Source organism: Trematomus bernacchii, unplaced genomic scaffold, assembly GCF_902827165.1.
Source record: "Trematomus bernacchii unplaced genomic scaffold, fTreBer1.1, whole genome shotgun sequence".
NCBI lineage: Eukaryota > Metazoa > Chordata > Actinopteri > Perciformes > Nototheniidae > Trematomus > Trematomus bernacchii.
This window is the reverse complement of record NW_022987469.1, coordinates 162084-234172: the sequence shown is the minus strand read 5'-3', so window position 1 is coordinate 234172 and position 72089 is coordinate 162084. Positions and strand designations below refer to the sequence as shown.

General features: G+C 38.6%; 5 protein-coding genes, 1 non-coding gene and 1 pseudogene across 6 annotated transcripts; 2 read left to right on the top strand and 5 right to left on the bottom strand.

Annotated features, from left to right (window-relative positions):
• Positions 1-12101: 12101 nt before the first annotated feature.
• Positions 12102-31383, bottom strand: ahcy (adenosylhomocysteinase). Its single transcript, XM_034144561.1, has 11 exons — positions 31191-31383; positions 27582-27772; positions 24878-24953; positions 20321-20473; positions 18834-18946; positions 17997-18204; positions 16114-16201; positions 15885-16002; positions 15666-15788; positions 15102-15173; positions 12102-13188 (listed from the first exon to the last, which is right to left on the bottom strand). Exons 1-11 carry the CDS (start codon positions 31216-31218, stop codon positions 13057-13059), a joined length of 1302 nt encoding a protein of 433 aa, XP_034000452.1. The 5' UTR covers positions 31219-31383; the 3' UTR covers positions 12102-13056.
• Positions 20552-20674, bottom strand: LOC117494116. The gene has a single exon (XR_004557052.1). It is a non-coding gene; the product is annotated as a small nucleolar RNA SNORA17 (small nucleolar RNA).
• A 3616-nt stretch (positions 31384-34999) lies between the features above and the next one.
• On the bottom strand, positions 35000-51867 carry LOC117493957 (charged multivesicular body protein 4b). Its single transcript, XM_034144548.1, has 5 exons — positions 51502-51867; positions 40171-40348; positions 39370-39484; positions 38113-38239; positions 35000-37512 (listed from the first exon to the last, which is right to left on the bottom strand). The coding sequence occupies exons 1-5, from the start codon at positions 51683-51685 to the stop codon at positions 37448-37450; spliced, it is 669 nt and encodes a 222-aa protein (XP_034000439.1). The 5' UTR covers positions 51686-51867; the 3' UTR covers positions 35000-37447.
• A 714-nt stretch (positions 51868-52581) lies between these two features.
• On the bottom strand, positions 52582-55555 carry LOC117493787 (uncharacterized protein C20orf85 homolog). Its single transcript, XM_034144367.1, has 4 exons — positions 54787-55555; positions 53781-53862; positions 53165-53263; positions 52582-52817 (listed from the first exon to the last, which is right to left on the bottom strand). Exons 1-4 carry the CDS (start codon positions 54843-54845, stop codon positions 52662-52664), a joined length of 396 nt encoding a protein of 131 aa, XP_034000258.1. The 5' UTR covers positions 54846-55555; the 3' UTR covers positions 52582-52661.
• Positions 55556-55719: 164 nt separating this feature from the next.
• Positions 55720-61693, bottom strand: LOC117493716 (annotated as a pseudogene).
• A 2148-nt stretch (positions 61694-63841) lies between these two features.
• LOC117493304 (asialoglycoprotein receptor 1-like) lies at positions 63842-65003 on the top strand. Its single transcript, XM_034143805.1, has 5 exons — positions 63842-63958; positions 64138-64307; positions 64624-64738; positions 64821-64843; positions 64989-65003. The coding sequence occupies exons 1-5, from the start codon at positions 63922-63924 to the stop codon at positions 65001-65003; spliced, it is 360 nt and encodes a 119-aa protein (XP_033999696.1). The 5' UTR covers positions 63842-63921.
• Positions 65004-65231: 228 nt separating this feature from the next.
• On the top strand, positions 65232-66551 carry LOC117493989 (lectin BRA-3-like). The gene is made up of 3 exons (XM_034144592.1): positions 65232-65561; positions 65667-65764; positions 66228-66551. The coding sequence occupies exons 1-3, from the start codon at positions 65264-65266 to the stop codon at positions 66339-66341; spliced, it is 510 nt and encodes a 169-aa protein (XP_034000483.1). The 5' UTR covers positions 65232-65263; the 3' UTR covers positions 66342-66551.
• Positions 66552-72089: the final 5538 nt, after the last annotated feature.

Here is a 72089-nt window from a genome sequence, read left to right as displayed (position 1 = left end):
GTTGTGTTCGAGTACAGAAAGTGTTGTCAAGTTTCTCCCAATGTACCTACTGAATATTCAGCTGACTTTGACAATGTTGATACAATGCTAGATTACGGAACAATGATTCTTTAAGACAAACTTGATCTAATCCAAGCAAGAGATAAAAAAACATTTTCAATTGTTCCATAGAGTCATTTTCATACTGTGTGTGTCAGATATTTATAAAAACAAAGAAGCACTTTGAGTGGGCGACACTGACGCTGCTGTATTAACCCGAGTGATTACATTGAAAAATTGCTCAAAAATGAACCAGGAAGACAGGGGGAAGGTTACAGGCTATAAAATATCTGTGTGTGTGTGTGTGTGTGTGTGTGTGTGTGTGTGTGTGTGTGTGTGTGTGTGTGTGTGTGTGTGTGTGTGTGTGTGTGTGTGTGTGTGTGTGTGTGTGTGTGTGTGTGTGTGTGTGTGTGTGTGTGAGAAACTCAATGAGTTTTCTCCACACATCCCTTCACTGTTTACTCACTTCTGGATTTTTTCAAATTCAATTGAAAAAGCCGTTCTCTAGCTGAGAGTATTTCCAGGCTCTAATGGTAAACCGTAAAATATACAACTTACTTTTTGTTTTGATCTCAGGCTTTGAGTCTGGGGTCATTTGCTGAATATCTTTTACGTTTTTCATTACATTTGAACGAGATAATGTTATATTAAAATACCCAAAACCTTTATTTTTTACATTTACCCAACTTTAAAGAATTAAGGGCAGGTTGACATTTAAGGTTTAGTTGAAGGACCTTAATAAGGAGATGTAATGGATCCTGGTTTTATTGGGGGGGTCTGTGTAGTTTATGGGGCAGCTGAAGCTTTCAGTAATCAGCTTTGATGTGTGTTCACTGTTCACCATCATTAAGGAAAATATGCAAGGAACTCTTACATGTACGTTGATTTATGTAAGGACTGTAATGCTCACTATAGAAATAAAAAGGTTTGATATCTTCTTCTCTTTTTAAATCAGAGTATCACATTTAAAAATAAATACCAGCCTTGATTTGACTTGTGTGAAGACTTCAAAAAGTCAGAAACTACACTACTGCTAGAACAGATTTCCTTTATGCACAAGTATGCAACATTTAAGATGTATTTATTGAATCATTCAACTGATCAGTTGCAGTGACAGTGGTTTGGAATGGTGTTTCACGGCCTTTACTAGACTATACATATTTTAAAACGTAGTTCCAAAATAAAGAAAACAGACAGATAAATATTTAAAGGATAAAAAGTGTTTGTTTGAGCCGGTTAGAAACCCACCACATGAGATCATGGCTGAAGTGCAGGATGTACACCGCTCCCTGGACCCAGAGCTCTGCGATACGAGTGGTGAGTCCTTCACACAAACATGAGAAGACCTTTCTAAAGCTGCGGTTTCAGAGGGTTTCATGCCGACCAAATATTTTTGACATTTGGACTGCAGTTCAATGTTTTGACTCATCACTTCCTGTGTGGAGAAGACTCCCTCCCACACATTCTGATCAGAAAGCCACCCTGTGGTTTGGCTCCCGGAGCGCGGAGTCTGTGTTTGACTTTAAAGTTGAAACTAAAGTTCAGGAAGCGGAGGGACTTAACAGAAAACATTCCAACGGCACGGGTTCCAGCTCCGAACTATCAGACAATGCCTCCCCTCTGCCCCCCCCCATCAATAGAGGCACACACAAATAAATAAATGCAACAACAATTGGTCAGTTAAACGGTTGGATAAATATATATTTGTATTAATATTTTGTGACCATCATTTTGTATTTATTGTGTAGTATCGGCTTTAAAACAATATAAAGAGCATTGTTTACAGAGGACATTTAGTGAAAATACAATTAATAGCTATTACAATTCATTATTGAAGAAAATAAATAAATGTTAAAACATATATTTGCATGCTTATATATATATATATATATATATATATATATATATATGTATAACCCATATATATATATATATATATATATATATATATATATATAATTTAGTAAATGGTTAAAGCTAGTAAGATAAGGCTAAAACAGCATTTAAAATATTGGGTAAAGAGATTAAATGTATTGAAAATGTAATTGATCAGTTGAATATTTGATAAATAAATGTTTGCATACTTGTACATTCACAAAATAAATTTCACGAGTGCAGGTTTCGTAAATAAAATTCAAAAATATTTGGGTTTCATCAGGTCGGAATTGAACCCTCAGAAACAGCTTCTCATGTTTGTGTGACCGTGTGTAATGTAATGTAATGTGTGACCGTGTGTAATGTAATGTAATGTAATGTGTGACGTTTGTGTAATGTAATGTAATGTGTGACCGTGTGTAATGTAATGTAATGTAATGTGTGACCGTGTGTAATGTAATGTAATGTAATGTGTGACCGTGTGTAATGTAATGTAATGTAATGTAATGTAATGTAATGTGTGACCGTGTGTAATGTAATGTAATGTAATGTAATGTAATGTGTGACCGTGTGTAATGTAATGTAATGTAATGTGTGACCGTGTGTAATGTAATGTAATGTAATGTGTGACCGTGTGTAATGTAATGTAATGTGTGACCGTGTGTAATGTAATGTAATGTAATGTAATGTGTGACCGTGTGTAATGTAATGTAATGTAATGTGTGACCGTGTGTAATGTAATGTAATGTGTGACCGTGTGTAATGTAATGTAATGTAATGTAATGTGTGACCGTGTGTAATGTAATGTAATGTAATGTAATGTGTGACCGTGTGTAATGTAATGTAATGTGTGACCGTGTGTAATGTAATGTAATGTAATGTGTGACCGTGTGTAATGTAATGTAATGTGTGACCGTGTGTAATGTAATGTAATGTGTGACCGTGTGTAATGTAATGTAATGTAATGTGTGACCGTGTGTAATGTAATGTAATGTAATGTGTGACCGTGTGTAATGTAATGTAATGTAATGTAATGTGTGACCGTGTGTAATGTAATGTAATGTAATGTGTGACCGTGTGTAATGTAATGTAATGTAATGTAATGTAATGTGTGACCGACTCATCTGTAAATATCACAGAGCTGGGTTACAGGGAGCTGCTACATCCTGCACCTTTTACCTTTGAAATCATTTTTAGACAAATAAGATTTTTCTCATAAATATGGGGCCACAATGATTTGATATTGACACACTGTCTCTTTACACAATGGCAGTAAGCAGCATTTAAACCAAGAGCTGGAATGTATTGAAAATAAAAGATAATCGCTTAGTTGAATGATTTAATAAATAAATGGTAGAATCATTTTTACCTTTTAAAGTGTATTGAAGCTTTTACGACAAGTAGAATTAACTTTTTGTTTCTTTTATATTTGAACTTGTTATTTGTGAAACTCAATTTAAATAATTTAAGAATAAATACAAATATCTTCCTAAAAAAGCAAGCATGGCTCCTAAACATAACAGAGGAAAAGCTACCTTGCATGAAGATGAACTGATTTCTTACACACACACACACACACACACACACACACACACACACACACACACACACGTAAAACAGCCATTAAATAGAACAGTTTTCACTGGTTCATGTTGAACACACACAGACGAGGGGTCTGCTGGAGCTTCTTCACTCTGCGGTGCGTTCAGTGTCTCAGCGTTCCTCGTGAACCTCAGAGTCACACTGCTCTGAGCTTTTTATTTCCTCTCATGTGGAGATCTGATGGTTTCTGTCCAGGATCCTGCAGGAAGTCCCAGCTCTGACTGCATGCACTCAGAAAACCTGCGTGACTTGAATGCATCATGCAGCGGCACAATACTATGTTAGGCCCTGAGACACTGACCCCCCCCCCCCCCCCCCCCCCCCCCCCCTGACAGCAGAGCAGGGTTATTTAACAAGTGATGGTCTGATAGCGCTAATATAATGGCTTCCTCTGGCTGGTTTTCTTTGGCTCAGTTTCTCAGCGAGACAATTTACAATTTGCATTTAAAATAGGACTGAGTGCAGCCTGCAGCCGCTCTGCTGGAATACACTGACTTTGGATCAAACACTGATCATTCGACTTGAGGGTTGTATGCTCACAACTATGACTGGCTTTATCTAGAAATATAAGGTGTTTGCAATTTACTGCAATTTCAACTGAACATGTTATACTGTGTAATTTATATATAGATGCAATATTCTTTTAATTTTATTATAATGCTGCTGTAACAAAACAATTTCAAAATGTTGGATCAATAAACTATATTTAATCTGATCTCATCTAAGTCTTAAGTCATCAAATCATATTAATAAATAATAAGTCACGAAACACTTTCATAAGGCAGAGTTGGAATTGTATCTTAATGTAGTAAAGGTTTAAATGTAAAAACGTACCAATAATACCTTTTCTGAACCCATAATGTAACATAGGACCACATTTGTTTATCTATTTGTTTTATTTGAAATCAAATGGAGCAACACATTAAACCATGATAAATGTCCTCCATGATAAATGTAATATTTGATTGTAAACATGTTTTTGTTGTGCCTGTGTTCTTGGCATGAAGGCAACATTTTTACTTTGTACTATTTCTAAACTAACTTAATTATTATTATTATTTGTATTATTCTCTCTGATCTATTGTATGGAATCTGCCTGATGAGTTGAGCTTTACTGTATTCAATGATTTACTTAAATAAATATTTTTCCTTTAAAACACAATTTGTTTTAAATATTGCCGTAATTTGCCGTAAAGCTGAAATCTCTCGATGACATCTGATCCGTCTTCACTTTGAGCACTAGATCTTTGGATTGGTGAGTGTGATGCCCGACTCCTGCAGCTATCAGCGCTCTTTGTCCTTTTCTTCCTCTCGTCCTGACACACAGGCTCTAGAAGGTCTTCATCAGTCCATGTGTGTGCTGAGGCTTTCTGCCTTCTTTCTTCTTTCCTGTTATACTTCTGTACGGTCAGCCCTGCGGAGGGAAGCTTCTGATTTGATTCAAGCCAAAAAGACCTCTGTGTTGTTCTGGAAAAATAAACCTTGAGCGCCTTTCTAACAGTCCTACATCATGATCTGAGTAACTTTAGGGGCTTTTGGAGCAAATACTACTTTCTAACCTTAGAATAAAAACACTTAAAAGGGAAAAGGGAAAGATGAAAGTAACTGGACAGGAGGTGAGAGCCAGAAAACAAAACGTGTATGAACACACAATCATCTGATCCTTTTTGACCTGTTGGCAGCTTTTTATTTGGTAAATAAAAGCTGCTGAATAATTCTGCAATATGTTTTCCATCACGTTGTTAAAAACATTTGATTTGTCCTCAGAAGAACCCTAAAGGGCCGTCAGTTTTCAGGGCCGTTTATCATCCGGACTCTGCTGGACTTCTCCTGCTTTATATTCATCTGGAAAGGTAGACTCGACTTCATTTCATATTTAGGGTCAATATAAGAGAAACTGTAAAACGTCATTCCTGAACGAGACAGGCTTTGAATAAAAGAATACGTTTCAAAAGTGCTGATTCTCTGTCTGTTACTTTAGATGAAAACAAGGAGCCCCTCCCCACGCCCCTCTGAGAGATATTTGGTTTAACCCTTAGATGCATAAGTGGGTCTTTTTTGACTTATTATGAGTAGACAGAGAAGAGATTAGTTTTGAAAAGGGACTGGAATACTGTGAGGGTCTCAGAATAGCGGAGATCTTGGGGGAGGGAATTCCAGATCCTGGGAGCTGCAACTGAAAAGACTCGGTCCCCAAAGCTGCCTAGTTTGGACTTGGGGGGACAGCAGACCGGCTGAGGTGGATCTGAGGGACCGCGGGGGTTGGTAGGGGGTGAGAAGACCAGTGAGATAGGGGGTGGGGGGGTCAGATGGTGGAGGGCTATAGGTGAGGGCCAGTATTTTGTAGTTGATGCGTTGGGAGACGGGAAGCCAAGGTCTTTGAGGACCGGTGTGATGTGGTGCCATGATCTGGTGTGTGTGAGGAGTCGGGAGGCTACGGGTTTTACAATTTGGAGTCTATCGAGGGACCGGGAGCGGATGCTGTAGAGAAGTGAGTTACAGTAAGGGGGGGGGGTTACCTTGGTTGCTGATTGGCTAATGGTTACACAAGCCAAAAGATCGTTATGACATCACAAAGTGGCCAAAATCTGATCAGCTCATTTTCAGACAGGTTTTTATATAAATGGATCAGGACAAAAAGAGAGAGAATCTTTGTTCCTGAAACTTTCGGAGTCTCTTTCCACAGAGGGGACACATGTTGATGTAGAAGAGACATGAAGAAGAGGGGACACATGTTGATATAGAAGAGACATGAAGAAGAGGGGACACATGTTGATATAGAAGAGACATGAAGAAGAGGGGACACATGTTGATATAGAAGAGACATGAAGAAGAGGGGACACATGTTGATATAGAAGAGACATGAAGAAGGGACACATGTTGATATAGAAGAGACATGAAGAATAGGGGACACATGTATGTTGATGTAGAAGAGACATGAAGAAGAGGGGACACATGTTGATGTAGAAGAGACATGAAGAAGAGGGGACACATGTTGATATAGAAGAGACATGAAGAAGAGGGGACACATGTTGATATAGAAGAGACATGAAGAAGAGGGGACACATGTTGATGTAGAAGAGACATGAAGAAGAGGGGACACATGTTGATGTAGAAGAGACATGAAGAAGAGGGGACACATGTTGATGTAGAAGAGACATGAAGAAGAGGGGACACATGTTGATGTAGAAGAGACATGAAGAAGAGGGGACACATGTTGATGTAGAAAGAGACATGAAGAAGAGGGGACACATGTTGATGTAGAAGAGACATGAAGAAGAGGGGACACATGTTGATGTAGAAGAGACATGAAGAAGAGGGGACACATGTTGATGTAGAAGAGACATGAAGAAGAGGGGACACATGTTGATGTAGAAGAGACATGAAGAAGAGGGGACACATGTTGATGTAGAAGAGACATGAAGAAGAGGGGACACATGTTGATGTAGAAGAGACATGAAGAAGAGGGGACACATGTTGATGTAGAAGAGACATGAAGAAGAGGGGACACATGTTGATGTAGAAGAGACATGAAGAAGAGGGGACACATGTTGATGTAGAAGAGACATGAAGAAGAGGGGACTTTTAAGTAATTCATCACTGGATTTAGACTAATTAAATGCATAAAGGCAACATTTAGCTAATAATTGGATAAATGAATTCAGAAGTTTAACACAATGGCATTGTTTGCTCTGTTTAGTCAGGTTAGTTGTGTGTAGTATGAAATGAAATATTGTGTGAAGGCTTTTCAGACAGGACCAATCATACATTAACAAAGCTACTCGTGTACGTGCGTGCAGAGAAGAGGTATACTGTCACTATTATTTGAATGAATAATCAACTGCTGATTTTAGTAGTCAGAAATCATTCCAATGTGTAACTCAAACCATGCCTTTCATGTGAAGCTTTTTCTTCTTTGATGAGTTGTCCAGGACTCAGGTTGAATAGATTCTGGATCTCAGTGGAAGAAAGTCCTGGTTAAATAAAAGTAAAAAAACAAACTCAAATGAAACACCCTTTTTACTCCATATGATTCAACTTTTGTTGTGTCAACAGCTGCAGGAAGTCATGATTTACTGTGGTAACAGCAGCATGCTATAATAAGTGTGTTATGACAAACAGAGCGGGTCGTTTGAGATGATGCAACAAAGCTTTCATGATATATTCCTATTTTCGGACCCTCCCTGTTGCTTTACATTCATTCAGACTTATTGCCTCTTAGGTCTGACCCTGCTGACCAAATGTATCACAATGTACAGTTTATCCTATAATTATATATAATATATAAATACTAGCATCTTTATATTAATGTTGAGCACCCTGAAGAAAAGACAGAAAGTGGTGATGACATCACTGAGTGTGTTGCTGCTGACAGACTGCCCCCTGCTGGGGAAAGCAGTGTAGTGTGTGTGTGTGTGTGTGTGTTTGTGTGTGTGTGTGTGTGTGTGTGTGTGTGTGTGTGTGTGTGTGTGTGTGTGTGTGTGTGTGTGTGTGTGTGCGTGCGTGTAGTCTCTTGGGTCTATAATGTATTCCTTTTGCTTTTTTTATTTTATTTTAAACTCTTAAATTAATATACATAAAATCTAAAAATAGAATTAAGATATTGACATGAACAAATAAGGTCAAGTAAAAAGGTGCAATACAAAGATTGAAGAACAAATATTGATATGAAAAATAGGAGGTTAATATTGACCCTTTAAGGTAAAAATGTCTTTGGAGACATTGGATTGTTTTTTGGAGTAATGTCAGAATATAATGACATGTTGTTCACATGCATCTCCTTTTACTCCTTTGAGCTACTCTATCAATCCGTGCTGCACAGAGGACATGCTGGGCTGTCCAGTGATGTCACTGGTTAGAAATGCATGCTGGGACGTTCCTCTTTCTTTCATCCAAAATGTCCTGCATACCAACAACAGCATTTTATAGGAGGGGGGGAATGTCAAATATTGTTAATCTATTGTTAGTTTTACCATGAGAATCATTATGTTCTTGTTTATTAACATGTGAGGAACTATATAATTAGTTATGAAAGCAATTCAATAATTAGAGTTTTGAAATAACAGCTCTTTTAAAAATGTCCATTCTAGTGGAGGTCAGGACCATCTTCATGGACTTAATGACTCAATATTGTTGCAGGAGATGGAACTGAAGCAGACATTTTCTGTACCAGATAGTTCACCTGTTGAGCTCTGAGCCTGTTTCTCAGGTCTCAGGCTCGAAAATGACATGCCCAGAACAAATGACTATAACTTCACTTCAAAAAGGGTTAAATTAATAATAATTGTTCTCAAAGTAATGATAAACCTGTGAGTTGGATGTAGAACAGTCAGAATCAATATAGAATTGTTTTATTTTAAAGTAAATTCAGATTGAACATAGTAAAAAACTGTAAATGATAGTGTCCGTCCAAAAGAAATACATTACTTATAGTGAAAACCACCCTTGAATGATGGGATTGTAGACTAAAAGCTTTAGGAATCCAAACTATAACATATAATAAGTACCCTGTGTCAAGATTGATGCAAAACAAGTGACATTTGACCTTTTCAGAGAGGTTTAGCAAAAAACAAACACTTCTGGGGTCATTTGGGTGGATTTGCCATATCTCTGGCCCCCCTTGCTCGATTTTGATGATTGACATCTCTTTTGAACCGTTAGAGCCAATAGAATCCTAAATCCATCTAAACGTTTCCATTGAGGAGTGAGAGTGATGCGCACGCAGTTTGCCCAAAACCAGAAGCTGGGTTGTATAGCTCTAATAGCTGCTAATATGAAATCTCAGTTTTTGACAAAAATGGAATGCTGGATTATCAGTAATCCTTTCAAAGTGACACAGAGACATTGGATTAACCTATGGATTAACCTTCAGCAGCGTTTTTATGGTTTTAATGCCATTTAACACAACTTTTGATCAGAAACAGCAAAGGAAAGACTATTTGCCGTTTTTGCTCCCGTAAAGCTACGTCTTGTGTTGTCTGGGTTTGCCTGAGCTGCGGAGAGTTTTGGTCAGAGTGACTGACAGACTGCAGTTTAAATAGCAGTGATGTCATCAGGTGGACCAATCAGGAAGCACCTGCTCTCTCACACACACACACACACACACACACACACACACACACACACACACACACACACACACACACACTAAGGTGAGCAGAGAGATCTCAGAGAAAGATAGGTTCTTCCTCACATTTTAAATGGACTGCATTGACAGAGGGCTTTTTTCTAGTCTTTTACAAATGTAACTGTAATTTGATGACATCGTTTTTATACAACTGTAAGGGAATACAGTTATTTTGTTGTATCACAATCAAGTAATCCCGTTAGATGTAATACGTCTCTCCCCTAGCCTGCCCATCTATCTCCTGTTCCAGATTCATTTACCAACTACAGCTAAAGTTTACCGGCTTCAATAGATTTATCCTCAGAACACCATTTATTCAACATACATCATCCCTTTATCCGTTTCAATATCTTTTATTTTAGCTACAAAAGGGTCAAATGTGAGCTCATGTTGGATCACAGGTCAAAGGTCGCTCCATCTCACCTCCGTCCAATCAGCAGATGTTCAGAGTGGTTCAGGAGATGATTTGAAGAGTTGATATCTTCATCAGATCAGCTGCTCCCAAATCTGCTTCCTGTTTTCTCCCCTAACTCGATTTCTGTAACGGGCTGGGAGCTGGTGGTGCTGCTATCAGATGTTATCAGCTGTTCAGCCGGCGGCCAACCAGCAGCTTCCTCTCCAGAACCCCTCAGAGAGATCAGAGCTGAAACATGAGAGCGCCATCCACTGCCACCAGAGGTGTTTCCTTACAGTTCAAGGATTCAACAAACCCACATGCTGGTTATGCTGTTTTACTGACTGATTGGTTGGGATGTAAATAAAACTGAACGTTTCCCCTCTGTCCCCACAAATCCTGCCATCACCTCGGACTCTTCAGACAGGAAACTGTGTTAGAGGACTTTAAGGATGCATTAAAGCAACCTTATGTCACTTTTCCCTTAAAAACCTTTCCTTTTGCATTTGGATGCTAGACGGACTTGTGAGAGGGAGAAAGGTTTCTGTCAGACAGCTCTTGTAATTCAACCTAACTTTGGGTTTTCCAACGTTCTGAATCTAATTGCAAATGCCTGTTGCCTTCACTTCTCTTTTCTTGCGCTTAGTCGCTCGAGAGGAGGATGTAGGAAAGGAATAAAGGATGTACAAAAGTCCTTCCATCACCTTCAACCCTTTAGAGCTGTGCATTCGTTGATCCACTGCTAAAGAATAAGAGGTGCTGTGCATTAAAGCAACAATATGTAACTCCTCCCCCTAAAATAACAATAATAATGTTTACATTTTGATGCTGGACGGACTTGTATTATGGAGAAAAGTCTGTCTGTCAGTACTTTTAATCTAAAGTTAGTAAAGGAATCAAGGATGTACAAACCGAGGAATGATAACAGACAATAGTGTGTATATTCATGACGTGTGGTTCATATGTGTTTTTAAGACACTAGAAAATCACTAGAAACATCTTTTCAATGTTTTAATGCCGTTTTATTTTGGTCAAGAAATGAATACAAAAAAGTGTATCTCGAGCCGGTTTCTCAAACTTACCAACCCTACCTTTAAAGGTGGGGTTGGTAAGTTTGAGAAACCGGCTTGAGATACACCTTTTGTTATATTCCATGGAATGCTCTTAACATCCCGATAGCAATGAATATCTTAAGTGCTTTGACAAAAAATCCATAAAAAAATGTCATCTGTGGAAGCCGTAATACTGTAAAAAGCACGACCAATCATTTTAGCCGGCCCGGCTAAAATAACTGGATGGCCTACCTGCCTGTCAGCCTTCCATCTGTGCACAAACTTATCTCGTGCCCTCATTGGTCATGTGCTCGTTCGTGTGTGTTGGAGGAGGGGCTCTGTAAGGAAGTGCAGATTTTCTCCGGTTGTGTATTTTCAAATTCTAGCGATCTCGCGCCGGTTTCTCAAACTTACCTACCCCACCTTTAAGCAAGGCACTGCACCGCTAACTCAAACCGGGCACTGAGACGTAGCAGCCCGTTTGTTTGAAAGCTCCCATTTGATTCATGCATGCACTCGTTCTGTAGATACTGACAGTGATAAGAGAATCTGCCCTGTGTGTCTGATTGACCCAGAGGCAGCAGAGAGGTTACTAGGCATTAAGGCAGACAGGAAACGTCATCCCAAATGGTGCTGAAACATGCATTGGTTCCAGAAACCCGCTACAACTAAAAGCAGCCCTCCTATTTAATGGTTTATTCAAATGATTGACACCACTTTGAAAACTAAAGTCAAACATCCATAATAATCCCATGTTACAGTGTGCATGCAAATGTGCTGCAAGTGTGCTTTCTACGAGTTAACGATGAAGCTGGCATTTTAACTGTAAGCAGAAAGGAAAAGTAAACATGTGTATGTTCTTTTCTGGGGATCCATGTCTGAAATGACATGTACTTTGTGGTTGTTATTAAAGTGCACAGCATGCGTGCGTTTCAGTGTGAAATCCTAATTTTGAATGGTCGTAGGATTTAATCGTGAAATGCATTTTACTGCCCAAGCACAACAGAAACAATTCAGATTTAACATGTTTTATTTTTCTCATTCGTCACACTTTCAATTCCATCGTATACAGGCAGTTGAACTCAGGCTGTAACCGCTGAGAAATGAGCCAGTGCCTGAACGTCACGCTGACACATGACAGAAGTGGATGTGGGGGCACTGCTCATGATTAAGCCCCCTGTGTCAAATTAAATAACTACATTTAAAAGAAATTAGGCGACAAAAATATTAAGACTTTTTCTAGAAATCGGGCAGGTGACGTGCTTTGGTGGTGATTTGGGCAGCAGTGCTTCTCTTTACACCGGATCTCTCAGTAAACGCATCCAGAAACAGAGCATCTCATCCTGTGTTAGCGCTACACAGGGCAGCGCTAATGCAAATACATTGGAATAAGGCCGCTGTACATTTAACCGTTTAGTTTGTAATCACCTTCCACCTCGAGACAGAGAGGGGCTCAGATAGAGAAGCATCAGGGTGGGTTTTATTCCATAAAGGGACAGGGAATGACAAACAGAGTAAGGCTAACAGCCACTGTAGAAATGTTTCAGAAGAGTGATGATGAGGAGGAAGAGGAGGCGGTGGAGGTCTGAAGGGATTGGCATTAAAACTAAGATGGTGTCAGCTGAAGAACAGGGCTGGACTTTGCTTTAGAGGCCCCCCTTCGCCCGCTCTGATTAGAGCTGCACAATCAATGGAAATGTTGTCAAATTTCTAATATGGACTCAAATATAAAGCCACAATCAATTGCGAGCAGTTTGGTATAATACGTTTGATCTCACTTAATAAAGCAGAGCCAGGTGTTTCCAAACTTCTTGGATCCACACGGATGCATCAGTAGTTATTTGATATTAAAAAGGGGAAGAAACAAACACAATCGTCTCCACGTCCCTGAAAATCTGACACATGGGGTCCAAAATGTAAACACCAATCTATCCACTTCCTCTCCTCTCCCCCCCAGGGGTGGGCGCTCAGTAGCGGTAGTGGTCCGGTTTGAAGGGCCCCTCGATGGGCAGACCCAGGTACTTGGCCTGTTTGTCTGTCAGCTTGGTCAGCTTCACCCCCAGTTTGTCCAGGTGGGCGGCGGCCACCTGCTCGTCCAGCTGCAGAGACAGAAAGGTCACATTAATCATGTGTATCCTTATAGTTCTGATGTGGTTACTGATGCAGTTTGTGTTCAGGTTCTTTGAGGATAGGGCAGCATGTGTTGTACTACCTTGCATGCTTTGCTTTGGAAACACTGTTTTCTATGGTCATGACAATAAAGCTTTGAGCCAGGTTTTGTTTTAGGCCAAAGGTGGAATGATATTGCCACCTAGTGGTGAACTATGCAGCTTACAGCCAGTTAAGAAACAGATGTTTGATTCCCTATCTGAAAAGGCTTCTCAATTTATTTGAGTTTTGATTATTTTGACTACTTTACTTTTTTAATATGTGGATATAACTTTATTTTTGATTTAACACACAAGCTTGTTTAAAAAAAGAAATCGGAGGAAATGTTTTTTTTTTATAGCAATTATAGTTTACTTGACAGCAATGCCGTCTTTGGCTTTTTACTTAGACTAAGATTATGAAAAGGGCAGTTAATGAAATTGCAGATTATGTCCGAAAACAGTTATGAAAAGCAAATGAGCATCACAAATTAAATACTGTGTGGTATTTCTGTTTGATAAAGTACAATGACGCACTCAATCAGGGTCAATAGGGTTTGGAGCTTTTGAAATTCAAAGTCAAAACAGGGGAAGCCTAACTTTAGTGAACACATGCATGATCTCAAGTTTCCAGCCTCCAATTAGTTTTTGCTATGAGAAAATCTAAACGTGTGCGTCACCCCACATTGAGAACATTTGGAGTAAGACTCACTTGAAAGCAGTGGACTTTCTACAGAGCTTCTCTAAATATTTACAAACCTGAATTTGTCCTGCAGGTTTACAGAGGATGAGATCAGACATAACAAATGTAATGGTCAATAACATTTGAACTTTAATGACTCAAACACGGCAGTCTTAACGGATTTGGAAGTGATCTGTTTGTGCATCTGCGAATACAAAAGTCTGTGTTGGCTCAACCCGATCCCTCAAGCTCTACACGTGCAGGTCAAATGATCTTCTTCAACAGCAGCTCCCTCTTTCCGTAATTCCTGTTTTTTGTCCATTTTAATTCATCACATCTGAAATTGACTACTCTCGTTTGTTCACTGGTTTTCAGGCTTATTCACCTTTTGTCAGATCACTGACCTGAGAACGTCCTCAAAACAAATAGATTTGAAGACATCTAGATCCCTCTTTCTTTAACAGACAGATTGTTTTCATTTTATCCTGAAAACACTTAGTTCTGTTCTCGTGTTAAACCTTTAGCCTCAAACTACATTTGTATTAGAGCTGCTCGATTATTGCAAAAATCATAATCTCGATTATTTGGGTCAATAATTGATATCACGATTATCCATTTACTTTGAAAACATCCATTTATTGAATTTTTTTTTTTGAAAAGTAAAACAGTTGATTACCCTGAACTTTAAGTATAATTCAACTGAAAAAACAATACAAAATTAAATTAAAAAATAATAGTTTTATTTCGATGTTTTCATAATCGTTGCAAGCCAAAATCGTAATTGCGATTAAAATACGATGAATTGAGCAGCCCTACTTGGGTATGACCAATCTGAACACTCAGTGATCCTCTGTCATTTTAAGCTCATTTTGTTTAGTTTTATTAAGTTTGACTCATTTTTCAAACAATCGAAACTTAAATACAATTGTTGTCAAATTCACTATCACCTTTTATTTTTAAATAGTTTTAATACGCTCTTTTGCAGAACAGTAAAAACAAATGTTTTCTCTTTAGCAAAAAGTATGCTAGCATGGCACCAAAGACCGTTTGTAAACAACTTGTATACCTGTAGTTATCCCCATGTATCCCAAGCTGCAGTACATCAAGAGCAGCTGTATCTCCCACCCTTTGTCCTAGTGATGTCTCATCAAATACACAGCATTATCAACATGTGGACACTGACCTTCTTGGGCAGGAAGTGGACTCCGATGGGGTATTTGTCCGTGTTCTTCCACAGCTCGATCTGAGCCAGAACCTGCAGGGGGGGGGGGGGGGGGAATCAGACTCTTTCACAAACTGTTTCATAAAGCAGATTAAGTGACATTATGTCAAGGCTGTACATTTAAATTGCGTTTGTTGGAGACTTCGAAGTATGCCTTTCACATGCTTACATGATCGACCCATCCTATGGATATAACTAAAGATCATTTTCTTTGACCAAGTCTTTGCTTGTTGCATTAGCATGCGTGTTCATTTGCACATGAACGTGAAAAACATTCCCATAACCATTGTGAGACTTGGGCATTACACATTTCTGTAAACAGCTCCTATTCATTGTTTTGGCAGTGTGCTTATTTTTTTTATTTATTCACACTCTAATTCCGTTGAATATTCTTACCATTCAATAAAAGGGTGTACATGCATTAAAATCATTACATTAGTGATATAAAGTGACAAAACTATTGTTTATCCCTCCAGTCGTTATGGTGACCGGCGTACTTCCATTATTTCTCTGTGGCCTCAGTACCTGGTTGGTGAAGGAGTTGCTCATGACGAAGGACGGGTGTCCCATGGCGCAGCCCAGGTTCACCAGGCGGCCCTCGGCCAGGAGGATGATGTGACGGCCACTCTTCATCCGGTAGCGATCCACCTGAGGAGGAGGAGGAGACACAGATAGATGTTACTGAAAGATACAGAAGAGAGCAGGCGCTAAACTCTGAAGCCTTTAATATTGAGATGTTCCTACCTGAGGCTTGATGTTGATCTTCTCTGCAGCGTTCTTGTTGAGCCAGCTTATGTCGATCTCACAGTCAAAGTGTCCGATGTTGCACACAATGGCGTCGTCCTTCATGTTCTCAAAGTGACTGAAGGGCAACACAAAATAATTACCACTCGGCTTGTTAAACTGCAGTGAGCGTCATTAGACACTAATATCTAGGATATTTTAATCATTTGGAGTTTTACTAGAAACGTACTGTCCCACGATGATGTCCTCGCAGCCGGTGGTGGTGACGAAGATGTTTCCTTCCTTTGAAGCTTCATCCATGGTGGTCACCTCATAACCTAGAGAGCAACAGAAGGAGAGAGATCAGTCAGTAAATACCCCACTGGTGAAGGTCTTAAAACTGCATCTGCTAACAAGTGGCTACATGAGACTGCTAAAACATCATCAAGCCAAACATTAGCCGCCTTTAGGTTAGCGGCGATGAGGGGAAGTCTGCGGCCATGAGCTTTTCAGGAGATTGCATTTATGCTTGAAAAAAATAAAAATTGGCATGTCATACAAAACATATAGGTGTGTTTGCCAAACAAGTTATTTTCTGCAGTGATGCAAAGGAAAAATGTATTGGCTTTTTGTCCAGTAACCACCACTTCATTGTATCTCAGAAGAAATATTGTTTTTAATTTGTTTTGAAGAAAAGAAACATGTCTTTATTTTGAAATAACGATTCAATTCACGCAAGTTTGACTTTTTTTCTTATTAAATGACTTGTGCAGTTTACAGATGTTCGATACGATCTTAACAGATGTGAAACTTGAGGCAAGATTTTAATCTCATCGCCCTCAAAATCCAGACAACTTTCTGTGTTTCTGAGGCTGTAGCAAGCTCAAGTTTATAAAAAGAAAATCGGGGGGGGGAATCGGGGGGGCTTAAAGATTCTTCAGAAGTGGTCAAACATTTTTTCAAAACCAAACACAGCAAGATTTTGTTATGGTGTTCCTCACCAGTGTCTTATTGTGGGTTTATATTCCATGGAATGCTCTTCACATCCCGATAGCAATGAATACATTAAATGCTTTGATAATAAATACATACAAATATTTCATCTGTGGAAGCCGTGGCGCTGTAAAAAGCTAGTCCAGTTATCTGCCTCGGCCCGCGGCAGATAACTGGATGGCCTACCTGCCTGTCAGCCTTCCATCTCGTGCACAAACTTATCTCGTGCCCTCATTGGTCATGTGCGCGTGTGTGTTGGAGGAGGGGCTCTGTAAGGAAGTCTGAAGGAAGGGGCAGATTTTTTTCGGTTGTGTATTTTCAAATTCTAGCGCACTCGAGCTGGTTTCTCCATTCTACCTTACCTTTAATTAATTACGTTTCAGTTTCAAGTTAAGACAAGCAATGGGATTAAAAAGAGAAGAGCTTCATCTTAAATTAATGACCAGGTTTGTAGCTTTCACCTCTGACAAATACTATTGACTTCTTTTCCAACACTAAACACAAGAAAACGGGGTTTATTGCTAGGAGTAAACCCTTAAAAAGGTAACGAATGCCCTGCAATATTTAAGTATTTTCCTTTTTATGACTTAAGTATATTAGCCGCTTTCACACCAAGTACTTTGCCGTACTTAGTTCCCAGCACTTAGTTCTACTGAAGCCCTCCTCATCACTCCACTGCTCCCATGTTTTCTTTTGTGTTGCCATAAGTTATTCTCTCTCCATTGGTGCGTGGGGCTAATGCTAATAATGCTAATGCCAGCAAATACAATGGCGGCTTCACAAAACTTTTCAGAGTTTTACGGGGCGTGGTTTGCAATCAGAAATTGGAACTTTTTTTCTCCCCAGGAAAGTACCACCTCTCTAGCAGGCACTAAAAAGGGGGGGAAAGTTCTCATGAACTAAGTTCTTTTTGGTGTGAACGCAAAACCCCAGGAACTATCGGAACTAAAAGGGAAAAGTACTCCGGTGTGAAAGCGCCTATTGAGTTGTTGGAGGAGCTTTGGCCTTGAGATTTTAATTGCCAATAACTTCCATTATGCAGGGGTTGTGCATATGACAATAAATCCTTTAAAATCAGACTACTTTGAACTTATATTTGCGTCCTCTCTCCATGATGTTGTTTAGGGAATCATCCTCTACCTTCCATGGCGGCCTGCAGGGCGTTGATGGGGTCAACCTCTGTGACGATGACGCGGGCTCCGAAGCCGCGCAGAGCCTGGACGCAGCCTTTGCCCACGTCCCCGTACCCAGCCACCACCGCCACCTTACCGGCAATCATCACATCCGTGGCTCTCTTGATGCCGTCGATGAGACTCTCCCTGCAGCCGTACAGGTTGTCAAACTTACTCTGCAGGGAGGGACACACACAAATATATATTATATATTTTTCAACCGGATGTCAACTTTAATTGCAGATAGATATACCAGTTCACATTGAGGGCCTGGTGTCAGAATCGGATTTTGTAACGATATCCCCTCATTCAAAGTCACTAAAGCTGAATAATTATACAATAATACTTTGTCTGATCGATTCATTACAAATATGCCTCAAACAAATGTGAAGCATTAAGACAGATCATTCTATCTGGGAGCATTTTATGTATTTATGGAATATGAGAATAATTCCTTAGCATTGAAAAAGATATTTTTTTGAACTCAATTCACTTATTTATAAATTATAGTTATGAATTTGTATTAATTTTATAATCCATTTAGTATTGCTGTTTTTTTACTTTCAAATGTGGAAAATGAATAAAGACCAATTATTAAAAAAGAACAGTAGTTGTCAAGATATGAGAAGTTTGATTGAATAAAAGACTGCAAACGCTCTCAGAACCTCAACAAACGTGCTTAAAATGTAGTATTTTATACATATTAACTTAAAGCTACACAAACAAGAATTATAAGCTATTTTGCCCATCTTCTATTCGCACTATAGATACAGCTGAAGAGGATAAAAAGGTGGAGGCTGCGTACCTTTGTGACGGAGTCGTTGACGTTGATTGCGGGCATTTTCAGCTCGCCATTTTTCATCATCTTGTACAGGTTGTGTACACCTGTAGTGGTCTCCTCTGAGACACCACGGATACCTAAAACACAGGGTCCCAGGGTTAATGAGAAATATCATTATAGATATACTTCTCCTGATGAACAAGTGAAGAAATCCCCCTGATGGTGAGGACAGCGAGGTTACTAGAATCACTTTTAGAATTCAGAAAGCCTGACTGCACTCGTGTTTCTAAAGTACCGGGGGGCTAGAAGAGAATAGCTAGTTAATGCTATCTGTGAGCAAGTGTGCAGCAAGTGTCCTTGTGGCAAAATAACACAGCTAAAGGCTAATGTTAAAAAAGGTTGCATTGAGATGCATTCAAGTTATATTCTGAATAATGTATTATTTGGTGAATGAAAATGATTAAGTTCTGTAGAATATCATGTCATAGAAACTATGAATACTGTCTCTGTTACACATCGATTGGTATGGTGGTCTGACATCGGTATTTTTGCTTTCAACAGTTGTGCTGGTTTTAAAAAAACAGGCTTGCATATTAACAAGCATGTGAATACAAATGAACAGAACGTGTCAAGGTGTTGGTGAGAACCACTCGGAGCTCTTAAGAGTGAGTCTCAGTGCAGACTACTACCGTCTGTCTGCCTCCCTGGGACACAGCTGAACACATCACGTTTATTATCACCTTTACATGCATCAGTGTGCTGGAGAATATCTTGGAGCTTTGTTTTATTTGTTACGTTTTTTTAAATTACAAGATACAAAACTAACAAACTATGGTAAAGTGTACAAATGTAAGGTTTATATATAAAAATACTAGCTGTGAATGAAAGTTCAAGATAGTGTAAGATGAATGAACTCTGGCAACTAATCAGCTTGTGTCAGACCACTGCCGCCATCTAGTGTCCAAAACTCTACATTTCATGAATATGGTACAGAGTGGGAACTCTCCTCCAGCCTCTGAATGCCTTTCACACGGCAGCAGACATTTATGAACAGAAATGCAGCCAAAAACAATAACTACCAGACTGAGATGACTGGTGGTGAAACACAGGGTTCCTAAAGTCATGGTAGATTCAAAACCTTGAGACTTTTTAATGCAACCCATTATGAAATTAACAACCAATTTTGCGCCAAATTTTCCCACCGCTTAGATCCACGTGATGTTAATGCTTGAGGCATAAGATAGATATTACCCATTTTTGGAGATTTTAAATTGCAACTTAAAAAATATTAATTAAAATCCTATTTCCCATGTCTTTACCTTTGGAATACTTAAGATGAATATGTATAAAAGTAAATCAAAGTGACATTTTAGATTACCACAATTAAAGTGGCAACAAAGTAGAGGAATAACAGAGAGAGTGTATTGTCATCAACTTCTTATTTCTATACCCTCCTTAGACTAGGGAACAAGGGGTAAACAAACATCATTATTATAACGGTGTAAACCCACCTGCGAGCAGTTTGGGGTATTTGGTGTGGACCATGTTGGTGAGGTCTCCTCCGTCGTCCAGGATCATGTTGAGGGGCTGACCGTCCTTGAAGTACAGCGTCTGCTCGATGCACCAAACATACTCCTCATCCGTCTCTCCTTTCCACGCGTACACTGCAGACACAGGGATAGATTCACTCATCTCTTTCTGCAGAGCCAGGTGATAATGCCCATCCTGAGGCAGGGGATCTGGATCTGTGGTGAGAACCACTCCGAGCTCTCAGAGTGAGTCTCAGTGCAGACTACCACCGTCTGTCTGCCTCCCTGTGACACAGTTGAACACATCGGCTGGGCTGCAACGCCTCAAGGGGCCATACATCACACATAATAAATATCCTTTTTAATGTCATCTGAAATTATTTTCCTGTAGCTAGATTCATTTACTGGTATATTGACATAAATTGGTAATAGCTAATTATTTGAGACTCCATTATTAAGGGTGAGAACTGTTTCTTTTCACACCAAAACACACAAAGCCTTCACATCAACAGTGGAGGCACTTATAAAGATTATTTTGTCTCAACAGGCAAATATGAACAATGCAGTTTTTTTAATCTTTCCAATAAACGTATGACTGCATCCACAATGAGCTGGCTTTGGTTTCTTAAAGCTCCCATGTCATGCTTTTCCAGTTATTACCCGTCCCCTTGTGTGTTATGAAGGTTTTTATGCATGTAAACGGTCTGCAGAGTCAAAAACCCTCAAAGTACACCCTGTAGGGAGTAAAACTCTAACACAGAAAATACCTCCCCAAAACGCCTCGTTGGAGATTTCTCATTTACTTCCTGGGTATCGCTTCGTAGGGACACCCAGTAGCCACGCCCAGAGCTATGGCCGCACCCTCTGCCAGCCTTTCACGAAACAAAGCTTCCCAAACCTTTCAGCGATTCATGCCGGATATGTACAGCGTAGGGCACTGAAGAACGATGCTGTTCCTACTTTGTTTGAACCAGCGGGAGATTCGGGTACACAACCTGTAAGTATTCATTGTTGTTTGTGTATTTGTGATGTTTAAAACAAACAAGGTATCTACCACGACTGTTTAAATGGGTAAACGTTTTTCGGGCTGCTAAGTTGGGATCGCGGAGAAATGCTCTCCGTGGACCCATTTTCACAGCGTTATAAACCTTTTTCTTACTCAATATCAAGCCACACTTATTGTTTTTATTTCGGCTGCGAGTGTTTGTGTGTACTCAGGATGAGTTTCCCTTGTTCTCGCTGTATCGCGGACACGGAAGCCTGTCCCCTCCTCGCAGCAACGAGCAGCTGCACGTCGCGTGACCAATCAGAGCACACTGGGCTCACAGGGAGGGGGGGGAGGTGCTCCAACAAGCCGTTTAGGACAGAGTGAATACACATACTATACAGAGATGCTGTATGAGAAACCAATGTGAGTTTGGAAAATTGCACAATATAAATCTATTTAAGTATACCTCAACAATGGAATTATGATCAGTAGAAATGGCCATGACATGGGACCTTTAACCTGTTACGCACCGCCGCCCCGGTACCGGGCGGATAAACGCGTCATTTGCAGGAAACAACGTCTAAGGAATCTTAATATTGAATAAACTATGAATGTTTTATATCCATGTAACGGGAAGAAACTCAGCTAACTGATCTTTTTAAAAAATGTTTAAAAAAAAAAAACCCACAATGCTAACACTCAGCCTCTGAATTAGCCACGAGCGAAAAAATGTAACCTATCTCTGCACCTAAACTCACTCATAACTCCCTCATTACTTATCCTAGATGCACAGCCAACCCATCGATTAGCATCAGCTGGAGACACAGAATCTGGGGGTGCCCACCTCAACACTCAGTGATAAACATTTGCGACGCTATAAACGAAAGCGTACATCATAACATGTGGAGCTAGGTAGCTAGAAACGCTAACATGGCTTACCTTGGTCAAAACTGGTCTTCAATGGCATTAAAACGATAAATAAAACGATGCTGCAGTTAATCCATAGGTTCATCCAATGTGTCTGTGCCCTCTTTGAAATGATTTCTGATAATCCATAAGCAATAAAACTGCTTTTTTGTTTCCAAATGTCAGAGCGAGAGATCGGTCCACTCTGCTGCAAAATTACATGCGCGAAGCACCCACCTCTTCACAACGTGTGTGTGGGGGACTCCCCCTTCAATTCTATTGGCTCTAACGGTCAGAAAGAGGTGTCAACCATCTAAATCGACCAAGGGGGGCCAGAGATATGGAAAAAAAACATTTTCACCCAAATCACCTCAGAGGTGGGGTGGTTTTGGCTAAATCTCTCTAAAAAGGTCAAATGTCACTTGTTTTGCATCAATCTTGATACAGGGTACTTATTATATGTTGTACTTTGGATTCCTAAAGCTTTTAGTCTACTAACCCATCATCCAAGGGTAGTTTTCACTATCTGTAAAAAATAATTTTTGGACGGACACTATAATTTACAGTTTTTTACTATGTAAAATTTTCTTTAAAATAAAAAATATCTATATTGATTCTGACACCTCTACATCTAACTCACAGATGTAACCTTGCTTTGATAAAAGAAATTATTCATATAACCCTTTTAGAAGTGAAGTTGTAGTCATTTGTTTTGGGCGTGTCATTTTCGAGCCTGAAACATGAAAAACAGGCTAGGTGCTTAACAGGTTAAAACCCTGGGAGTTTTTCGGTTACGTTAATCTTCTTTATTGTCTTTTCTTGGCTGTTACATCAGCTAAGTCAGACATCCACAGGAAGTGTGCATACAGTGCATGAAAGGGAAGGGCATCACCAGCGCTCACTGGGAACAATTGAAAATACTTGCTGGCGTTTGAAAAAAAAAGAAGCTCTTAATGGACAGTGAGCCTCGGCTGGTTTAATCTCTCTTTTGTCCCCTCCTGCTGTGTTTTTATAAAGCCAAAGTGCACTTCTTTCCATTTAAATATACAACAACTACAGGGTATATGCAGGAATCCTGAAGTCAAATGTAATACCTTTTAAGACCTTTTTTTAAGACCCTTTCCAAACATTTTAAGACCACTTCGAGTTCTAACCGGTTACATTGGCGACACTTTACCTCACATTGACTATATACAGTATTGATTGTCCTCCCTCCTTATCTTCCAACCATTTGGACGCAAACTTGCATTTCCCCATAACGATGTTGTTTAACAACCGGCGTAAACGGACCTTCGCGCGCTATCAAGCAGTGAGCGTGCGATGTCCTGTTCAGATGACGTCAAATCCAACGGGATGCCATAAATAAACTAAAACAACATAATGACAGTCATTTTGTGACTTATAAAGGCAACCTGTTAATCAGGCAAGCAGTTATTTCTGTACGGGTGCACTGAGAAGTATCAAACACATCCATAATGAAGTCGTCTTTGCATGACATCTGTATTGTGTGATTTGATTTATTGATAATTAATGACTTTAATGCCACATAGCTCCAAAATGCAGGATCACTTTCATCGTTTTCAAAAGTGTTCCTAGTTAACACTAGAGCAGCAGGCTGGCATTTTAGTGTGGAGAGAAAGGAAGCATTTACTCTATTAGCCAGTACTAGTGATGCTCCGATCGCCAATTTTGGGGCCGATCGCCGGAATCAGTATCGACCGATAGCCGATCCGATCGAGTGGGCGGGGCCTATGGGGATCTTCCATTTAAAGTGATGTTTAAAACTCAGTTAATGGGGCTCATTCACTGGCGTTTCCACAAACAACCAACATAATTACTACATTCAAATTAAGTACATTATTCAAGTTTACATTAACTTGGGACAATAACACGGGAGAAATGAGCGGAAGCGCTCTTTTCCTCTCTCCCTCTCCTGACAGCCCGTCAGTATCTCCTGCAGCTCACTGATCCAGTAATGAGTGGCCCGACAGTGAAGAATAAATATATTTATAACTAGTTTAGCTTGTTCCAGAGGTAGATAAAATAGTGTGTGTTAGATCTAACTCTTGTGTTTCGCTCACCGGTCCGTCACAGCGGGTGGAGCTGCAGGATTTCTGCTTCACACACACGTTGCATATCGCTATTTTATTGTCTTTTTCGGACACCTTAAAATACTGCCAGACTGGTGAAGCCATTTTGGCGAGCTTGTTTTGCCGCGCACAGAGAAAAGTGTCATGTATTTTACGTCATGCGATCGGCTCTTGCGATCGGCATTTATAGAGAGCACCGATCGATCGGCAGAGAGTGAATATCGGCCGATATCGACCGGCGGCCGATCGGAGCATCCCTAACCAGTATGGTTTGGATGTTTGCTCAAGGCACTTAAACTGTCAAATTTCGATGAGTGACTAATATTTTGAATCCCTTTTTAAAGCCTATTAAGAAATCATTTTAGTACACCCGTTTTATTTAACCGGTTTAATTCGTTTATTTACACGATTACGCCTGCTGAAGTCCTTCATTCTTTTTAAGCACTTTGTACATGCATCTATGGAAAGTGATTTTTTTTGCAGAGTGAGCTAGAAAGTCATAATCAGGTAATTTTATAATTCAAATTGAGTATCCACAGAGGGTGTGTGTGTTACCTGGAACACCGGTCTTGGCGATGGCAGCAGCGGCGTGATCCTGAGTGGAGAAGATGTTACAGCTGGACCACTGAACCTGAGTAGGCAGAAGAGAAGAGGAAAGTGAGTCATCTCAACAAATAAAATGTATTGGATTACTGCTATAGTTGTTACTTGTATTTATGTCTCCAAATTCCAGTAGTCTTATAATGAAAGGGTTTTTGAGGCAGTGAACTTCACCTTGAAAACAATGTAAGGTCTCTACAATGTCATTCTGTTTAGGGCTGTAACTAATACTCTTATATGGTATGAGCTTTTAAAATATGTTCCTATGATTATTGGAAAGGACTAGCTCTACTGTGCGTACCATAGATAAGCAACTGTATGATAACTGTCAAATTTAAATCTGTATTATTTGTATACATATGACACTGGGATTACTGATAGTTTGGGGATTTAGTAGTGCTTTGAAATAGTGGTCTTGTTTCATAGTCGTTTGTTTGGTGTTTTACATGCCTGTATTTAAAAAAAAAAGTTTGAAAAAACGCTAAAGTAGGTTTAATGCGTTTTTTACAGGTCCACAGGTATCTAATGAGACTGAAACACTATAAAAAATGTTATATCCGTGACAACATCTTTAGGCAGCAGTTGTTATCAAATATGAATCTAAAAATAAATACAATTTGGACCATTGTTGTCCCTTTTTGGACCGCTAGCAGATTGTTACATTTTAAGAACCATAACCTTATGCAAACATCGAAAACACAAATCTTAAGCATTTAAAAAAAAAGAAAAAAGACATTATTTTGTCTTTTGTATTCTAAAAGGTCAAAGACCAGATTTGTGTGTATTGTGGAAGCTCAATTTGTAAGCTGCATATTTAGTTAGAGTATCATGAGCAGAGAGAAGTGTAACTTATTGAGGGGAAGAGCTGAGAGTGGGTTATTGATTCTCCGTTGGTTCGCGGGTGCTGGTTCCTGCAGGATGAAACCAGTCCTGCTCTGACAAAACAAACACATGATAACAGAAGAGCGGCCTGGGGCAGTCAGTCTGGAACCCTCTCTTCCCCTGTCTGAGTGAGCGAGTTTGTTCAGATAAATGGGTGGGTAAGATGACCTCTTAGAAATCACTGCTGTGGTGCCCTTTTCAAGTCAGAAGACGACAGAGGTTATACTGAGCAGCTAATGCTATGAACCAGATGCATTTTCTGAAAACTAGAAACTGCCTTTCTGCATTTTGACTTGCATCATTGCGTAACTTGCACCATCTATTTTTCTTTTAATGTCTCAGGTATATACCCTGAGACTTTCCATGTTTTCTTGCAAATTTGGCCATATATACACTTTGATGCCACAACAGCTTATTTATTCACAAGTGTCATCACTGTGCGACCAAAACTCAGGCCAGCGAAGGCAAACCCAGACAACGTAGCTTTACGGAGCCAAAACGGCAAATAAGTCTTATCTTTGCTGTTTTTCTGATCAAAAGTTGTGTTCAATGGCATTAAAACGATAGAAACGCTGCTGAAAGTTAATCCAATGTGTCTGTGTCACTTTGATATTACTGATAATCCATAATTCCATTTTTGTCAAAAACTGAGATTTCATATTAGCTGCTATGCGAGCTACAACCCAGCTTCCGGTTTTGGGCGCGCTGGCATGCATTCACCAATGGGTAATGTTTAGATGGATTTTAGGAACTTCCCCTCGATTCTATTGGCTCCAACTGTTAAAAAGAGGTGTCAATCAAAATCGACCGAGGGGGGCCAGAGATAGGTCAAATCCACCCAAATGCTGAACCTCGAAAAAGGTCACATGTCACTTGTTTTGCATCAATCTTGATACAGGGTACTTATGTTATAGTTTGGATTCCTAAAGCTTTTAGTCTACTATCCCATCATTCAAGGGTGGTTTTCACTATAAGTAATGTTTTTCTTTAGACAAACTATAATTTACATTTTTTTACTAGGTTCAATCTGAATTTACTTTAAAATAAAAAACATCTATATTGATTCTGACTCTTCTACATTCAACTCACAGGTTTATCATTGCTTTGAGAAAAAAGATTATTAATGTACCCCTTTTAGAAGGGAAGATATAGTGATTTGTTCGAGCCTGAGACCTGAAAAACTGGCTCAACTGGTTAAACTGGTACATTTTTTTAAGTATTGTCTTCGCACAGGTATTGTGATAAATGTATTTATGATGCCCACCCTATCATATATGAAACAAACGCCTGATAAAGACTAACTGAGACAAACGGATCTTGAAGTGAGTGTTTTATTCCTTGAAAAACCGGGCTTGAAAGTGTTCAACCACAAGTTCTGACAGTAAAGAAAAAGTATGATGGGCCTTTGAAGAAGTAAAAAAAAAGGAAAAGATTGCTTTTTTTCTAAAAATAGAAATGCTTATTCTCTGAACTGTAAGTTAATGGCTCTCAAATCTTTAGAAATAGAGTTTGATCAATATTCAAACAAGTTCATGTTTTTTGAGGTGGGGGTAAGTTCTCATCTATTCAAAGATATTATAAGAAAGTAAAATAAATGTGCATGCATTTGTTTGGAAATATAAAACATAATAACTTTTCCATTTAAAGCCGCAACTGTTTCCAATAAACTATTGCAAGCAAGTTGAGTCTAGTTTATATTATATTTTCTGAGAGTCTTGAATGATGAGTAGATTCTCTCTGGAAGAATAAATCTGAATAATTAGATGGTAAATGTCACCTCAGCTCCGATGGCGGTGAGGGTCTCGATGAGCACGGCGGTCTGCAGGGTCATGTGGAGGCAGCCAGCGATGCGGGCGCCCTTCAGCGGCTTGGACTGACCGTACATCTCCTTCATCTTCATCAGACCGGGCATCTCGTTCTCTGCGATGTCGATAGCCTTACGCCCCCAGTCGGCCAGGCTGATGTCAGCTGAGACGGGAAAAAAGGATGTCAAAACACAAGATACCAATATACCTAGGCATGTCGCGACAATCAATAAATTGACTTATCGTACGATAAATAAAAATGGACTCGATAACTTTACTGAGCTCGATAAATTGCCGTTTACATAAGGATGTGACCAGCATTTTAGCCAGGAGCGCTGTGGCTGCCGGCCACGCGCGCTGTGAGGGGCGGGGCTGACACACAGCCAGGTCAGGACACTCCGTGTGCACGTGCAGCAGCCAAATTAATAATATAGCGACAAGCGGGAGACAACGTGTGACTAACTCGCGGGGAATTCAAATTGAATTGGTTACAAAACCTAACTACACATCTCGATTCGCCGGTGCGGCAGTATTTTGGATTCAAGCCAAATCAAAGAGGCAAACCTACGGAATATATATATATATATATATATATATATATATATATATATATATATGCTCCAGAGGATTTAAAAAAATATACAATGTATATATATAAATATGGAGCAGAGAGAGGAGCTGTGGATTATTGTTATTGATTAATGCGTTTCTTAGGGTCAAAAACACTAAACTCACAACTTAAAATGAAAGCATTTGGTTATTTAATAAAAGAGCACATGTTCAATGTGAAAAGTGACAGTAGATGAGTTGCAATTTGGTGCTATATATATATATATATATATATATATATATATATATATATATATATATAGTAGGGGAAACACTGCCTATGAAACATCTAAAGGGTTTTTTGATCAATATCAAATGTTTTATTTTCAAATCAATAACATAATATATATGTTTGCAAAGGACACTCAACATGTCGATATTTGCTGCAGACTTGGATCAAAAAGATTTTAAGAGACACAGCATGGAACAGATTCATCTCATGTCCTTCTGCATTTCTTAAATCTCTTCCTGAAAACTAATCACGATTTGGAATATTGCTCTTCTACAAATAATGAAGTCTTGACAAAACCCAATACATTAAATCACATTCATGTAAAACATTTCAGCTTATTTTTTTTCCGATGCATGTTAAAAAAAAAGATGTCATTTTTTAACGAGAGAGAATATAATCGTTTCCCTGCTAACCAAGTTGCTGCTGTCCTGGGAAAATCCACACGGCCCCAGCTGTGTGGAATCTCATTTCAGACAGCTGCTACTGCACATGTGCAGTTTTGTGTTTTCCAAGAGCTGTAGTAGAAATTATTGTTTTTAGCTTTCTTTAAGTGTAATCCTAATTAAATGTAACTTTACACACATTTTATCCTAAAGTAATGTTACCTTTGAGATTACTTTGATGTTAAAGTGAAATGTATTTATTCTTTGAGAAAACATGTGTTTTAGTGATTCAGATGAGGTGTGTTGTTACTGCAGGAGGTTGAAGACAAACAAATTCCAAAGGGGCTTTTACAATATTAGTGTATAGCTTCAGGGGACAGGATGAAGGTCCTGGAGTACAACCCACCCTCCTCCTCCTCAACCGCAGCCTGTGCAAAATCCTTATACAAATACAGTCTATGGTCCAAACTGAGTCTGGGGTAACTGCACCAAACCGGCACTGGCCTGAATGACCGGCCAGAGACAGGATTAGTAACCCAAGTTCACCCCCAGGTCAAGTGGAGTGACTAAACTAAACTTTAGCTACCATCATCAGGTGTGAATCATTGGGTGGTTCTGTGAAGCAATAAGAGCCGAGTAGGGCAACAATATTGGCAGGAATGTTGGTTCAAAGCCCATCCTAAGCCATGTATAAACAGAAAAGTATTAGCATTTAAAGTGCAAGTATCCTGGCACATGTGCCTTAATAACTGAACTTTTCTGTGTGCCCAGAGTTCAAATAAAGTCAGTTATTTGAAAAGAAAAAGCCAGCATTTTATAAATGTTAAATAGTCTTTCTTTTTTAACTAATCAATTAAAGTATTATCGTATAAAAAGTGCATAAATTGCTGAAAATAAATCTTATTACCAACTATTACTGCTATAATGAAATAGCACACTCCAGCAATGAGTGCCCTCCACCCCCTCCTTAATCCTCAGAAAAGTACAAAATGTACATTTCGATGGCCATGGGACAATGCTTGGTCTACAGACAAAATGTTTGAATTAAAAAGAGATATTGCATCAATTGACCACTCAGGACTTGACTAACAGTCACTGAGGAACTGGTTGACTCTTGACTGAATTTAGTCAATAGAGAATGTTTAGACTTTGCCCCAAGCTTATCTGTGAACAGGACATTGTGCAACTGCATCTGCTTCTAACCAGCTGCTTCAAGCCAACAAGTGTCACGTTTGACACTCACAGAGTGCTGTTACAACTGCTGGAGATTTTAATGTATAATAACTAACATTATCTCCCATTGTACATACATTACCAGGTTTTCCCAAATGTAATATTAAAAAGTCTATGGCGCATTATTTCCCTATGCACTGTTACCTTGAATTTTTTTATTTTATTTAGCCTTTATTTATACAGGTGTAAAATCTCATTGAGACACAAGGTCTCATTTCCAAGAGAGACCTGATTTGATTTGATTTCTTTCTTTGTTTTTTCTCATCGCATACAGTGCTTCTCCATTTCTGGAGCCAAATGAACATACTGGCAAATCAAAGAAGATTGTTCTAACTCATCAAATAAAGAACGGCAACTAAACACTTTTTGAATAACAAAGACTTAAAAAAGAAAGAAAATTGTAAGTAATAAAATATAAGAAAAAAAAACGATGTTCAAAAGTGACATAAATCGAAACAATATTTATTTTTAAACCATTTAGCTCGTAAAGCGGCTACACATTAGCACCACGTGTAGTCCCAGCTTTACTACGGTATGTAAGGTGCATACAGTGCAGATCAGTCTCTGCCTGCTGCTGTCACTCATGCACAAACTGGCGGCGGGTTGCAATGCTTCATGGGAAGTGAGGTTTGCAAACACAGCCATGGCATTACGGAGATACCCAAATAAACTACAATATCCAGAGACTGGACGTCGTTTCTGTTCACAGAGAAAAGCATGCTCGGCGGTAGTACGACGGTCTCATTTCTATTCATTCTCAGATTTAAACTAACTGTGAATACTGAGAGTATAGAAAATGGAAAAGAAGATGCTAGAATCTAATCGACGAATAACAGAATTATGATAAACACGCTAAAAGAAAACATCATTTAACACATGCCATCAGGTTATGGTTAGCAATAACAAAGGCAGGAAATAACTACAACCTAAGCCATGCAATAAGAATAAAACCGTTTTAAACCTCTAATTGTTTTTCGTCTAACGATTAGGTTTTTGGCTCAACCGGCTGCTAGACATGCACGGAACCACAAACTTCACAACAAGCTAGCTAGCTAACCGTACGTGTTACCAAACGAAACATATGATTAGTAGGTTTAAATAAAGTCAATAAAACTGACACTTACCAACTTTGTAGTTAAGTTTGTCAGACATGGTTGTTTTCTGGTGTGTTGTTTTGGGTAGGTTTAGTGCAGCCTAGCCGACGAACAGAGTCAGAGAGGGAGGGAACGACACATGACCGCTCTCTTTTTATGTCGAGGGAGGCCACATTCAAACCGGCTAACGCGAGGGGACGGCTCGAACCCGGGTCTATTCTTGATTCCTATTGGCTGTCGAAGCTCCCGCCCCGCGTGTCAGATTTGTTATTGGATGACGGTGTATGTAGGAAAGACAGCCAATCATATCTCGAGTTGTAGTGTGGGCGTGACTGCTGGAATCGGGTACAACTTGTGTCTGTCTTTTATTTGAAACAGATTAGGCAAACGTTACATTAGGCAAACATTAGGCAAGTAAAACTAATCCTCACTCTAGGCCTCGTTTTTTTTACAAATTTCAAGAAAGAAATATTTTCATGAAGATTTAAACATTTAGCAATATTTTCGTGTATGCTTTGATGTATTAGTATTTATAAAGATATTAATGAGGAATGCATCAATGCATGGTATTATAGTAAAGATGCAACATTAAAAACATACACTGTTTTGTACTCCTATGTACTAATAATAGCCTCAACTCTAACCTGGCCTTTGCTCCACACTGGACCCTGTCTCAGTTTCACTGAGGGTCCTCACACTCATTCTTTCACAACAACATTTAATATTCACTCTTAATACTTACACTAAAATCAACTGATGTGGGTTTTCGGAAGCAGTGCACAGGATTATTTCCATCATTATCAGTGGTTTTACACACTAAAAACCCTTCACTAAATGCAGAGGAAAGTATTTGTTAGATTTATTTTGAGCAGCGGTCGAATGTAAGAACATTTACTCAAGTATGGTACTTAAGTACAAATATGAGGTACTTGTACATGACTTCTACTTCCACTCCACTATGTTTTAAAAGCCAATATTCAGTTTTTTACTGCACTTCATTTATCTGACAGCTTTACAGATTCAGATTATTAGCTAATAAAATACATCTACTAATACATTTGTACTTCTGCTTAAAAGTAAGAGTTGGAGTACTTTTACTTGTAACTGAGTATTTCTACAATTTACTTTTGCTACCTAAGTAAAACAATACACCTCTGAATTTTTTTTAATTAAATACTGTCATTTAGACACTATATTTAATGTGAAATTCACAAAACGGTTGAAATGCAATGCGTACAGATTTCTAACTGAACAGTTTTATTTGTTTATCTTAGGGCTGGACAATATTATATCCATATGGTTAAAGAGACTAAAGAGATATTCATTTAGGGGTATTTGATTAGATACATAGATACATTTTATTTTCTCCATATTGCACAGCCCTACTTTGTATGAACTTAATGTTAAATACATACAAGTCAACACATCACTTTTTCTTGACTCTGAAGAGGAACTAGTAATTTTGACATTTTCTTGAGTAAACATTTGAACTCACACATTTACTAAGCTAATATTTGTATACCTTTTCCCAACACACATAAGCATACACAAATATGCACAGTACAAGAAGAAGCAGAGCTGCATTTAAACCATGAAGAAGAATAAATATCACCAGTAGAGTAGCAGTAATTAAACAAATTAAAAGGAATCTGTGAATGATTTCAGATTCATTTCAGTTTATCATTCTCTTAACCTTTTTCTCCTTCTGCTTTCCCTTACATTTGTTGATTGTCATTTTATAATGTTTAACTGTACAGTATTTTATTTTATTATGTTTGCATTATAATAACATTATGTCTTAAAAAAAATAAAGGAATAGTGTAACTGGTGTAGCTAAACAATAAAACATGGCTGACTTAAACAATAATGTTTCTAGGTTCCCTGTTTCCTGGAGTGTTTGTCAGAAAGGAGGTCACTGATATGAGACAGCTCATGAACAAGTACTATCCAAACATCTGAATACTAATTGCTGCTATTTCTGTGAAGCCTTAGTTGTAGTAGAGATAAGATCCACATATAAATAGAGATAAAACTCCTTAACCACACCAGGGAAGTTAAAGGTGTCAGAGTGAGTGAAACAGGACAGGTTAGGGTTCACACAAGGTTAACAAAAACAAAACATGTAAGTAAGAGTCAAATCAAAATAACATCAGTAAAAAAGGTAAAGCTGTAGCAATGAGGCAGAAATGCAGGGAGCGAAAGCATGGCGTTGAAGGGGCTATACTGAGACAACTGGTAGAAACATTATACTTGAGAGTACTATATTTAGGAGCAAGTTTAAAGTGGTTTACTACAGCATAGTGTCACCCTATATCCCTCCAGGTTAAAGGTTAAATTATGTTTATCACCCAGAGGCAGCAGGGAGGGAAGTGAGGTCTACAAAACTAACCGCTGTCACCAGATAGCTGCAGTTATTTTCTCAGAAAAAAAGAATGTTCAAGACCTTTAGACGGGAAGTAAAAAAAAAAAGCCCTTTTCCAGTTTTTTCCATTGTTTAACTGTTGAAGTACATCAAATACAGGTTTTGGGGAGCAACAGGTTACATGACACAAGAGGTTACGTGTCATGTAACCTCTTGCATAACCACCCATTTCAGAATCATATAAAGTACAGAAGTATTATCAGCTGAATGTACTTCAAGTATCAAAGTAAAAGTAATCATTCTGCAGGATGGATATCTTCACAGTATTATATTATCCCGTTTTTATCACTGACAAATAGATCTAAGAGCATTTAAGCATTAATACTTAAAATACTCTACTGTGTAGATTAGTAGTACAGTACTGCATTATATCATATCAGCATATCATGTGTTTTTATATTTACAAAGTATAGTGACAGCAAGTGTTAAAATAAATGTAGTGCAGTAAAAAGTATGACATCTGCCTCTGAAATGGAGTGGAGTAGAAATATAAAGTAGCTTGCTAAATATCTTCTTTTCTAATGTCACATTGTTCTGTTGTTTTACATAAAACCCTTCAGTTAAAAACATCTTATTGATATTTTTGCATCGCATTTGACATTGAGGTAATCCAAAGGTTAGGTAAAGTTATTAGGTTATCTTACTTTTATATTGTGATACTCAGATTAAGTTACACTGTTGGTAACTAGCAGTTGTAACACAATATATTTTTTAAATAACCCTCCTAACCCTGGTAGGAGTGAGGTTTTTAGGGTTATGATGTGAAGCATGGAGTCTCTGGGGAAGAGCCGCAGTGGTTTGGAGCTGAACACAAACTAAAGAAACTCCATGCTGCTGAAACAACTCCTCATCATGACCCATACATTCTGATGATAGTATGAGGATCAGCAGCCCTGGACAAGTTGGAGGAAATTCACAAAAACTGTCAAACATGTCTGATCATGTTTTGGAAAGAAACTAGGAACTGTAGTGCATACTGTATTACGAGTTTGCTTCCTTCTGAAAGTGTATAAAGCAAATATTAGAGAGGAACGGCATTTCAGTCTCCCTGTTTGTACCACACAGTCAGAGATATTGATATGAAAGTTTACATTTTGACTTGACTATTCATTTTTGAATTTGCCTCGGGACTACAGGACTATAAGCATTTTCGCTAACACTGGTATTTTAACTAAACGTATTCTTTGAGTTAACTAATATGCTCTGTAGGCTACCTGTCAAATAAACAAATATAAAGTAGCATAACATGGAAATGCTTAAATTCCAGTTCAGTAGCCTACTTGAGATGAGGTGATCATGAGAAAGACTAAATGTTTCATCAACGTACTGTTAAATATCCAGAGCCAGATTCCTGATGATTGAAAAAGCCATGAAAGGGAAACTTATTTCTGACAGAATAGAAAAAAAGTGCACAAACTTGCACCAAATCCAAACTTTATTAACATAAACTCCCCAGTCATAAAGCAACATGGCCGCCACACGGAAAAATCTCCGGTCTTTTCACGCTGTGTTTCTGTCAACAGAACATGAGTGTTTTTAGTTAACAGAAAAAAATGGAAAACAGAGTTTATTGGCATATGCAAGATTCATCTTTCAATAGTTTTAATTACATATCAGGACTGGGGTCGACCTAATGACAAATAAGGTGATTTTGCGTAACAGAAATGTGTTTTGAATCGCTTTTTCTTTTACAAAGACTTGTTTACATTTCAGTCTAAACCATCTTTTTGAATTTGGACCGACCCCGATCCATAACCGGGTGCTGACAGAAGGAAGGGAAGACATGAGAAAAGGGGAAGTGAGCAGAAGTTTTATGACGAGACAAATATGTAGTCTCTCAGCGTTTGAATCCTTTTTACTCCACAGGTGAGCCAAGAGCAGATTGAAGACAAACATCCAGCCCAGCGTCTCAGTTTGACTAAGTATTCACAAGAGGTCACTGTGTCAAAAGGCTGAAAAACACCACACACACACACTCACACATTATCTTCAAATTCAACCAATGTAGGATTTTCTCAGAGAGCATCACAGTGACAGACGAGGCGTGGAGTGTTTCATGTTCCCTCTGGCAGCCATATTGAAGGGACAGCATACAAAAAAAAGTGGAACAGCGGAAGCAAAAGTACTCCGATCCTAATACCACAATCTACAAATACTCAAAAAAAACCTGCTCGCACAATTGTCCTTTTTTAAATGTTAAGTACATAATATTTTCAATTATTGGAGGAACCTGAGACTTTATATTGATATGCTAAAACTACACTGTAGCTATTGTGCATATGACAAATAAAGCCTTGAATTCTTTGAGAAGTGAAAAGAAGTGGAAATAGGGGAGTAAAAGTACAATGTTTCCTACCTTCTGATATATAGTGGAGTACAAGTAAACATACTTAATTAAAGTACAAGTTCTTCCTAATCTTACTCAGCAATTTGTAAATTGACAGTTTGTTACGTGAAGGATTATCCAAAACATTTACAGTAAAGTACAAGAATCGCAAAGTGACAGTACTGCAAGTAATCCACCACTGTAACAATTCATTCAGTTAATTAAACAGTACATTAGAATGCTAGCCTAGGGCTAAATATCACTAATGGACAGAAAATCACTGAATCATGTACTGTACAATTTTAGGGTATCTTAGTATTTTCCTTTTATGCTACTTTATACTTCTACTCCATTACATTTTGGAAAGCAATAAAGTACTTTTTACTCCACTACCTTTATCTGACAGCCATTGTAGATTCAGATTCATAGCTAATATTAAATATAAATCAGCTAATGAATAAACATGGACATATAATCATGGGTTAAGTGATCCAGCAGAGGATATACAATCATTAAATGAGCATAAGAATATATGGAGGCCAATACTTTTGCACTTCTACTTAGGAATTGAATTGCAGGACTTTGGAAACTGAGTATTTTTACCATTTAGTATTGCTACATTGACTTAAGCAAAAAGTTTGATTACATCTTCCACTCCTGGTGGTTCTTATGGGATCTCTATAATTGAACATTTGGGAATTGTAGCTGTTAGCATTTGATTTCCAAAAAGAAACCTTATGATGATTTAACAGTTGCCTCGTTACATTTCCAATAAAGTAAGCCCATTTAAGTGTTTTCCCCTCACATGACATCTAATGAATTTAACCGATTAGATCCAGAGCTAGCTATGAGAGACTAAGCATGGCCTGCGGACCCTTCAGAAGGAGATATGGCTGACAGAGGGATCAAATCCCCGATCCTCTCTTTACAAGATGTTTCCACTGCTGTAACATCCATTTTTGAATGAGAAAGTCCTACATTTTCCTATATATCATTCATATTTTTATTTTGCTGCTGCAGACATTTAGCAGCTATAGATGAGGGGTTGTTGTCATCGTTTTAGAAGAGCAGAGAGATGACAACGCAGGAAGCAGAAAAATGGCTGAATCATGATCTGTTTTTTTGTTTTTTTCTCCCCTTACACATCTGTTTATTCTTCACATTCCTCCCAGAAACTCGTCCTCCACACACCCGTCACCTATAGTATGCACTTGTTACACAAAGTGCACATTCATGTACTCAAAAATAAGAGAGCGATATACATCACCACAGGCTTGGAGGGCATTTGTTTGGCGACTCTATGCCCTTTAAGGAGTGCACAGCTGGAGCAAAGAGATCACATTAATGAGAGGAGAAAAGCCTGGGTTCATTTCATAAAGTCAGTGCACAAGTGCATACTTAAGGGTTGGGGTCTGTTTTAGATATATGCACGTAGGCTTTAAGAGAAAGCAGCAGCAGAGTCCCTGCCTCTCTTCCAGATGGAAGCAGCCTGCACACAGACAGGAGAGGGGCATTAGCTAGCTAGCAGGGCGAGCTAGCTTAGTTAGCCGCCCACGCCTCCAGGTCCGCCATGTCGTCCTCGTCTTCTTCCACCTTCTTCTTGTCTAAAAACAGGAGCAAACGGAAATAAACCTCAGATTTAATCATGTTATTCATAATCAGAACATTTGATTTATCCTTGGGGAAATTGGGTTTCGAAACAGTTGCTCCATTTTAGAACAAAATAAATGTTTAATTAAAACAAAAATATAATTAAAATATTTATAAAAATAAGGAAGTTAAAATACATTGTCTAATAAAAGGATTAAATAACATTAAATAGAATACAAATATTTATATAAATATACGAAGTTAAAACTGAACATGCATTCAAAAGATAAAAAAATAACATAAAGATGTTTATATAAACATAAGAAGTTCAAGTAAAATGTCAAATATAAGGATCAAATAAAATAAATTCATACAATATATGATATGGAAGCACATCTTTGAAAAAATAACTAATTAAATAACAAATTCTGATGAATTGTGCGGCCCTAAAATATGTAACATGTATATCGTAATAAACGCTTTAGTGATGTATAAATATGAATAAGATATAAATGCTGAATTGCTCGGTTTGAAAAGGTTTGGCTGATGAGGATAGTGTAGATGTGTGTGCTGTTTGTGTGAGTATGACATAGACTTTTTACTTATAATAATACCTGGTCTCGATGGTAGTGATGTAGATGGTACGCTGGGTAGAGGAACGTCTTCTGTTCCTTGGATTTCCAGAAGATTTTTGTCCAGCTCTTCCTGTTCCAGCTCATCCAGCTCAGCCATAAGCTCGTCCTGAACACACACAAAAACACACACATATACACACGTGAGTTATCAATTAACCAACCACAGACCAAGACTCGTTTATTTTATAATAAAAGACACACTTCTCTCATCTGAGGTTTTATCCATTTGGTCTTAATGCCAGCAGCTGTAACTACAATAGGCACGTTCACGCCGCAGTACTTTTCCCACTTTAGTTCCGATATAGTTCCGAAATGTCGAGTTCACACCAAAAAAAGCCGGAACTAAAATGAGTTCATGAGAACCTTTTTACCCCCTTTTCCGTCCCTGCTAGAGAGCAGGTACTTTCGTGGGAGAAAAAGGTTCCTATGTCTGATTGGCTGGGCGGAATGCAAACCACGGCCCGTAAAACTCCCAAAAGGTTTTGTGAAGCCACCATTTTATTATCCTCGCATTAGCATTAGCATTAGCATTAGCCCAGCGCAGAAATACGCAGAGAGACTAACTTATGACAACACAAAAGAAAACATGGGAGCGGTGGAGATGAGGAGGTGTCGGCGTTCTGGCGATTTACTCGGAAGGCTTCAGTAGAAGCAGCTGGGAGTCCCAGCAGCTTCTACTGAAGCCAGTCCCTAACTCCGGGGACTTCGGGTGGCAGTATACGCTGTGAAGTTGTTTGCAGCCTGCCAGTAAACCCAAAGCAGAAGAAGAAGAAGTGACGTCAGCGGCTTCATTTGCCTAATCCTCCCCCAGGGACTTATTCCGGTGTGAACGCGATCTGTACTTAGTTCATGAGAACTAAAGAGTTCTGATGAACTAAGTTCTCATGAACCTTTGTGGGAAAAGTACTGCGGTGTGAAAGCGCCTAATAGTTTATACATTTATGGAGACATGCTAAATCCTGGTGATATTCTTAAATATTGATGAAAGTTGAGGAGGGCCTCCAAAAGGCACATATTCACACAATATTACATTTTCCCTTTATTAATGTGTCAACAAGTCAAGTCCATTTGGTCAGTAAATTCTGAAAATATAAAATGTTTCTGCTCTTTCTTATGTTGCACTTACTTATTTACTTTGTCTTTTAGTAAAACATAGATTTTTTCACTACTGTCATGAAGAATAGAGCTGTGGCAGATTATTTGAGTCGGGTTCCTGATTTCCAGGGATGTTCTCACCTCGTCAAACTCATCCCCGAAACCGATCGGTCTGGAAATGACATCTGAGATTTCTTGAGCTACTTCCTGTTGTTCCGTGATGTCCGCCATCAGATCGTCTACTTTGTCTATGTCCCTGTGAAACACAAAGAGAGATGTGAGGATGTGTAAATGAATGCATGAATACAAACATGTCCCAAAATAAACCAGTATAAAAAGTGGTGCAGGAATGAGTCCCAAGAGAGTGTGCATTTCGGCACTTCTGGTTTGCTTGTCTTGTAGTCAATGGTTTTTAGAACATTTTTCAGGTTAAAAAACAAAACAGGGTCTGCGTTCAACACAACTTAGAAGAGTTTCATATCGACTCCACGACATAAAATACCCCACTGGTGAATGTCAGCAGCTTCTATGTTGATAAAATGTCTTATGAGACTACAAAACATCATCATGCCAAAAATTAGCCACCCTTAGATTAGCGGAGGTGACGTAAAGTCATGTGACCGTGCTGTAGTTTGTTTAAAGCCTAATGTTATCTTTGAACTTCTGCCGATTGCAGTTCAAAAATCATAAAAGTGGTTCTAATATGTGGAGGTGGTCCTGCTGAACAAAAGATGTATGTATGATAAACGTGTATTCGCCACAGAGCTTATTTTCTGCAATAATCCAAAATCTGTGGTAAAATCTCATTGGCTTTGTGTCAAGGAGATGCTTCAAACTTTGAGGTCGGCCAACAGAAACACGTCATCCCTGCACCACTCTATTACATACTTACAATAACAATGGTTAAATGTAACCTGTCTTTTGTTTCTAAATGTCTCTTACATGTTTTCATGAGCAGCCTTCATGGCCTTGGCGGCGTAGCCCATGTTCTTGAGCACTTCTGTGTTGGTGTTGGCGTTCTCTAGTGCTTCCCTCTGGAACTCGATGGTGGACAGCGTGCCGTCGATCTGACCCAGCTGCTGCTCGTAACGCTTTTTCCTTTTCAAGGCCTGTAGAGCCGCTGCACAGAAACAGACAAAGTTAGTTCAGGAGAACATTTCTTATTGAAGCGGCTACAGAAACCTAATCTTGTTTCAAATCCCTGCTAATGCTGTCACAGTCAAAAAGAAATTGGGGAATCACTTTTAGAAGGCCCAGAGGTAGGGATTAAAATGCGATGCTTCAGAGGAAGAAATCAGAAACGGATAGAAATAAAATAAGGATTTTTTTCCAGGATACAATTGTAACAACCCCTTGGCAAACAGAAAAGTATAGAAATACATCCTACTGTACTTTAATTGTCTCCTTTTTGTATTACTTTTAATATTGGTTAATATTGTCTGCTTATCTGTATTATTGTGTTGCACTGTTGGAGAAGCCTGTGACATAAGATTTTCAACGACATAATTACTCTGTAGCTATGTTAGTTTGACAATAAAGAACCTTGAACCTTGTATGCTTATGAACATTCATTGGAACCTTACTTACTTTATTTAATTGTATTTCATTCTTAATTACTATTATATTATTTTATTTAAAAATAGAAGTAGTAAGCTTTTAGTTTTTTTCTCAGTTTGTTTTGTTTATTTAAAAAAAGCTATTTGGCCTTAAGAGAAACATCCAAGTCCAAAAGTCTAAGAACGAGACAGAAACAAACAGAGGATTCAGTAGCACTATACCTCAGGTCAAACTGAGGACAGTGATAACGGCTGTGACGACCCCTGCTTTAAGGTCTCCTGTGGTGTGTGTGTGTAGGGCCCTTTAATGTTCCTCCTCTGCTTGTGTCCGTCTGATTGAGGACACCTAACACCCTGATTGAGGACACCTGACGGCTGGCGGAGGATTAAGAGGCCTGGGCCAGACTCTCGATCTCTCTCTCCCGCAGAGGACCTGACCGCGGAGCAGCCTCGTCGCTTAGCCTTTTTGTTTTCCCTTTGTGCTAGTTTTTTGTGGTTTACGTTAAACTTTTGTTAATAAATATATTTTTCATATGTTCTTGTCCTTCCCACGCTTTTTGTTATGGCCAAGAGCCAGGCCCTGACACGGCTCAAGTAGACAGGAACTTTTGGACCTTTGGTCAATCATGAGCAGAAGAGGAAGGCTGGAAGGCTGCGCTGCTGTGAGATGTTGAAATAAAGTGTTTGTCTTAATGAAACAGGACTCTGATAATCGGATCAAATCCTGTCTGAGCCAAATCTCTGTCAGTGTGACCTCAGGCTGTTTCGGGTTGTCCTCTCACTATTGCTTCCTGACAAGACCTGCATTTCATCCAGCTCACAGTATCAACTTAGAATAACCGGGATGATACATTTGGAAAAACGTATTTGGAGTAGGGCTGAACGATTAATCGATTTGAAATCGAAATCGCGATTTGAAATGATGCGATTATCAAATCGCAAAGCCTGTGATTTCTTTTTAACATTTCTTTTTTCTTACATTTTTGTTTTTTTTGTTCTTGTGTGTCAGTCATCCACACCAATCAGAAGTGCTGTGCTCCACATGTACCAGCCATTGTTAACCAATCAGAAGTGGCCCATGATAGAAGGTGATAGACAGATTGATCCAATCACCTGCCAAGTATTTTTGAAAGTGCCTGACCTTCCTAGCCGGAGATATGGCCGCATTTTACAATAAACTTCCGTTGGGTCGCTTAAAAACAAATATTAAAGATTTCCCAAAATCGTGCAGCCCTAATTTGGAGACAACCGTTGGATTTCCCCCTGATCTCAGACTGGGGTCGGTTGATAACAAAAAAAAGTGATATTAGAAGTTTGTTTAAGCCATTAGAAAGATTTAAGCCATTAGAAAGCTAAAGATGCCAAACATTGCGATTTCTTTCCCCCTGCGATATATATTGCGATATGAAAAAATACAGGAATTGAAGAAAAGACAGTTTTTTTTGTCCGCAAACCATCCTTTCTTGAACTTTAATGCTATACAATTGGTATTTTTGTAACAATATTTAACCGGATGAAGGATTTTAGTCACGGACGTCTGGATCTGAAGTTATCAGAGCAACAAGCTGAGCTAGCTCGGTTAGCAGCACCGGACTGCCCTGGAGAAACACATGAAACTACTTTATTCAGTGTTTTTACCTTTAATCACCGGGTCCGTTTGCTTTGGAGATTTGATTGTGATTGGTGATTAATTTTTTTTTTTTAAATCGCACGTCCTGCGATGTGAATATTGCGCATGCGCATATCGTGATTATCGCCACGACACGATATATCGTGCAGCCCTAATTTGAAGATAGTTTACCAAATACAATTACCTCTTTTTAGTATAAATTATATTTAATACATTATAAATACTACATAGATTTAGTTTTTGAACTATGGCTCAGACTGAGGAAATTGTGACGGGCCATTTTTCACTAATTTCAGATCTTAAATAGACTAAACTGATCATTGAAAAATAAACCTTAATATAATCCTTAGTTAGAACCCTATGTCAATTCATTTTATACTCACTTTAGCTTACCTTTATATGAATCATCAATTGTTTTCATGCGTAATTCTAAATATTACAATTTAAACAATGAGGGAATCTTCATTGTGGTGCCGACATGGGAAAAGTCCTCGTCATGGGAGCGGTGCCTTAAACTTGCTGAGTCATTGTGTGAGGAGGGAGTAAGGTGAGATTAGTGTGCTGGTGTTTGTCTGAACTACAGCTTCAAGAAGTTACATAAGGTTTAACTTCAAAAGAAATCCAGATAAGATTTAGGTCTAGCATCAAAACTTTCTACCATGTCGCCCTCTTGAGCAGCAACTGGTCATTTCTTTTGTTGAAGGCAGCCTGTGAGTATTATTTTGAAGATGCACAGCTATTAGTGATACCTTTGTTTTTATCTTGCTTTGTTGCTGCCATTGCAATGCTGTACAAAATATGTGTTACTTAAATATACACATTTACGAAAAGTGTTTTAGAAACACAGGTAAATGTATACAGGATAAAGCCATCAGCTTTTTGAGCAAAAGTATCTCTATAACCTGGTTATTCTTAATCCTTTCAACTGAAAAAGCAGACGGGTTACCTGTTACACTATAGGGTAGACCAGGGCCCACACTTTTTCAGCTTGGGAGCTACTTTTAAAATGACCAAGGTGAGGCCCTGTGTGTCGCGAGTGGGGGTTCTAGTGGACTGCTAGCACCGGAACCTCGAAGATGCGGAGAAACTGTGGCGCGCTTACACTTATTGTGCCGCATTTGCGCTTCAGATGAGGAGGTGAAGCCCCCCTTATACCCTTTCTTTAGTAGAATTGTATAAATTGGAAGGCTAACTAGGTAATCAGCTCGCCGGTGATTTGCAGCTGGCGCGATTGACGGCGCATGCGTGGTGAACTGCGTGTTAGAAAAGATGAGATCTCAGAATGGCTTACCTGTACGTCAATCAAGTGGCAAATGCCATAGTAAGGATGGATGATAGGCTAACTAATGCCATGCGATCTACCCACACTACCTTTGTGATCGACGTATTGGGCACCCCTGGGGTAGACATTAAGGGTGGCCCCACCATTGTAACCACTGGCCAAAGAGCATTGGTCCAAAAAATCAACTAATAATGAAGAAAATTAACGCATTTGTTGCAATAGTCATTTATGCACAAACTACATTACTACTTGTACTACAACATTTGAATCATCAGTTCTTCCTCATTTTCCTCAATTGTTCATATTTGGTTTATTAAAAATAATTATAATGTGGTCATTGTTAAAAAAATGTCTGTTATTATTATTATTTGTATAATGCGCTTTCTGCCTTCCTGTCATCAGGAGTTAGAAATGTGATGGCTATAATAGCCTAGATTAGAACCCTCATTATCCTAAACTGCTGGGACATTTCCCTATAGCCAATATACCTTTATATTTTCTACTCTTCACTTACTTGTCAGCATAGGTCGGCATTGATGTACAGAGCCGACAAAATACCTTGTTTATATTGCCATCATATTGAAGCCAACTCCATCGATCAAGCCAGTGTGGCTGAAACTTTCTCTCCCTCTTCTTCTCATACTCCCTGTCACTCTCCTTTAACTCCTCCGGTGACATTCTTTTTGAATATTTCTGAAAATGGGTTCATAACCTCAATAACCTCAAACATCAATGATGGATTCACTTCATTTTAGACTGAAATATCGCAGTAAGTTATGGATGGATTGCCATTACATTCGGTAAATATATTCATGAACCCTTGTCTTCAGGATTGACGAATGCAATACCAGTAAAAGTTGCAACATCCTCCCATCAAAAAACTATTCTTTCCATCATTTTGTCCAAACACATTTTATGACATTTGTGTTTAGTACTTAAGAACAAAGGCTAGCCCACTAAACTAAGTTGGTGAACATGTTCAACAGTATCTAACAACATATTAGTAATGTCATAATGATCATGTTAGCATGCTGTTAGCATGTAGCTCAGAGAACTGCTGTGCAACTTCACAGACAGCTCACACCATTTTTTTCATGTCGAAAACTAATCTATAGTTACATGTAGCTAAACAACGTTGAAACACTGAAACTCAATGGATTTGATCACATATAGACCTGTATCACTGTACTGTATGTGGCTGCTTTGTTCCACTAGGAGCCAGACAGCAGCCGATTAGATTTGTCATCGTATTATATCAGCACCCGGCTCTTTTTCTGGACTGATAACAATATTACCTACATCACACAAATCATTATTCAATTATCGGATGCAGAGCTGCACTCAGCCTGCACACTTAGATTTTAGGTTTAGTTCTGTGACCCTTTGTTTTTCCTGTTCCTGGCACTCTTCAGTTTTAGCTTTCCTATGTGTGTAAAGTAGGGCTGCACAATATGAGGAAATGTGCAATATGTGATCAAGTTATTACTATTACTTGTGATGAATGAACAGATATTCAAGTCTACACGGTTCTGCTTTTCTGCTGCTTTCCGTATAATGCTCAAACATATTGCTTTTTGAACAAATTAATTATTTTGAATATGAAGCCCCCATATGTCATTTAAAAGTGACAATATAAGATGGAAAAAGAAGGTAAAAAAGAAAATAAATCCTACATTTTTTTATATACGTAGGTGGTCATAAAAAAAAAATTGTTTTAGAAATACGTATTTCGAAAGCTATAATAAGGTTTGTCATAAAACTGGAAATAATTTCCTTCCAACACTCTTTTAATTGACAAATTGAACATTCAACTGAACACAAAAGGTGCTGAATTGCAGTATTTATTGCTTAAGTTGACATTGCAAACACAATTTAAAAAAACTATTATACTGTGCAGTCCTCAAGTACTATAGTTATTGTAACAATCTAAGCTTCATCATGTCAGTGAATAATTGAATCCATTAAGTGGCTATTCTGGTGTCATTGTAACTAGAGAAGGGGATTTTTTTCTTCAGGCAGATGCTGATGAAGTCAGGGTCTGACTAAGTGTTATCCCTACCTGTCACTGTGGCATAATGGGAACATATGGAAAATATCATGTAACCTTAATTACCGACTATTTTTTAATTGGTAATTGAATTTAGAAAAAAAATGTCTTTACATAAGGAAATCTGATCTGCCATGGTAACACGTGACCTGAATTGTTTGATGCCACAACCAAAATGTCCCTGTACAGGAGTGCAGGAGGTACATGCTCATTTGATTCCATGGCTGACTGGTCCTGCATTAGTAGCTGTTACATAGCCACCCTCTATAGCTTGGAGGAATAACCCAGGTGGAAAATGTTTAACAAAGCCAAAGGGCCTTTTTAAAAGACTTGATGTCAAAGAGCACAAAGGGTGATGAGGTATTGTAGCAAAATGTGTAAAGTGGTTCAACCTGCCATGGTGCAGATGCTGCTATCACTACAGGTTTATTATGTTTACTTTGAAAAATGTATGGATTGTGGCTGCGAGGGAGTGCGGTCGTCTTTCAACCAGAAGGTTGTGGGTTCGATCCCAGCCCATGCAGTCAACATGTCGATGTATCCTTGGGCAAGATACTTAACCCTGAGTTGCTCCCGATGGCCAACGGTGTGTGAATGTGTGTGAATGTTAGGTCCTAGAGTAAGGTACACTGCTCTGTGTGAATGGGTGTGAATGGGTGAATGACATGTAGTATGTAAAGCGCTTTGAGGGGTCTTAAAGACTGGATAAAGCGCTATATAAGTACAGTCCATTTACCATTGTGTGTGTTATTTATCACCTGACTATAGGGAGGTTTACTGATTGGATGAGCTTGTTGAAAATCAGGTTTCAGGGTTTAAAGCTTGTACAATGTAATGAAGAACAGGACTTTTAAACCAGTTGTAAATGAGCTAGCAGTGCAAATTAGTTCCTGGAAAGGATATGTTGTTGCATCATTGATGTCATAGCAACCACTGCTGGAGAATGGAAATATGCCTGTATGTCCGGAGGGGGGTGTCAAATGATATTTTCCTGCCATGATTATAATGGCCAAAAACACTATGGTAAATGGTGTTATGACAACACTCTCCTGAAATGTGTCTATTTGAGCTGATAATGACTTCATAAGATGTTTGCCTTGGATTTGATCCAATCTGACACATATTTAGTTACATGACGCAACTTAGTTGGACTCCGCAAAAGCACTAAAATAAATATAATTGAACATATAAGACAACCAGGAGCCAGCTGGTTGTTAAAAGTATTGAGTTTACTTTGAATGACTTGAATGCATGACTAAAACTTTTTTTCTGACTTTTGAAAAAGATAGAAAATGCGTACATGCACACAGACCGTGACAGTGATGTGCCTAGTCATATTGTTTTTGACTGTGTTATTACATGATATATTATTAACATAGCACCAGTCATTATAGTCATTACAGTATACTTGCAGATATCTTTATGCAAGAACCTTAACATTTTTAACCAGAAAAGTAGCTGATAACTACATTATGAAGTAGAAATAGTTCTAAAATAACAAGATGTTACATTTTATATTTGCATGCATTTTGGATTATAATATATATTTTAAAAGTAGTTGGGTCCACTGCAACACTGCTGTCACAGCTTCAACCTACAGAGTTACAATGCAGCTAACTGAAGAAAGTTTTTTAAATGTTAGCGAAGCTCTTCTCCAACATGAAAAATAATTTCTTGATGGATATTATGTTTAAAGTTGTCTGACAACATTTCCAGCAGGTTATAACACGCAGTCTTTATCTGGGTGATGACAACAGATCACAGGACTTTTAGTTTACACCTGAGGCCTGTACTACAAAGCCGGATTTTCGCTTAGCGGGCTAACTTCAGGGAAAACTCGGGCTTTCCGGTCCTACGACGCTGGTTCTCTTTTTAGCGGGCTAGATTTCCATGGTAACTTATGCTGAGCGGCTAACCTCCTCCGGAGCAGGTTAGGTTGCAGGCTAAGAGATCAACTCAGTGAAAGCACCGCCTGCTGACCAATCAGAGCTCCGTGTGCGGAGTTTAAAGCTATCAAGTCATATTACAGGATAGAGGAAATACAGAAAAACTGTAAAAATCAAAAATCAACTGACTGTGTGAACGTGAAAATTAATAGAATATCCCCTCCCATCTTCAGAGCAATCTGACTATTATAACATTAGCGTTAAGAAAGTTTACGCATTCAAACGATTTTTCTTTTACCAGCTGTATTCACCTTGCAGGTGCAGCTATGTGGCTTTTATCCTGGATAAAGTGTTTAAGTCATGGATGTTTAAAGTTTAACTTCTTCATATTTGACTAATATTAAAGTTGACTTTTCATTCAGGAAGTATGACGCTGCGCTGTCAGTACGGTTGTCCATGTTTGTGATTGGTCGAATGCTCCAAATACCACCCCTTTCATGTGAACGCGCACCTAACTAGATAGGACACGGCTGGCTTGAGCGATCCACTTGATAACCAGCGTCGTAGTACAGCTTAGCGAGAGCACGTATGTTTTGGATTAGGCCAACCGGCTAACTCAAACATATCCAGGTTAGGTTGAACCAGCTTCGTAGTACAGGCCTCTGGTATTAAAGTGTGTTGTCATTTATTCCATCTTTCTGGCAATGCGATCTGATAGCAGACGTATACAAATGAGTTGAGCCGAGCCAACTTGTAGCAGCGCAGGTAAACAGAACAGACGCTTTTTTGTCCAGTTGAAGTATAAACAAATACAGCTTTGAGGTTAATACGAGCTGTAACAGAGTCCTCTAATGCAGAACCACTAATGCAAATAATAATATAACTCTATTAAACATGTGCAAGATAAAGAATACAGTCATCTTTTTTTATTTCACAATTTTGTAACCATTGACTTTTTATACAGGACTGAATCTAGTGAAAATGTATTGTGGTCAGCATGTTGACACCACTCTGTTGCTCAATAACATGTTTAAGTACATATTCAATATAATAACCAGCTGAGTGTACTATTTAAGACTGTGCTAATTTTACTTTTTTTTACTTGACTGTTTTTAGATGGAGGAGCATGTTATTGCTGCAATGACAACTTTCCAAAGTTTGCGTCATTGTTCTGGAAAGTTGAAATTGCTGTGAAGTGTGGGATTTCTTAAAGCCCTTGGATCAGGGGTGTCAAACTCAATTTCATCGTGGGCCACATTAGCATTATGGTTGCACTCAAAGGGCCGGTTGTAACTATATAAATATACATATATAAATACATAATATATATGAAATAATGTATTATATTATATTATTGCCTCTGCAATGGATTATTATCGGATAGGGTAATAACTTCATAATTAACTACGTCTGAAAGCAGAAGTCTAGGGCAAATCATTGCAAGTCTCTTCAGTGCGTAAATCACAAAATGAGATGCATTGTGGGACATATAGTTTATGGGCAACATGCTTCTGTAAGATAAGATAAGATGGACCTTTATTAATCCCTGTGGGGAAATTCAGTAGTTTAACAGCAACAGGGTAAGATTGAAAAACAGGACAGCACTGATTCACGCAGATTAATAAAATTAAGGATAAATCAAAGACAAAAAAAAAAAGATAAATAACTATAAAATAAGAAATTAATTAAAATGAACATATATAGATATACTGTAAAGCGGCATGTAACCGTATAATAAACGTATTATATTCTTTGCAAGCTCTTGCGTGGCCACATAAAATGAAGTCGCGGGCCGGATTTGGCCCCCGGGCCTTGAGTTTGACACCCCTGCCTTAGATGAAGCCGTGGCTTTAAATGCAGCATCCGAGTGCTGTTGTGAATGAGCACATCCTCTACAGGCCTTACCAACACTACGTCAGTGCCACGTCTTCCACAATACAATATCAAACAGATCATAGTGCAGTTGATAAGGATCATTGCCAAACGTAAAGTCCTGGCCGCTCCCTGTAAGCAGTGTTTGCTAGATAGAAGGAAGCTGCCTATGTTCAAATGAAACCCTGATCATCCAGAGCACATCATTCTTAAGGCACTTTTTGCCACAGTGCAAACTTCATATGCTGACATTTAAAGCACTACATATATTAATGTTAAATTACTATCTTAAAAAGTCTTACAAGAATGCCTTAAATCAGGGGTCTCAAACTCAAGGCCCAGGGGCCAAATCCGGCCCGCGACTTCATTTTATGTGGCCCCGCAAGAGCTTGCAAAGAATATAATATGTTTATTATACGGTTACCTGCCACTTTACAGAAGCAGGTTGCCCATAAACTACATGTCCCACAATGCATCTCGTTTTGTGACATGCGCACTGAAGAGACTTGCAATTATTTGCCCTGGACTTCTGCTTTCAGACGTAGTTAATTACTAAGTTATTATCCTATCCGATAATAATCCAATTCAGAGGCAATAATGTAATATAATACATTATTTCATATATATATATATTATATATTTATATAGTTACAACCGGCCCTTTGAGTGCAACCTTTATGCGAATGTGGCCCGCGATGAAATTGAGTTTGACACCCCTGCCTTAAATTCATTAAAAAGTCCCAAAATACTAAAAACTTCCATTTGATAACAAAAACGTTTTTTAATCCATTATCTTTGTTGAAAACAAACACGTTCCTATTTATGAAAGTATGAAATAAGAGTACATATTAATGTTAGTTGTCATCATAGGAATTTAAGAAAATAAATGGCAAGAGAATATGTATTTACTCTTTTAAGTCACTATTTGGGTAATGAGTTACGACTACGAGCCTCTTTTTTTCTTTCTAAAGTCATACAGCAGAAGTATTTGGATATTTCAAACAGCCTCTCACAGTTGTCTGTGTTGTTAAACAAGCCTTTATCAATCAGATCATCTGATGACAGGAACACTCTGGGCTGCATGGAGTGGACACAAACAAAGAGTAGGAACTTTAGTATTTTGAAAACATTAAGCGTATTACCCGGATACTTTTAGCAAGAACTTTGTGTCACTCAAAGCATGTCACAGGTCAGTTTCATTTTTTACTATTGTCGAAGACTTTTTTTTTCTTTGACTATTTTACAAGGTTCTCTGGTTCTGAGTTACATAACCTATTTTAGGGTTGGTTTATATACTATCACACAAATAAGAACCAACTTTTTGGAATGACTACGGCTATAATAAATGCAAGCTGTTAGATCATAAATATATGTACACTACATTGCCTTTAAATGCGACTTATTCTGTGTTTTAATACCTATCCTTAACATACTGTTTTGTTCTTACTCCTTTGGTTGTTTTATTCTATCTTTTATATATTTAATTGTTGTTAGCTACCCATTAATGCTGTTTGCTTCCTCTTTTTTTGCTATTATTTCGATTTCTTGCATTTTTAATCATTTGTTTATTCAGTTTAGAAATGTATGTATATTTATTTTCGGTTAAATCCGTAATATAAAAGATAGTAACATACTATATCTACTTGTGACTGGTTGTCATTAAGTGAACAAGCTACTGCCTAGTTAGTAGTTAGTTAGTCAGACGTTACGTTACAGAGCCACAAAGTGAATGAAACAATACAGTCAAGTTTGTAGGTTAGTAACGCTCACTTGTTGTTTGATGTGTCTCTTTCAGTTCATTTCATTCTACAGAAATAGTATTAACACTGTGCTGCCTTTTAAAGACACATTTAGAGTCAGGTGACCGTGTTCAGTTGCCGTTAACATGAAAGCCTGTCAACTTCCCGGTTCCTTCCCTGTCGTTAGCCCGCAGGCTAACTAACAAACTAACTAACTAGCGGTTTGACTAACCCGTCAACTTCAGGAGCTTTCTTTCTCACCTCGTTTATTTTTCGTGCCATTCTTCTTCGCCGTAACGAGCTCCTCCCCGATTTTCTTTTCTAAAAAGTCCTGTTTTTTGGCCAACATCTCCTCGGTTTCTCGGAGTTTCTGGATAGCCTCCTGGGGTGTCGGCGCTTTCCCACCCTTACCCCCGCCGCCGAATAACTTACCAAACACCGACATTTTGTTAGTAAATGTAAACAATAACGGCTGATTTAACCGTAGACGAACAGCCGGCCCTTTGTGGTACCGGACAGGTGGTCGTTAAATTGCTTGGTTGTCTTTCTAGATAACTATAACGTTAGTAACCGAGCGGAGGGCTGCCGCTGCTGCGGTTGTTGTTGTTTTTGTCTCTTCTTCCGCCTCTTCCAGAAAGGCCCCGTGATGTCATTACGTCAGCGCTGTTACGTGACTCATGCGTGTCATGCGTTCAGGGAAATTCACAAATGAGCTGTTAAATATCTGCCAGAAAAATAAATCTATTTTTAGAAATCGTTTACCTTCAGAATTAAAAAACATTTTCTACATATAGTTATAACACTTTAATTTTTTGTTATTAATATTGCTATTGCCAAAAGTATAAAAACGTTTTTTTAATTCATTATTATTTATATTATTAATATTTACTATTTTTAGCTCAATAATAACTTATGTCATTCTGATCTAGTTAAGTTGACTTTTTCTCTTATTATAATAATTCATACTGCTTCTATTTCAAAATGGTCTCGTTTTATTTTATTTTATATAAGTTCTATATTTCAGCACCTACAGTCTTTTTATTGTATAACAACCTGATAATTTTAACTGTTTTAATTTCACCTCTGTCAGAATGTATAAGTTGGTATATCTTTTCTAAATGTGAATGCAAGGCAATTGTCCAAAACAAAAAAACCCTGGTTAAGATCATAAGTGATCATGTTTGTTCTAATTTAATGATATGTCTGATAAACCACGATAAAAACATCAGGTCAGAATTCAGGAAGCAAATAACTGCTGGATGTTACGCATTGATGCCTGATAAACAACATGTCCATCCCTCCCACATCTGTAGTATAACACGTCATATTGTGATTGATGTTTTTAATTTTTGTAATTCTACATAAGCATAACTCACTAATAAGTCAGTCAGTTATTTTTCGGTAAAAGTCACAAGTTCCAATCAGCTGCAAGCGCCAAAAGGCCAGCCTAGTTCCTTCAGAAAACTACACCTCCCATGATTCACTGTGGCGTATTTTTCCAGCTGAAGATTTGAATGACCTGAGCGCCAGCCAATCAGAGCCTGCGTTGTTTGAGGGACAGGAGGAGCAGGAGCCACCTGGAGCACAGAAACATGGGGTGAGATAGATGTACACAGGGGTGGAGAGTAACTAAGGAATATACAAAGTATGCATTTGAGCTATACTTGTACTTCACTTCAGTATTTTATGCTAGTTTATACTTTTACCCCATTGCCTTTTGTATGCCAATATTACTTTTACATTTGTACTTGTAACAGAGTATTTTTACACTGTAGTAGTAAGATTGGAGGTAGTTTACATTGTTCACTATTAAACTTCTACTCAACCTAAATTAGGAGGCAAACTATGGACTTTTGAGTGAATGACTTGAACACTATGCACAATTTATCCATTCAAAATACAAGTATGGATGTAAATAACTTACTTGGATATTTCTTTCTGTAGGGGTCAAAGGTCGTGCTGCAGGGCCACTGGGAGGCTCCGCTCTTAAGACCTCCTTTAACTTCACACACTCCCTCTCGTACTGAAACAAATTGTACACATATAACCAAGTTGTGAGCTTGTGCGATCCTCACTATTGTATGAATGAATGCAGAAACAATGTGTGTGTTTTCTTTGGTGTGTCTCTGTATGTGCAATTGGTTTGCCTGCCTATAATAAGCAGTTACTGCACAATATCGGCAGGAAACTACTTTTCAACAGTAGAGGGCAGTGTGTGACTGATGACTGGTAAATAAAGGATTTAAGTACACTTTTAAGATAATTGTACTTTACTTGAGTATTTCGGTCCCCTGCTAATACAGAAGACTACTTCACTACAATAATACTTACCCAGCAGGATATGTACCGCAGGTCTCCCTTGAAAAAGAGATCGTTGATCTCAATGGGATTTTTCACCTGGTTAAATAAAGGCTACAAACAATATGTAGTGTGTGCGTGTGTGTGTGTGTGTGTGTGTGTGTGTGTGTGTGTGTGTGTGTGTGTGTGTGTGTGTGTGTGTGTGTGTGTGTGTGTGTGTGTGTGTGTGTGTGTGTGTGTACCTCCTTGTAAGCCTCGGTCAGGGAGCCCCACTTGCTTGGCCAGACAGAAGCCGAATCCTTCTCAACTTTTACATGTGCTTTCCTACACACACACACACACACACACAGACACACACACACACACACACACACACACACACACACACACACACACACACACACACACACACACACACACACACACACACACACATATATTATATATATTTGAAACTGGCAAACCCATCTATTTTGTTCTAGTTGATGTAGCTGCTGCCTGCTCTTTGGTTTGGTTTGTTTGAGTCTAGTTCTCCCACTGATGTTTTACTGTATCATATGTATCATTTGTTTCTCTTATGCTGACCATTTGAATTGCACTAAACAAAAGGAAAAGGAAAGCTGTAGCTAGATGCTAACAAAATAATAAACGGCTTATTTTTGCTTAAACAAGGCATATATAGGTAGTTCATCTTAGTACTAGCAAGAGCTAGAGAACATGCAGAAGGAAATTGATCTGTGCGCTTTTTTTAATTAAAACAACATGTATTTACTTTTTAATGCTGTAATGATAACATTTTCTGGTTGAATACTACCAAATATTTAAATGTATACACAATGTTTCTAATAAAATGTAATGTATACCATGTCAACAAAATGGTGCCCTGCAGATATATCATCTAAAATATTTTTACATTAAAGAGAGTGAAATGAACCCAGTGGAAAACACATTAAGATTACGAACTACAAAACATAGAACAATTATTTAAAAAATGACAACAATATTAAAGTGTTAACAATAAGTCATTCACAATAATCACACAGGAAGACACGTCTCATGTTTTAAAACAAAATAAAGATTATAATTAGTACTTATTCTGACTTTTGAACATCCAGTCAACTTTACGCCAACCCCCCCACCAAAACTAATCAAATACTTTGTGAATCACTCTGGCCTCTTTCACAAAGAGTGATACAATAAATACCAATGGTAAGCAACATTAAATCAAATAACAGTGAGCAGGTTTACCAGATTTCATCTTGATGCACAAAGTTGATGGGCTTAGATGTTCCCTGTGGATCCGCCATCTGTCCTGACCAGAGTGTGTGTGTGTTTGTGTATATGTGTGTGTGTGTGTGTGTCTCTTTAGTTTTGTCCGGCTAATGTTTCACCTGTGTGTAAGTTACACTGACAAAACTGTTTACCGTCACCATGGGGACGGAGTTCCGTGACACTCACATACACATATATCTCTGTGTAACCGTGGCGATGATAGGATGTAAGCACTGGAGGGGAACTCAAACATTAGAGAGGTGTCCACTGAAATATCTCGATAACTCATACATACTCCACTGAAATAGAGTGGTGCAGGGATGAGTCCTTAAACCTGGGGATGAGTTAGCATTTAGCACTTCTGGGACTTCAACGGAAAATAAGGTCTGTGGTTAACAAAATCTTTGACATCAAATTCTTCAGTAAACACACCTGAATGTCTGAAGCTTATATGTGTAAAAAGAACAGGGGTTGCTAACAAGTGGTAAACGTCATCTCGCCGAACATTAGCCTATTTTAGCTTAGCGGTGGTGACTTGAAGTCATGTGACCGTAATTTAGTTTGTTTATAGCGTAAATGTACCCTTTTACTTCTGGAGATTGCATTTACACTTCAACTATTTTAAAGAGGTGTTAATATGTGGAGATTATCCTTGTGGACAAACCTGATGGTATCATTAACGGAGGGAGGCTGTGGCTCAGTAGTTAGTGTGCTGGATTTCGAATCAGGGGATAGCAAGTTCGAGCCCCAATGCAGTCAGCAAGTCGTTGTGTCCCTGGGCAAGACACTTCACCCCAAATTGCTCCTGTGGGGATTGTCCACAGTGCCGAATGTATGTAAGTCGCTTTGGATAAAAGCGTCTAACAAATTACATGTAATGTAATGTAATAAACGTGTGTTTGCCACAGATCATATTTTCTTCAATATTCAAAAAAAGAAATCTCATTGCTATTGTTGAGGAAGCCCCTGTGATGCTAACTTCCGATACATACAGATTCTGAAATAGGCTTCTGATCATCCTTTAGTCTCTCTTATAACTGTTGGAGAGCCAGTTTATGTCCCCTCAGCTCTACAAAGCAAAACCAACCTCAACAAGAAGACTTGATTTACACATAGACATCAACATTTATTTCATTTCATATTCATGATATTCTTCATTTATGTCTGTACATGTACTGTACATGTAGCTTCTCTGTGTTTTACCTAATCATATTGTAATTTTTTTAATTAAATACTTTAACTTAAAATGTATATTCACATTTTTTCGCTCTTATTTCTGCTCTGACACCTTCATTTTCCGGGATTTATCTTATCAGGGTTCATCTTATTTTATCATTATCAAAGATCATTTCCAAAAGTTTGTGAAAACGTTTTTGTTAAAGGTTTAAAGAAGTACATTTCGAAATAATCCAACCACTAAAATCCAGCCTAGTGTTTCAACCCTTTTTCCAATAAAAGTATCTGGCAGTTCTAGCTACTAGCTGGATTATAAAATGCTTTAAATGTGGTAATTGCAGCTTTTCCTTCTGTACTGGATCATTCCCGAGGACAGAAACACTGCTCCCAACAGCAGACAGCAGAATCCACCAATCAGGTAGCTCCTCTCAGACTTATTTAAGGCAGAGTCTGCAATAAAAAGACAAGAACATATTATTACATGTGCAGAATGTACAATGTGTATTTGTTAATGACAAAATAATGCTGCATTTGAGAAAAAATAGGATATTGTTCTGTGCAGAGACTGGCTGTCACAGAGCAGAAAGGAGGCGGGGCTTGAGGAAATGCAAGTGAGCATGCTCTATGAGCTCGGATCCCCTGATGATCCGAGTTCCTGAGAATCAGGCCTTTTTTGGCTTCCTGCTTCATTGAGCATCCTTCTGAACGGCCCCGATCCTTACCCCAGTCAATAATGGTGGGCTCCTTGAGGCTGGCGTGCTGCACCATGCATCTGATTTTGTCCTTCCGCCCTGGTGTGATCTCCAGGAAAGAGTGGACCTGATACGTCCAGTCTCCATTTGTCATCACCTCACTCAAGGTAACACCAGAGGTCACTTCCTGTCCGTTGCATAACCAAGTTATCCGGATGTGTTTGGGGTAGAAGTCGTAAGCACTGCAAACCAACATGGTATCAAGACTGGAGCTGGTGGTGTCTGCAAGAGTGACCACGGGTTCAGCTGAAATCAGAGAGTTTTTACTGAAACATGTCCACCCTGAATACTGCGCTGCATTTGTATCACTAATCTAGAGAGATCTCGTCTAGACATGTACAACGGATAACTGCTGGTTCTGATTTTACCTTTTCAAGATACCTACTTTGTTTTGCTCTACAACTGAAAAGTGAATTGTTCTCTGGCCTGGCCTTATCACAATAAGATGACATTTTCAAGATAGTTTTAACCGTCTGACTAAAACTTTTTTTTCTTATGATATATAGTCTTTGGGCAAGTGAAACTACTGTTTTATCTACATATTTCATTGTATTCATGGAAAAAATGAATTTAATATAATATAATAAGAAAAGTGACAGACACAAATACTTAAGATATGCACACATATGGAAGACATTTAAGAAATATAAAGTTAGTTTAAGCTGTACTAAATATTTCAAGACTTTAGAGCAGGGGTATTCAACTAAAATTCAACGAGGTCCAGTTAGAGAAAATCTCCCCATGCAAAGGTCCGGAACTTCAAAATGTCAAACTTGCTTTATGAATTAGTGTGATATACAGGGCCGTCCCTGGCCAACTTGGGGCCCCAAGCGACATTGTGAGATGAGGCCCCCCCCCCCCCCACCGACAGGAGTGAACATTCTTTTTTTGGAAACAAAGTACTTTGCAAATATAATTCCTGTTTATTATTATTAACAACACAGTTACTTTTTTATACAGTGAGGTAAATGGTAAATGTGCATGTATGTCGTTCAGTATGCGTTTACAGGTGAATACGTCTGCATTTCCTGCCAAATACTAGCCGCAAAAAGGTTAAAATATAATGAATGCAAATAAACTACTTCTACTAATAATAATAATCAAAATCATAATCATAATCAATTCAATAATATAAATACTACTCTGTCAGCAATGTATCAACAACTACACACACATTTCTATCAGTATTTCTCTGTGTTGTGGTTGACACGATGATGATGACTGTTAGGAGTTAAGGGGAGAGGCTGAGCATCACCATGAAATGTGCAAATTGACATAAAAATGAATAAAAGGGGAAAAAATGCTCCATGTTTTTTAGGCTGTGGGGTGCGCGGAGAACTGCGCACAAGCCGAGCTCATAAGCCGAGGCCCCCTGCGCGAGGCCCCCTGCGCGAGGCCCCCTGCGCAATGTGAGGCCCCATGCAGCCTGCATGATCGGCCTGTAGGGAGGGACGGCCCTGGTGATATATATTGAAGTAGCCTGTAGCTGTATCAACGTCTGCATGTAATCAACAACTGACTGCCAATCAAATAAAGAAAGTACAATTCATAAACAACAATATTTATTGTCAATTAACATTGAACTCTACAGATATACAGTAACATACTGTGGGTGTAATGTTCCTCTTGGGCTGCATTTAAAAATAAAATAGAGAAAATAAATGAAATAGCTTTGTTAACCGTTTCACATCATGACTTAACAGTTTCAGACGATTATAGAACAATATCAGTCTTTACACATCATAACAATTGAACAGTTTTAAAGTTTCTCTTTCTTTCCCTCTTATATTGCAGTCCCTCACTCACTTTGTTTTGTTCAGTGCGAGAATTGAGCTCGAGCTTGTCCTGCCAGGAGTTTAAATCTGGGCTGAAATGGTGTCAGGGCCATTCTCATACACACATGTAGGTGCTCATTGGTTAGCCTCGGTTAGCCTGCGCTGGAACGATATTTATTTTTTGTGACCTCAGTTCTGACTTGAGAGGGAATGTTTGGTCAAACACTTTGTGTTTTGTCTCATAGTGGCGTTTTGGCACTTTTAATGAGCGCCACGGTCTCTGAACAAATGAGACACCCTGGCTCTGTGCTCCCAGTGGGCAGGATGAACATGAATGAGTCCACTCAGGGTTAAAAGCTCTGTTCTCACTGTCCACTTTCCTCTTCTTGGAGAGCGCCATGTGTAATTATTTGTCTCTCCCTGTCTGCCGCTAACGCCTGTTCACTCTCCTCTCCGCTTCTCTCCCTGTATCGCTAATTATTCTCTTCACTCACTTTCCTCTCCGCTTCTCTCTGCCGCGCTCTCGTCTCTTCTTCTGTGTTTCTCTCCCTGTATCGCTCACTCGTCTCTTTCCCCCCCTTTCGGCGGCGGTTAAAATAGAATCGCCCCGTCAAAATTAATTTTTAATCATTAAAGTATGTATGAACCTTAATACAAGTATGAAACTGAAAATGAGAATAATATGTCCCCTTTAACGTGATTGGTCAATACTTCACTGTCTACAAACGGGAATGCTTCCAATACTAAAATAGTGTCCTGTTGTCCACATTTATGCTTTTGTTCATAAAGAGTTTGTGAGTTTAATGAGATTAAATAAAGATGTGTATGTTTGAATACTCACCAAAGTTGTCCTCAGTTAAGCTGTATATTAAACTGACGTTGTTGACAGATATGAGCTGCCTCTCCACGACCTTCTGCAGGACGTCGTGCCTGTCATTGTTCAGCGTGGAGGCAGAGAGGAGCCCGGCGGCAGTGAGGCCCCCCCACCGTGCTGTTGTACTGCATCGTGAACTCTTCGTTGAAATACCAGTCGATCAGGTACTCCACATGCTCTCTGGAGTAGAAGGCACACCAGAAGTCAGCGCACATGAAGTATCCATCAGCTGCACCATCTGAACAGAAAAGGAGAAGCACAAAATATGATTTTCTTTTAGTGTGCAGAGACAGGAAGTCCATGGTATGTTGACAGTCAACAGATTGCTTTAAAAAAAAGTTTGAGTTTTTCTTTACTTGCTGCATTCCCTACACAGTATAGGCTACATGAATAAAGTTGTGTGTCGTGGAAGGCATTTTGTGTCTTTTAGTGTTTTGTTGTAGTCAGTTTATGTCATTTTGTAGTCGGTTTGTATTCCTACGATGTAATTTAGTGTTTCTTTAGTGTTTTTGTTGTCATTTTATTTGTCTTTGTGGTAATTTTGTGACTTTTTGTAGTATGTTTGTGTCTCTTTGAATCCACTTTGTTTCATTTTGTGCCTTAAAGGTGGGGTAGGTAAGTTTGAGAAACCGGCTCGAGATACACTTTTTGTTATATTCCATGGAATGCTCTTAACATCCCGATAGCAATGAATATCTTAAGTGCTTTGACAAAAATCCATAAAAAAATGTCATCTGTGGAAGCCGTAGTACTGTAAAAAGCACGACCAATCATTTTAGCCAGCCCGGCTAAAATAACTGGATGGCCTACCTGCCTGTCAGCCTTCCATCTGTGCACAAACTTATCTCGTGCCCTCATTGGTCATGTGCGCGTTCGTGTGTGTTGGAGGAGGGGCTCTGTAAGGAAGTGGCAGATTTTTTCCGGCTGTGTATTTTCTAATTCTAGCGAACTCGAGCTGGTTTCTCCAAAATTACCTACCCCACCTTTAAGTGACTCTTTGTTGTATGTTTTCGTCTCTTTGAAGTATATAATCTGTGTTTAACATGAGCACTTTCAGTGTCTTTTTTGTTGTCACTCTTGTCTCTTCCTGGTTGGTTTGTGTCTCTTTGGTTAATATGTAGTAAGTGAAGGTCAGGGGCCCCCTTGGCGCTTTGGCCCCTGGTCTGTGCCCTGTAGGCCCATCACCAACACATCCATGTTTTCTGGATTTGCCACTGTCAGTATCTCCAGCACTTTGATTCAGAAACTATTCTAATGAATTGTCATGACATGTGTTACAGACAGGAGGAATACAGTAACAGAAACATTTCATCTTGTGTAGCTACATTTGGATTTAAGAATGACATAAAAACATAATAAAAATGTCCTTAAACATTCTAAGGTAATATATAGGCCAACCCACAGAAACTCTCTGAAACATTGTGTTAGCAACTTTCAATAACGTGACTCTGTAGCCACAAACACTTTTATCATTTCTGCCATCAGCACAGAGCTGAAACCCGATTATAGTTCCTCATTCGGGTCACTGGAGCATTCATTAAAAAAAAGAAAGGAGAAATAAGGCGCCCTAAATCTGCACTAATACTAACAACATGTCTATGTTCTACCAGAGCAAATGTAATTTTAACAATTCATATTATATTATTGTATTATATTGGATGCTGGTTGACGTGGAGCTAATTTAAACTACTTTATAGACATTTTCTTAATGGTTAATAATGTATAATAATGCATCATATAGTTTTTCAGATAATGAGATATTTTATAAACTAACTTATAACTCATTTTAGACTATATCCGTCAAATAAATGCAGTGTTATAAAGAATACAATATGTAGTGAAGAAGTATTATAAAATGTAGGTATACAAGTAACTCAGGAATATACGTAAGTATACAGTAATTGAGAAAAAGTACTTTCTTAGGTATGAACCCTTGTGGGTTGAGATAAGACTTATTTTCAGGGAGTAAACCAGCAGTAAATGCTTTATTCAAATACAAATATAAAAACATATATTTAGATATATATTTTTAGCATACTTTGAAGTTTTTGAATGATGTATATTGTTTATAAAAAGGGTTTTAGAACACTGTACTGGGCAGGCTTTTTCTCTCCATGAACCATTCATTGCTTGCCTATCAATGTGAATAGTTAAGCTCCAACTTTCTGTAAGACTTATTAAAGATAAAGAGTGCATCAAAAAGGTTACGGTTAGAATCCCTCACCGACCACAGCGCAGGAGGAGAGCCGCAGAAGCAGCAGGAAGGTGAGGCGGTTCATGGTGAAGCCGGAGAACAGATCAGTGGGGGTTATTAACCTCCATTGTGCAGCATGCAGATGATGCTTTCATTTCCTCCACAGCTGGTGAAACACTGAACCGGATATCTGGATGTGTATTTTTATATTTATATATCTTCTAACTGGATTGTTTTTTTATATTTTCAAAAGTATTTGTCTTGTATTTATTTCCTTTTAATCTCCATTTCCTGGACTGCAAGTAACTCTGGCTACTACTCTTGCACTGTTTGTACTTTTTGAATCATTTTTGGCTGGATCGTAAATCACTATCTATTAGTATTAACATTTTCCAAAATAGTATGTTTTGCACTTTTCAATCATATTTGACTGGACTTTTAGTTTCTCACTGTCAGCCTTTTCCACAATCCGAATGATGTTCTTTCTTTCAGTTTGTAATCAATATGTTATCCATAGTAATCTTTATTCACTTAATTACATCTAAATCACATTATATTAGCACTACCTCTATTAGCATAACTTAAGATTTCTGTAGCATCTCTGGGGTCCTATATATCTTATATCGTTTTTATGTTTTATTCTTGTATTTATCTGGTTTTCCTATGTATGGTATAATTGAATGTAATACATTATTACACAGATGCCTACATTACCAACAACAACACAATTATGTAGCCTAACATTTTTCATGAATGCACCAAAAAAACGGTCCATGTGTTTAGTCTGTCCAACAATATCCCCTCCTGAGGCACTTGTTTGTTCTGTTTGGGCAATAAGAGAGCATCTTTGTTGACAGTCAGTGAAAAGAAACTCTGGACATCATAAATCACATGCTCAAAAAGTTTGGATCCTAAAAAACCCTCAGACTGCACACAGGAAGCTGAAACCAAACACCACCAGAGAACGAAACTAACTGTACTCAGCTCTTTTTATTTAGAAAAAAACTGTCACAGACGCTGGACTTTCTGTGTGCTTTCTAGTCTTTCATTCTTAAGTAGAGAAGATATATAATATGCATTTAGAAAAAGGGAACGGAGGCACGGAAACATGTATTTCTTTGTCTTTTGTGTAATAGCCTATGTTGTTAACCCTCCTATTGTCTTCGTCTTCGTCTTCGTCCTCCCCCCCCCCCTTACTTTGGTGTTCGCGGTCAAATTTGACCGGTCCTGTTTTAACTGCTATTATATTAACACAAAAAACATTAATCATCACCAAATTTCATTTAACACCCTTTCAAACTGTACATATTGTATCAGACTACTGGTATACATGAAAAACTACAGTAAATATACAAAGAATAGACACTGAACATGTATTGGTGTGCCAGGTGTGATCCATGTGGGGGGATGGGCACATAAGAGCGGGAAATGTGTACAATTGTTCTGTGTGTGTTTGTGTGTGTGTGTGTGTGTGTGTGTGTGTGTGTGTGTGTGTGTGTGTGTGTGTGTGTGTGTGTTTGTGTGTGCCAGGTGTGATTCACATGGGGGGATTGGGCACATAAGGGGGGGGACACATCTAGAGTATTTGTGTGTGTGTGTGTGTGTGTGTGTGTGTGTGTGTGTGTGTGTGTGTGTGTGTGTGTGTGTGTGTGTGTGTGTGTGTGTGTGTTTGATCTGATCCGGATGGTTACTAATTCCTTTTCTTTACGGGAACACCATGGGTGTTACAAAGTTGACTAAATCATCCAAAATTCAATGAAAGTGGTGATCAGCCATTTGATATGTTCAAATGTCTACTGTGAAGGATATCATGAAGCCTTAATGCATCGAATGTAAAACAAAAAAGTTATGATTGATGAAAGTAGTAAATCGGTCAGATTTGACCCGAAGACAACAGGAGGGTTAAAGCATGTACAAATGTTTTACTGGAATACCCAAAGAATGAAGCTGGAAGTTAGTGTAACAATTCTTACAATGGTTTTGTAATCTTTTAAATGTATTAGCTTGTAAACTGTAAAAATGTCTCATTATATGAAATGATCAGCGTTGTTTCAGACTTTTTGTATTTGGGCATGTATGGGCATGAATTTGGTTTTCCTGCTGTGTGTCACCAGTCCTACGCCCATATTACTCTATTTGTCTTTCCTTGTAAATACATGTGCAAATGCAAGTAAATAAACCTGATATAATAAAGCTGTCAGTTCCATATCCACTTTGCATTAAGTCGAAAGTGCAGCTAACTAACGCATAATGTTAGTTAATGTTTAACCTAATATTTAATGTCAACAGCTGCACATCTACAGTCTCAGTCCAAAAGAGAAGAACAGGGAAGAGACAAGGATGGAAAAAGTTCTTCTGATCATCATCGCTCTTTCAGGCAAGAGTTTTATATATTTTTATTTAAAATACTGCATCTTATTCCATTAGCAATTTTTAGTACTTTGTATTGTGGTTTCCCTCTGACAATTACTTAAGTTGTTTAATTCAGTCTAACTTTAATGTAATTTGGTTCAGTAATTGATATTGAATCTAGTCAAAGTGTCTGTGTCTCTACAGGGCTGAGCGCTGTCTCCTCACATGCTGAACGTCAGTACCATTTTGTTTATGAAGCAAAGACCATGTCTGAAGCACAGAGATACTGCAGAGAGAAACACACAGACCTGGCCACTGTAGACAGCGATGAGGTTGTGAAGCTCCTGAACAACATGGCAGGCCCATACAACCAAGTGAGGTCACTTTTCTCTGTCTTTCGATTGATAGCTATTATGAATATTAGGTAGTTATAGTAGTATGGGCTATAGGTTGAAACTTTTTAAAGCTTTGCCTACATAAAACACTTATAACTTAACTGTAGTGCAAAATGTCCCTCTTATATGTAGTAGAGTAGATGAAGTGTTTTTAGTATAAACCTCCCCTGTTGTGTTTCACCAGACAGAGTTTTACTCTGAGGAGTGAGGGTAACAAAAGGAGGACATTTTGTATTACAAAGACCTTAATACATCAGGATTAATTCTTTATTAACACAATTAATGTTGCTTTCAGTCAGCCTGGATAGGGCTGCACGATGACCGGTACACCTGGAAGTGGTCGATGTCAGACCCAAGCTTCTACGGACCGAGGGAGATCGAGTTCAGACAATGGGGCATTGGACAGCCAGGCAAATATAATTCTGAACCCTGCACATGTATCGGTTCTCCTGATGGACTATGGCATGATTATAATTGTATCCGCATTTTTAGGCCAGTCTGCTTTAATAGCACAGGTAAGAATATTAACTTAAGATGAATACTATACATTTACATTTTTTTAATTCTGAGTCAAAGACTGCTCCAGAATGTCTTTCCTAACAACAAAAAGAAAAATGTTATGTCTTTTTGTGTGTAAAAATAACGGATATTTTTATTCAGAGAGGGAGACTGTAGAGAGATGTTTTAAGATTATATTATTTACATATTTATTTATACATGTATTCATTAATTGATGTCATTCCTTATATCCCGGGGGATTTAAATTATATATAATAATAATAATAAAAATAATAATAATAATGATAATAGGAATAAACTTTATTTATATAGCACCTTTCATCCAAGATGCCTGTATGTCGTGGTGCCTCTACTTAGTACTTCTCTGTGGTCCATTTTCAGGGCCGAATGCAACATTTGTCCTCATTGACAGCAAAATGAACTGGACTGAGGCCCAGAGCTACTGCAGAGAACACCACACAGACCTGGCCAGTGTGAGAAACGAGACGGAGAACCAGCAGATTGTTGAGCTGTTACCTGCAGGCATATATTGGATCGGCCTTTACAGAGACTCCTGGAAGTGGTCCGATGGAAGCAACTCCTCTTTCAAGTACTGGGCAGAAAATAAACCTAACTACAGAGCTTTTAAGGTTTGTACGGCTGCAGCTTTCAACAACTCTGGAAAATGGGAGGACTTGGACTGTGGAGTGAAGAAACCATTCATTTGCTACGGACGTGAGTAAAATTCACAGCTACGTCAAAGCAAGTGATGATATTGAGTCTGTTGAAAAAGAAGACACCATAAACGTTGTGACTGATGAAGTTTGTTTGTGTTTTTAGCTGTGCCTGTTTCAATGAAAATGATAAAGGTGAAGGTGGATAAACCAAACGGTGTGGATCTGAACGACCCCGCTTTTCTGGATGCGATGTTGGTGGAGGTAAATCATGTTTTCTACTTTTATGCAAAAACATCAATCACCAGAAAGGAAATTCACATGACATGAGAACAAGAGACGAAATAGGTAGGAAACAAATACATATATATTAAAGAATAATTAATTCAACGAAAGAAAATGTAGTAAAAGAATTTCAATACGAATGAAATGGACCAAGATGAACATGAATGAAATTCTATATCTATCATACATTCAATACTTTGGCCACAAATAACAGGACCCAAGCATTTTGTAAGAAGACGTGTAAATATGTGCAGAAGTAAATAGCAGAAACTTACTTGCCACCAAATGCATTAGGAAAATGTACAAATACTATTTCATAACCTGAGGTAAGCCTTTACACTGGAAGAAATAAGGGGAACAACTACCATTTCAGATGAGTGAACTATAGATAAATCATCCGTTTTTATTGGAACGATAATGATAATGAGTTTTTGTGTCTCAGGCGAAAAAGAACCTACGGGCCCAGGGATTGGACGACAACGTCAAACTGGCCTGGAGGAACCAGCCGGATGGACAAGTTTTCCACAAGGAGGAGGAGAAGAGGGATGAGCTCTAAAGCTGAATTGCTGTGTCGGCTTTTATCAGAGAAAAGTGTATTTCTTTCCTCAAAGTCCTCATGCGACAGAATTCGATCAATTAGTTACGATCATTTTGATAGAAGATAGAGAATGTGATGCTTTTCCTTGTTATATGGTTATGAATTTAATATGTTTAGGGTTTTTACTATTGAATGTATTTGCTTGGCCGGTGGGAGATAATAATAAAATGTTTGGCTTTTGTTGACTTTTGATCAAAATTATATTACCAATAAAAAAAATGACCTTTAATGAATCTCATACAAAAATGTGTTTCTTTATTTGCATCCTAATTATTGTTTTTTTGTCTCAAAATATCTACAAATGAGTTATGTTGAAAACAGTAACAGGCCGTGCATTTCACACCTAGGCCTTCAGTAGTGTCTACCTGAATGAATCCACCTCCTAATAGCATTATTATGACGTCACGGCTATAGAAACCATTAATATGATACATTAACGCAGTACAACAGGGCGCTGCATCACAGACAGGTTTCTAATATAGCGAGAATGAATGCCATTACTAAAGTCAGTGCAGTCGTATTTCTGTCAAAAAACATTGTGGAATATAGGAAAGAACAGAGTCCTGCTTCTGACACTGCTCAGTTCTCTTTATACATGAACCTTCCTGAGAACAATTCCACCTCAGCCACATCCATCATGGGGCACTTTGTAATGGAGGGTATGTCCTCTTGGTGGGTGACATTTAGAAGATTTTTGGTGAGAGATGTTTGGCCGGAATATTATGCAAGATCCTGGATGACAAGACGCTTTTTGTGTGTGTGTGTGTGTGTGTGTGTGTGTGTGTGTGTGTGTGTGTGTGTGTGTGTGTGTGTGTGTGTGTGTGTGTGTTTTATCTGATCCGGATGGTTACTAATTCCTTTTCTTTATGGCGGGAACACCATGGGTGTCACAAAGTTGACTAAATCATCCAAAATTCAATGAAAGTGGTGATCAGCTATTTTATATGTTCAAATGTCTACTGTGAAGGATATCATAACGTCTTAATGCAATCGAATGTAAAACTAAAAAGTTATGATTGATGAAAGTAAATCGGTCAGATTTGACCCGAAGACAACAGGAGGGTTAATGCATTCATTGTATAGACATATTATGTTCAGGAAAACAATGTATATTGCATTATAATAGCAGACAGAATGTGCTCATGCATACAGTATGTATGTTTGCCAAATAAAAAGATTTGAGTCATGGAAATAATTCTACGAACAGGGGCAGTATACTGTCAAGTCAATGAAGAAGTCAATAATAACAAAATCTGTCCTTTAAGGTTCTTTTTGATTATTCCCTGAGTTCCTTCATGAATGCAGTCCATTTACCAATGACTTCAATCAACTGGCTGATGGTTCAACCATTCACTTGCTTTCCTGGAATACTGATACAATTTTTTTCTACATGGATGTGTACTGATTTGGTTGTATTAACATATGATAGCCTTTTTATGTAATATGTTAGTCTACTCATTGTTATTTTTTACTTTGAACTAATATGTTTATTTTCCCGCTTTGGGACAAATACTGGATTCCTGGTTCTGATATAGCTTTTAAAGGTGCCTCTCCTGTTTCAGTCCACTAAGTGTCACTGTTGTGCTTTCTATGTTTATTTAATATCATCCACCAGGACCACAGCAGAACCACATGAGAGAAACTCTAGGTTCTCAGGATCCTCATTAATTGATATTCATACATCTAAAGAAATATATTGCCCCAGCATCAAAATACTACAGTACAGAATAACTGTAATATTAGTATTCATATAACATTAAGATTTATATAGTCATAAGTATATTGTGTGTACACATTTGTGTACATTGGCAAAAATGACATGATAAAGAGAGTTGACGTTGTTTGTATTATTTTGCATTATTATACTTTCCTTATATTCAATTTTTACTAAACTTATTTGAACTACCTTTTCGCATACAAAAAATGCCCAAAAATATTGTAGTCCTGTAAAATTAAATGATATATATCAAGAAAACACCTGACACAAGAACTTCGTATAAAGTCATACAAATAACAATATTTTAAGTAATATTTATTATATTAATACAAAATAATAGTAACTTCTTCTTCTGTAATTCATGGGGGCCTGATCACTGTCACATAAAATACAAAAAATATATAGTGTTTTTTCCAAAAATGTAGAGATCATGTTCAGCGCTCTTGAAGATGAATTCTTAATAAAAAAAATCTTCGATATCTGCGTGATTTTCTACTTTTGATGTCCATGCTAAAGTCCAGCTTGTCATTATTACTGTTACGACAAAGCCTCTGTATTGTTATCAGGTTTTACGTCAGTGCACTTGGTACTTTAACCTCTCTGTGGCGGCTGTTTACTTCAGGCTGTGAATCACGCTTTGACCTGACGCCAAATGTCAGACTTCACTCTGTTCTACCTGCTGCTCACGTCAATCCAGGAAACATTTCACAAGGAGAGTTCACTAAACCTGAAAGTATCGCAAACATTGCATTACCTTTTTCTCAGAGATTTCAATTTTTTATATTTCAATAATAGGTGGGGAGAGGGAGAGGTGGGGAGAGGGAGGCGGGGGGAGAGGGAGAGGTGGGGAGGGGGAGAGGTGGGGAGAGGGAGGCGGGGGGAGAGGGAGAGGAGATGGTGGGGAGGGGGAGGCAGGGGGAGAGGGAGAGGTGGGGAGAGGGAGGCGGGGGGAGAGGGAGAGGTGGGGAGAGGGAGGCGGGGGGAGAGGGAGAGGTGGGGAGAGGGAGGGTGGGGAGAGGGAGGCGGGCGATTTCATCGTTATCAGAAAATGATCGTATAGAGGCTTACACACGGAGCCGTTTCCCCCCCCAGAGCGTTCCGTTTGCAGATCTATCCACCTTGGGACCTGTTATCGTTTACGGGGTCTGTTTCTATCGCTTTGTTACGGCCTCGTGTAAACGAAAGGGCTATACGCAAGAGAAACTATGCGGATACAACCCGTATCGTCCTCGTATAAAGGGGGTCTAAATGCATGTTAAATGCCCAGCATTCTGCGCCACTCTATGACGTAGTATACTTGAAATAGTGGCTCTGCAGCATGTGTACTCGACATTGAGAAACGGCCTGTATATATAAACTTGTGAACGGAAGACTTTTTTGAAAACAAATTCGGTGCGTAAACGCAAACGTTCCCGTGTAAATGGGGTCTAACCTATTTACTGCAACAACTTCCTTCTCTCGCCGTGAACTGTTGTTGCTCACGTAAATCTCCCCGACGGCTTGGTGCCTGATGAAAAACCGGTTCACAATTTGCAAATTAAGGTTCGCAATCGAACACCAGTGCAGAACTGGCCCTGGAACCACCTCAGAGGAAAATGTTTGTATTATTTTATGGACTCACTGTGTTGTACTGAGAGGCTTCACTGCCTGTCTGTAGGGAGACCAGGGACAGTAACACTTTTTGGGTTTTCCCCAATAAGTAAAAAAACATTTACACTTGGATAGCCATTTTGCTATATTATACATTCTCAATATGTCAACTACTGAAACAATGTATTTAAGTGTTTTTATGAAATAAGTACAGGTTGGAAAATGTATTTAAGTACAGTCACTCAACTGTTAAAACCATCCCAGTGTACAGGGATGGTTGTAACACATGCCAGGTTGTAACATGTTAATAACGGTTACCTTTGTTCACACTAAATGACAAAAAAGAGGGAAAGCTGTCAAGGCAACAATATTTTAATGGGGTTTCACACATCCTCCAACAAACAATGAACAAAACTAAAAACAGAACACCAGATGGTAGGCTATTAATCTGATTCACAGTTGTGGCAGGTGTAAAAGGCACTTCCATCTGTGCAGTCCTTGTGTGCCCAGGCTTTACAGGAGCAACACTGCAGCCAGATCTCCTTGGACCTGGAGTAGCTCTCCAGGCACACAATGCAGTATTGAGCTTCTTCATCAGATGAGTCCTGAATCTTCTGCTTCTTGTTGGGTTTGGATTTTTTGCAGAAATTCATTTTTCTTTCGCTTTAGACTTGTTTGCGTTAGACTCTCTTTTCTCAGCCTTGAGTAGATTTTTTATAGGAGTGTCTGTGAGGACAGCGGTTTCTCTTCTTTTTCTCCCCTTTGTGGTCTGCTTCCTTAGTCCAGCTTTTGGATGTGAACTTCAAATCATGTATATTCTCCTTGGATATAAAAAACAATTTCACTATAAATATATACCTTTTTTATTGTATTCTAAAGTGCTAACCTGACCTCTACAAGACTCTCTTGAATGTAAAGACAAACGCTAGAACAACAGGAGAGTGTTTACAGTTTAGCGGCGGGTTAAAGACCCTCGAGCTGTTTTATGACTGCTGACTGTTGGGCATTGTCTTTACACTATATTGTTCATAAACACTTGAGCAGGGCGTTATGTAACTGGGTGCCACAACAGAACCATGCAGGCTGCTTTGTGTTGAGCAGCGTTGAGTCTGGATCCAGATCCTGATTGGCTGCTGTATCGGAGGTCGAGTTCAGGCGCAACGAGGAACTTAAACATCGCCTGATCAGTGTTTCAAAGCATATAAAAAAGGGAAAACAAAAACGTCTTCTATTCAGGTGAAATGCATCATCTTTCAAGGCCATCATTATGATTCATATTTCCTCATTTTGGTTTTGACAAGATATTTTGACTTCTTTCCTTTCAGACAGAAAAAAACATCTTAATTGAAGTTTTCATTAGAACACACATTATTTCTCTGGATATTAAGCATATCAGCCTCAGAAAACATACATTATTTTTAAACTACAGTTCGCATTAGTCCTACTACTTTTAAAACTGAATTCAATAATACTGTACATTTTAGTGCACACACACGCACGCACGCACACACACACACACACACACACACACACACACACACACACACACACACACACACACACACACACACACACACACACACACACGCACACACACCACACACACACACACACACACACACACACACACACAAGCACACACACACACACACCACACACACCACACACACACACACACACACACACACACACACACACACACACACACGTTCCCCTGCATGACCTTAGTCATAAGGCGAGCCCCCGTCTATCAGCCAATCAGAGCAAGGCGCTGCCCACGTCACACACCAACCCTGACCTTACATCAGAGAGTGCTGAGGGTCAAAGTTCATAGAGAGAGAGAGAGAGAGAGAGAGAGAGAGAGAGAGAGAGAGAGAGAGAGAGAGAGAGAATTAATATAACTATTAATTCATATTTCACAATTGATGGTCAGAGATTATATTACATGAATTCATCAACTGTGCAATACTCAGAATCAGATTCAGAATACTTCATTTATCCACGAGGGAAGTTGGGTTTCATTATCATTTAAACAAAAACAAAAAAGATAAGATACATTTAAAAGAAAATAGAGACCACTCCAAATTGTTCTTAAATCTCAATCTCTAGGTGTATGGCAGCCATTCCATTCCAGTGTCTGATGAATTCAAACAAAGACAAATGTTGTCAGTAGTTTATAGAATAACATATATATTTTTTTATTTGACTCAAACACAAACCTATAAATAGTAAAGCCAGAGAAACTGATAATACTGCAGTGGTCTCTTCATTTTTTCCCCAGAGCTGTATATGGGTATATTACCAAATATCAGTTGTGTACTAATACTCAATAGGATTATTACTGTACATTTTAAGCAATGATCTAGTTTGCAGCATTAACAACACAATAAGGAGTGTTT

Coding starts and splice junctions, on each gene's coding strand:
- LOC117493787 (XM_034144367.1), bottom strand. CDS start 54,845: ATGGCGGATCCACAGGGAACATCTAAGCCCATCAACTTTGTGCATCAA. Junction 53,863..54,786: donor GTGCATCAAGATGAAATCTG/GTAAACCTGCTC, acceptor GTGTGTGTGTAG/GAAAGCACATGTAAAAGTTG. Junction 53,264..53,780: donor TGACCGAGGCTTACAAGGAG/GTACACACACAC, acceptor AATTTGTTTCAG/TACGAGAGGGAGTGTGTGAA.
- LOC117493957 (XM_034144548.1), bottom strand. CDS start 51,685: ATGTCGGTGTTTGGTAAGTTATTCGGCGGCGGGGGTAAGGGTGGGAAA. Junction 40,349..51,501: donor TGGCACGAAAAATAAACGAG/GTGAGAAAGAAA, acceptor GTTTCTGTGCAG/CGGCTCTACAGGCCTTGAAA. Junction 37,513..38,112: donor ATCACTACCATCGAGACCAG/GTATTATTATAA, acceptor TCCTGTTTTTAG/ACAAGAAGAAGGTGGAAGAA.
- ahcy (XM_034144561.1), bottom strand. CDS start 31,218: ATGTCTGACAAACTTAACTACAAAGTTG. Junction 27,773..31,190: donor CAAACTTAACTACAAAGTTG/GTAAGTGTCAGT, acceptor TTCCCGTCTCAG/CTGACATCAGCCTGGCCGAC. Junction 15,789..15,884: donor AGATCAACATCAAGCCTCAG/GTAGGAACATCT, acceptor CCTCCTCCTCAG/GTGGATCGCTACCGGATGAA.
- LOC117493304 (XM_034143805.1), top strand. CDS start 63,922: ATGGAAAAAGTTCTTCTGATCATCATCGCTCTTTCAG. Junction 64,308..64,623: donor TGGCAGGCCCATACAACCAA/GTGAGGTCACTT, acceptor TGTTGCTTTCAG/TCAGCCTGGATAGGGCTGCA. Junction 64,739..64,820: donor ATGGGGCATTGGACAGCCAG/GCAAATATAATT, acceptor CCGCATTTTTAG/GCCAGTCTGCTTTAATAGCA.
- LOC117493989 (XM_034144592.1), top strand. CDS start 65,264: ATGAACTGGACTGAGGCCCAGAGCTACTGCAGAGAACACCACACAGAC. Junction 65,562..65,666: donor ACCATTCATTTGCTACGGAC/GTGAGTAAAATT, acceptor TTGTGTTTTTAG/CTGTGCCTGTTTCAATGAAA. Junction 65,765..66,227: donor TGGATGCGATGTTGGTGGAG/GTAAATCATGTT, acceptor TTTGTGTCTCAG/GCGAAAAAGAACCTACGGGC.